Genomic DNA, 72,089 nt, shown 5'->3' on the forward strand with positions numbered 1-72,089 from the left:
TGATGTAGCAGCAGCAGCAGTAATCGGGCTAGGAGCTTTCTTTGACTCTTCATGTCTAAGGAAAAGCTCATGATCAAGAAGCTTTTCATAGAGTTATTCGAACGTAATACTGGAGTCATGAGCACGGATCGCAGCATAAATCTCACGAAACTCTGGACCCAGACCACTCAGGATCTTAACAATGAGTTCAGAGTTTGTGACTGGAGCACCAGCAGTAGAGAGTTCATCAGAAATAGACCGAATATTCTGCAGATATTCAGTGACTGGTTGGGAGTCTTTTGTGAGTCTCGCAAGTCGATCGCGAAGACTGAAAATTCTGGTTTGGGACTTGTTTGCATATGCAGTGTGCAATGCATCCCAGGCTTGCTTTGCTGAATCAGCAGCAGCAACAGTAGAGGCAATCGTTGGATCAACAGGCGCCATGAGTGCGTTTTGAATGAGTTGGTCTTGACGAAACCAAAGAGGGAATGCAGCATTGGCACTAGTGACTGTGCCAGTTGTGATAGTGCGAGATGGGGTAGGAGTAGACCCATCTAGATGATCAAAGAGATCATGACCATACATAAGCATGGAAAATTGTGCCTTCCAAGTTGCAAAGTTTTGGCTGCCTAGTAATTTTATTGGCAATTGGGACGCAGGATTAAATTGGATGATTGTCGCAGCGATGTTATTGTCACACCCTCATCTTGATAGGGCATGATGGGCACCCGACTCTCTTCAGAGTCGAGCGAACCCTTAAACATTCGCTTAACCAAAACTTGTCATTTCAAAAACTTTTAAAAACATGAAACTTTTCCAAATAGAGGTCATTACCTTTATACAAATTATGAAAAACTTTCAATCAATTACGTACTTTTTACCAACTGAAATTATCTGAAAATTCATACTCTTTTAACATCTATAAATAATTCGCACTTCTCGACGCCCTATCCACAGGACACTGTCTGCAAAGTCTCTAACATATACAAAATACCATAACAAAAGTACTTGACTCGGCAATACTCCGAACTGAGATGGAGCTCGCCAATCCCGCTTGAACACCATCTAGCAAAGTCTTCTACTCATCTGGGTGTACCTGCGTGGCATGAAATGCAGCCCCCGAAGAAAGGGGGTCAGTACGGAATATGTACTGAATATGTAAAGCATCACTGAATCATAAACAAGGAAAGGCGTAATAGTAAACCAGTTTAAAAGCAACCCGGGAGTAACCTGGAACAACATTATAATCCGTGCCATGTAGTACCTTACACAAATTCTAAATTACACAATGTGAGTATAGTATCACAATAGTCCCTTCGGACGGCCGCTTCCGGCAAAATAATAATGATGGCCCCTTCGGGCATGCCGCTTCCGGCATAATAATAATGATGGCCCCTTCGGGCATGCCGCTTCCGGCATAATAATAATGATGATATGGAAAGTAAACATAAGTCGTAAATGAAATGAAGTAGTAAAACCTCGTACCCCCTTCGGAGTGATTTTTGAAAATCTAATTAGTAAATTCTCGCACCCCTTTCAGAGTGGTTTTGAAAATATAAATAGTAAAATCTCGCACCCCCTTCGGAGTGGTTTTTGGAAGTTTAAATAGTAAAATCTCACACCCCGTTCGGAGTGGTTTTGAAAATCTGACTTTATGTTTACTTTAGTATAAAACTAGTTTTCCTCGAAATTATTAGTGAAACCACATGCACAACTCAATTGGCATAATGTAAACTGAGGCCATATGTTATACAGCACGCTCAGACATAAGCTGAGGCCATCGCACACTCAGTGATCAGCTGAGGCCATAGCACACTCAGACTTAAGCCGAGGCCATACGTTATATAGCACGCTCAGTCGCGTCATGAAATCATTTAGAAAAAAAAACTATTATGGACGTCATGTATGCAATCAAACCCTTTTCATTTGTCTCCTTCGAGACTCACAAATTTAAATATAAAATGCATAGGTAAGAGAAAGACCTTATGAATGTCCCCTTCGGGATTTAGTCAACATTATGAATTCGCACAACTTCAGAATGCCCCTTCGGGCTTAAGAGGTCAAAGAACTCAGGATATCCTACATCTAAGAATGAATTCATTATGGATATCGTTACGCTTCGCACTTGTCATAGATCATGCCAAAAAGAAGGAAATGACAGCTTTACATACCTTTAGCGCTTATTCGTGAATCCCTTTCGCCTCGTCGCTCTTTTAACCTATTTATATAAAATAATGTTGTCGTTAGTAACTACATTTTCTGGTTCACAATTCCATATCCCATTCCTTATAGAACATTCCTTTAGTTCACATATTTTCGTTTTAAGGCTTTTTATTACCTAGAGACTTAACGAAATTCGGGCAGCACTTCCTCTATATATTCGCCTGTCCCGAATTTCCAATTGCTCTCCTGTTGACACAGAAATACCAACAACAACATATGGACACAACCATATCTTCAATTTTTTTAATTCAACAAGAACAACAACATGTCAAAACAGCCCCCAACTATAACATAACGATGCCCGAAATTCTAACGAACACTCACAATACACCAAGCAGCCCATATACACTTCTTATACCTTATTTCATGCAATCTTTTCAGCAAATTTAATGAAATACTACAGCAGCTACACCACAACTACATCATCTATCCATATGCAAGTAAACCACATTATTATCATTATAATCCCTACAACAACCCACAACAAATTTAACTCCAACTCTAACCATTAAATTCCTTCATTCTCATCACATAATCCATGATAATAACAACAATAATCATATGAACATAATCATACCCTCAATCCTTTCAATTCAGCAAGGATAACAACATGTCCATAAAACAACACAACTTTAAATTTAACCATTTAATTCCTCCATAATGCTACTAAAATCAATTCATCATTCTTACTCAAAACACCCCCCTTACACGGCTCAATTTATAATTCAACATCAACATACATAACCTTTTACTTTTAACACATAATTCACAATAATAATAACAACAACCACAATCAAACCAATTTCTAACTTAAACAACTTCAATTCTGTCCATTTCAACACCAACACTTAATCATGCAATTTTCTTACTTCCAATTCCACTTCATACAATTTTAATCTTTCCATTACCACACCATTAATCCAACTATACCATAAAGTGAGAAGATCTTACCTTAATTTAATCGGAGCAAATTCTACACTCGCTTGCACCAATTGCACCGCCTCTTCTTTCTTCAATTTAAATCCTAACTTGCCGCTTCCTTTGGGACATTTAAATCACCTTGGAGATTTAATCAATTTTTTTTTTAAACAAGGCTGGCCGTGAACAGTGCGCCGCCGTGAATAGTGCGCGGTGTGAACAGTGACGCGTGAACAGTGCAGCCGTGACTCTCTCCCTCTCTTTAAGTTTGAGAGCTTCTCTCACTAACTCTATTTTGATGGATGAATTTTGTGAATGAATGGTGTATTATGAGTCATCTTATGGCTATATACATGTAGCCCATAACATTGACACATGTCCCACTAATTTACTTGGTTAACTTTAATTAATCAATAAGTGTCACTTAATAACTTAATCATAGTTAAATAAATCCCTAATCTCCATTAATATTTTCATACTAGTTGAAACTTATAAACACTCGTGCACTAATTAAAATTGAGAATTAAAAGTTCCTATTACATATCCCAAAATAATCCCGTCCTTAACTTATGTCGATTAACTTATAAATAATTTGACGTATAAAAATACGGGGTATAACAGTTATTATCGGCATTAACGACTCTAGAAGTGTTGGCCATTTGTGGAGGGTGGGTGGGAGAGAAAAAAAATTGGATCTTACTCGTTAGAGTTTGATGAGGCTCTTGATACCATAAAGCAGCAAGATGGAAGGTAGAAAACTTAGTACTGTTATTGTTTCATGACTGCCAATAAATACAAAGCTGAATGTAACAACTTACCTAGCCTAACTCCACGGATGGAGGAGTATATAAACTAGTGCTAATCTAGTTCCACATATTGAGGGATTATTCAAACTAAAGAGCAGTAAAAACCAGCAGTAACTATTAGAAAAATACAGTAAAAACCAGCAGTAACTGTTGGTAAAAGACAGCAGTAACTAAATGCACTGATACACTGAACTGCTCGACGGGTTGGCTAGTCGTAAGGACAGCAGATAGCCTCTGAATACTGGCATCAACTACCTAAATCTTCTCTGACAGCAACTGGAACGGCTCGGGTCCAGGAGGCTGCTTAGTTGTCTGCTGGGGTGACTGAAAAGTCGAGGAAGGATCCAGCTTCCTCTTCTTTGTCACTGCACCCTCTCCCGTCTTTGAGACCTCCGGGTCTGTCACAATATCATCATCTCGCCTCACTAGTAATCAATTAAGAAAAGGAAAAACTTTATTTTATCAGTTGTGCAAGACTTTTTTTTCTCACAAGTAAATGGATCCAAAAGTAACAATATTTTTTTTTTATGACCGAGAAATCCATATGCAGTCAACCTTAGGACCAACAACAGCGTCTGAAATTCGGAATAACGGGCCCGACCCTCTGTCCTTTTCCACTTAAATATTACGCTTAGTTCACATGGTGCGGGGATTGAACCTATGACCTAAGTCAAAAAGTCTCTCGACCTTATGCTTAGTTTTGCCACTTGGACCATGCCCTTGGTGCAAGAAAAGTTTAACATTAGTCAAACAACCCATTATCCAAAAGTTTCAAGTTGAAAGTGACAAGAATATCCCATTGACACAGAAAAAAAGACCTCTAAGCACTTTCCAATCAACTCAAACACAAAAGGATACCTCAAACTTTGACATGAACAGTTAGTTTCAAACTTGACTTCAAGAATTAATTTAATCAACACGCATTCTCCAAAACATTCAAATTGAAACTCAGAAAATTATGATACATGTATTTTGTGGTCTTGTAATTCAGTTGCCAATATTGTGATTCTAGAGAATTTCCTACTCAGTTAGTTAGTTAGTTAGTTAACAGACTAGTTAGTTAGTCCAGAACTGTCAGTTTGTTAGTTACAGCTGTCAAGAAAATAGTTAAGCAGTTGGAGCAGTTATTGAAATTGGATCAGCTGTGATCTATATAACATTGTATTCAATTCATTCTACAATCATCTATGAAAATATATCGTTTCTCTTATCCTACTTCTTCTTCCTAAAATCACCTAAATCCCCCATTTTCTTAACTGTTAAGCTCGAGTTTCCTCTGTTGAAACTCCTCTACATTTACTTGAATTCTCGATTAGTTTCTTAATCCTGCAATTCAGTTATCAGTGGTATCAGAGCCATTGAATCCTCGACATCAATGGTAAAAGGCACTAGGGCAAATGGAGAACTGAGAGAGATGATGCAAAAGATGTTAGCAGAATTGGGAACCTTGGCAGGTGATGTATCCAATTTGAAGAAACTGGATCAAACAGTACTCGAATTGAAGAATCAACTCACAAATACAGATGAACGTAGGAGAGATAAAATTCCAATGGAACACGAACAAGAAGATCCAATTAGGGTGGATCACTCAAAAGAAAGAAGGGCCAGAACTAAAGAAAGGATCTAAAGAGGAAGGAGCCCTGCTAGCCATACTTCTCACCATTCGAACTTCTCTAGATGGTCAAGAATGGATTTCTTAAGGTTTGCTGGGGAAGATTTAAGTTCTTGGTTGTTCAAAATCGAACAATTCTTTGAAATGGAAAATGTTCCAGGCCATGAGAAAGTTAATGTAGCTGCTTTACAATTGGAGGGTGAATCCATACAATGGCATTTGTCCTTTATGAGATATAGAAAATACCTTCAACCTGCTACTTGGAATGATTATATCATGGCTATGGTGGAAAGATTTGGTACATATTTTGATGATCCCATGGAGGAAATTAAGAAGGTGAAGCAAGTAGGAAGTGTGGTGGAGTATCAGGCTATTTTTGAAAGGAACTTGGCTAGGGTCACCTTGTCTCATGAAAATGCTATTAGTTGCTTCATTGGAGGACTGAAACCTGAGTTGAACATTGCTGTTAAGAGGGCTGAACCTATCACATTAACACAAGCTTACAAATCTGCCAGAATGGAAGAGGCATATCTTGCTGCTGTAATAAAAAGTTCTTTTCCTGCTATGAGTTCAAGCAATGTGGAAAATTCTTCGAGAAGGTTTAATGATCAGAGGGGCCAGTACAACAAACCTATTTTGCCAACACCTAATAGAGGAGGACAACCAACTCAAAGAGGATTCAACCGAAGAACCCTTACACCAGAAGAGATGAATGAAAAAAGGGCTCAAGGACTTTGCTTCTTTTGTAATGAGAAGTATGTTCCAGGCCACAAGTGCAGGAATTTGAAGCAACTATATCTTCTTGAGTTCGAAGAAGAAGATAAGTGTTGTGAACAAGAATCACCAACTGAGGAGGCAGATCAAGCAATAGAGAAAATCCAAGAAAAATTAGATATTTCCATGCATGCTTTAAATGGATCACTGGGGTACAAGACCTTAAGAGTTACGGGTTATCACTCTAAGAAACCTTTACACATATTGGTGGACAGAAGAAGTTCACATAACTTCATTGATCCATCACTAGTGGAACAGTTGGGGTGTCCTGTTGTTCAAACCATTTCTCAACCAGTTGCTACAGGAAATGGTAGCATACCAGTGGACAAGATGTGTAGGATCTCTTGGTTATTACAAGAAGCAGAATTTTCAGCTGAATTCTTGGTGTTACCCTTGGGCAACTGTAGGGTAGTCCTAGGGGTTCAGTGGTTATTGACATTAGATGATATCAAAATGAACTTCAGAAATTTAACAATGGAGTTTATGTATAAGGGCAAGAAACATGTTCTAAGGGGTGCTGGTAAACAAATATTGAACACTGGAGCTTGGAAACTAGCCAAGATTTCATCAGGTAACCATACACAACTCTATATGCTTCAGTTGGTATCCAATTTGAATGAAGAAAGACAATGGTATTCTCTAGAAACTAAGAACACATCTGTCACTGATCCTGCCCTAGCCAGTTTACTACTTGAGTTTAAAGAATTATTTGTAGAACCAACTACACTCCCACCTTCTAGAGGAGTGTTTGATCATAGGGTAGTGTTGCAAGCTGGTACTGAACCAATCAATAAAAGACCATACAAGTATCCATCAGTTAAAAAGGATGTGATAGAGTCCTTAGTTAATCAAATGCTTAAACAAGGGATCATTCAACCAAGTTATAGTCCCTTTGCTGCACCTGTTGTATTAGTTGGGAAAAAAGATGGTACATGGAGATTATGTGTTAAACAAAGCTACTGTGAAGAACAAATTTCCTATTCCAATAGTAGAAGATTTGTTAGATGAACTTGGAGGGTCAGAATTTTTTTCAAAAATTGATCTCAGAGCTGGTTATCACCAACTGAGAATGGCTATTGAGGATGTACCAAAAACTGCATTTAGGACTCATTTCGGTCATTATGAGTACCTTGTTATGCCATTTGGTCTATCAAATGCCCCTGCAACTTTTCAAGGCTTGATGAATTCTGTGTTTCAGCAATTCTTAAGAAAATTTGTGCTTGTTTTCTTTGATGACATACTGATTTACAGCAGAGATATTAAAGCTCATTTGATACACTTAAGGGCTGTTTTTCAAGAGATGCAAAAACACTAGTTGTATGCCAAGCAAAGTAAGTATTTCTTTGGGGTTGACAGGATGGAATACTTGGGACACTTCATTACCAAGGAAGGGGTTTCTACTGATCCTCAAAAGATAGAATCAGTTCAGAAATGGCCTATGCCAACAACTCTGAAACAATTGAGAGGGTTCCTTGGATTAGATGGTTATTATAGAAGATTCATCCGAGGATTTGGAGTGATTTCTAGGCCATTAACTGATCTTTTGAAAAAAGACAGTTTCAAATGGTCTCAACAAGCAACTCGTGCTTTTGAAGCATTGAAATCTGCTTTGACAAAGGCTCTTATACTTGCACTACCTGACATCACTAAGACTTTTGTGGTGGAGACTGATGCCAGTGGATATGGTATTGGGGCTGTACTGATGCAACAAGTTCACCCTATAGCTTTTATTAGTAAAGCATTATCACCTAAGCATGCTGCCTTATCAGTATATGATAGAGAGTTACTGGCCATTGTTCATGCAGTGACAAAATGGTCTCAGTATCTGTTAGGCCAGAAATTTGTCATTAAGACTGATCAAAAGGCTTTGAAGTATTTGATGGAACAAAAATTGCATACCAACTCTCAGCTGCTATGGTTGACTAAGTTGTTACCATTTGACTACACTATTGAATACAAAAAGGGGGTGGAAAATAAAGTAGTTGATGCTTTATCAAGGGTGACTAGTGCAGAGCTTATGACCTTATTGATTTCTCCTACAGACACTTATCTACTTCAAGATATAACTGCTAGTTGGGCCAATGATATGGAGCTCAAAGACTTAATTGAACACCTGCTGGCTACTCCTGATGCTCATTCACAATTTACTTGGTTAAATAACCAGTTGAGAAGGAAGGGGAAACTGGTAGTTAGCAAGGTACCTCAATTGAGGTCTGAAATCATCAAACTATGGCATTCTAGTCCTCAAGGTGGTCACTCAGGGGTGGAAGCAACCTTGAAATGGTTGTTGACATTATTCTATTGGAAAGGCATCAGGTTGGATGTGAAACGGTTTATTCAGAACTGTGTTGTGTGTCAAAGAAGTAAGTCTGATCTAGCTGCTTACCCAGGCTTACTCCAGCCTCTTCTCATCCCTGAGGTGGTGTGGTCACAGATAAGCATGGATTTCATTGATGGTCTACCAAAACACAGGGTCATGAGGTGATATTAGTGGTTGCTGATAGATTAAGCAAGTATGGGCATTTCATCCCTCTGAAACATCCCTATACTGCTTAGTCTGTTGACAAAGTTTTCTTGGATAATATTGTCAAGCTCCATGATTTACCTGATTCTATCATTAGTGACAGGGATGTTGTTTTCCTCAGTTCTTTTTGGCAAGACTTGTTCAACTTGCAAGGTGTGCAATTGAACACTTCTACAGCATATCATCCTCAGTCTGATGGTCAGACTGAGGTCTTAAACAGGTGCTTAGAAACCTACTTGAGATGTTTTTGTCTTGAAGATGCTACTAACTGGTTTTCTTGCTTACCCATGGCTGAGTACTGGTATAACACATCCTACCATTCAGCTATTAAAACAACCCCTTATGAAGCTCTCTATGGCAGGCCCCCTTTTCTCCATTTACCTTACTTACCTGGGGAATCAGCTTCAGCTGAAGTTGATCATACATTACTCCAAAGAGAATTGAAGCTACAACTCTTGAAGCATCACTTGGGTAGAGCTCAACTCAGAATGAAACAGCAGGCAGACAACCATAGAAGTGACAGAAATTTTGATGTAGGGGATTGGGTATTTCTCAAGGTGCAACCTTACAAGCAATCTACCCTCTCTTCTCAACCCTTCCACAAACTAACAGCCAGATACTATGGTCCATTCCAAATTCTCAAGAAGGTTGGCCCAGTAGCTTACACTTTACTGTTTCCACCATCAGTCAAAATCCACCCCACAGTTCATGTTTCTCTTCTTAAGAAATGTCATGTTGTACCTACTGAAATTGCTTACCCTCCCACCACTGATATTGCTAACCCTCACTGTCCCAATCCTGAATCCATATTACAAAGAAGAATGGTGAAGAAAGGCAACAAAGCAGTAGCTCAAGTTTTGGTGAAGTGGACTGGTTTGTCTGCTGATCATGCTACATGGGAGTATTTCAATGTTCTCAAGACCAGATTCCCTGATTTTGATCCTTGAGGACAAGGATATTTTCTGGGATGGGAGTACTGATACATGTATTTTGTGGTCTTGTAATTCAGTTGCCAATATTGTGATTCTAGAGAATTTCCTACTCAGTTAGTTAGTTAGTTAACAGACTAGTTAGTTAGTCCAGATGTTATATCCCGTATTTTGCACATTTGGATAAATCGAAATAATTGTGACTAATAAGAGATAAGGTAACATTTTGATCTTATTTGCTACATAAGTTGTTCATGAAAATATTGATGCGGAGATATCGAGGAAGACTAAGGGCAAAATTGGAATTTCAAAAATTAGTTTCGTGAATTATGAAATATGAACCCAAAAGAAGTGGGCTTGGAAAAAAATCAAAAAAAAAAAGGCCCAATATAGGGTGGTCGGCCATGTGGAGAAAAAAAAGGGTCCAAGCCCATGGAAAAATTTAAATCATGTGTTAAATAAAGAAAGGGCCATAAACCTCTTCATAATTCAAGAAGCTTCAAGACAAAAAAATGGAGAGCAAGAATGAAAGGCCATTCGGCCATGTCCATGGAAAATTGAAGTTCTTCAATCTTGATCCAAAAAAATATTTTCTTCTAGTATTCCTACTAATTTGAAGGTCCTCTTTAACATGGTACAAGTGTTGGAGCAAGAAATCCCCTCTTTGTTGCAAGTTCATAATTATATCCAAGTGGGAAATTGAGGAAAAAGGTAAGAATTCATATTCTTTTATATGTTATGGAAGGTTTATGTATGTTATAGTATATAGAAATGAATGAAAATTTTGAAAATATGGATGTATAGTTGTGGCCGTGGATATGTAGTTGTGGCCGTGTGCATGTGTGAGTCGTAGGAGCAATGATTCAATGATTTTATTTAGTATTTTAGTTGTTGTTGTTGAGAATTCTATGTTGACAATGAAGGTGTGATGATTCTAGTTGAAGTTGTAGGTGTTGGAGGGTTGGCCATGTGGTGTATATGTTGTCTAGGAAAAATGAACAAATTTCTATGTAGTAATTTGATTGTTGTTGATATGTATTCGATAATGAAAATGAGAATTTGATGGTTTAAATTGATGTTGGAATGGTTACGGGCTGATTTGGAAGCCAACGTGATCTTGGTGTCGTTTCTTTAATCGTGAGAATAATGTTGTTAATATGTGTGTTGTTGGGATAGTTCATGAATTTGGAAGCAAGAAATGCATTGAAATTGTTCCTAGGGAAGTTGGGGAGTTTTCGGGTAAAGTATAGTATATTGGTGGAATTGTGGAATATTGTGTAGATTGCTTGAAATGTTCTTGAATGGTGTTTGAATGATCTTGGAATAGTAACGAATATGTGAGCATCGATATCGACTTGAATGTACATAGTTGAATTGAATGTTGATGAATTATGTAAAACAAGTTATTAATGTTAGAATGCATTTTGAGTAAATTGTTAAAGATTGGAGATATGATTGTTGGCATTGTTATTGATATTTTGGCCGAGTTCCATTCTCGGGTTTGTTGTTGTTGAATTGGCCGAGTTAGATTCTCGGGGATGGTGTATTTACAGGGGAAGTGCTGCCGAAATTTCGGTAGAATATAAGTGAATTCATTTGAAAGTCTAAGGCAAGTGAATGACGATAAATTTAATGATTATATGAACTCTTTTGTATGTAGATTAGCAAGCTTGGATAAATAAGCGTAGCTAATAAGGCGTGGCACAGGTATGTAAGGCTTACCCTTTCTTTCTTTGGCATGTCCTAGAGCCAAGTAAGGTATGATGTCGATATGCACATTGTGGTTACTCTATTCTGTAATTCTGAGCTTGTTTATGCTTCGTATGCACTCTTGGTGTGTCCTTAAAAGAGTTCTGTAAGAATTAGTGTGCTCGACTTTTGAAAACAGTCTGTTATGTTTTGGTACGTATGTATGGTCCCAGAAGACCTATCTGATTTGATCTACAATGAGATTCAAAAAGCTCATGACATAACTATTGTTTTGATACTCTAAAGAAAGCTTCTGAAACGTTCAAAAGGTTTCTGTTCCTAAAAGAATTCCGTAAGTATCAATGCCCTTAACTTTGGTATATGGTCTCGGATCGGGTTGATATATGACTATGATCCCTACGGCTCTTTGATGTGCTTATGACATTTGATATGTTTCCGAATGACATTCGAAAGATAATTAATATGACTAAAGTTTGATCTTCAAATGTTAGAACGTCCGATTATTCCGTTACGTCCTTGATATATTTTGATATGTACATATGATTCTAAAAGCTATATTTGATTTGATCTATATGACATCCGAAAGATACTTGATACGATTATTGCTTGATTTTCCAAGAATGGCTCCTGAAACGCTTTTAGAAAGTTCAGTACTTCAAAAGCTTATAACTTTCGTATACTGATTCCGATTGACCCGAAACTTGTTTCTGAGCCTTCAGGAGCCGGTAAGTATGCTCGTCTGTTGAGTCTTAATTTGTGTGCATATGGTTTCACATTATTCTGTTCGTGCAAGCCTCAGTTTGGATTTCACTGAGCTCGGGCCAGGATATGTTCTCGTGCGTACTCCTCTGCATTGTTCACCGCGTCCCTCTCACTTGCGGGCCGGGGCATGTTATATATGATATGATGACGGGGTGGTGGCCAGGATGACACATTCACTGCGTCCCGCAAAAAAAGGTCGGGGCACGTTACATGCATACGTGATACATGACATTGGCATGCATGATTTCATTCACCGCGTCCCTCACGAGGGCCGGGGCACGTTGTATGTTTACATGATATATGATTTACCGCGTCCCTCACCAAGGGCCGGGGCATGTTATATGTATACATGACATATGATTCACCGCGTCCCTCACGAGAGGGTCGGGGCACGTTATATGCATATGTGATACATGATTCTGACATGCATGATCGGTGTTTGGAAAGTAACCCATTTAGTATTCTGTACTTGTTGTACTCCTCCGGACAGGTGGTATCGGTATACATGATTTGTGTCTGGAAAATAATCATTTGGTGCTCTGGATAACGTACTTACTTTTGTATTGTTTGTTCGGTTATGGTTCTGTTCTCTGTATTCCATGCCTTACATGCTCAGTACATTTTCCGTACTGACCCCCTTTCTTCGGGGGCTGCGTTTCATGCCGCGCGGGTACTCCCAGACGAGTTGAAGACATGATAGAAGATGTTCCAGCGGAGGTGGCAAGCTCCACTTGCTCCTGGAGTGCTACCGAGTCAGAGTATATGTGTTATGGTTTCTGATTAATGTTAGAGACTTTGCAGACATCGTCGTGGGTATTGGTTGTCAGTCTGTAAGCGGCTCCATCAGCCGATATGACATTCTGTGTTATGAAATAAATTTTATATATAATTACAGATTTTGTTTAAATTTTGAGAACGATAAAAGAAAGATTTCGAAAGCTTAATATGTATTTTACTTTTATCTGTTTTTCAGAAGTCTGAAGAAAATTTGTGTGTAATAAGAATCTGTGGGTTCGCTCGGCTCCGGATATGGGGTCGGGTGCCCATCACACCCTAGGGATATTAGGGTGTGACACCAGAACTGTCAGTTTGTTAGTTACAGTTGTCAAGAAAATAGTTAAGCAGTTGGAGCAGTTATTGAAATTGGATTAGCTGTGATCTATATAGCATTGTATTCAATTCATTCTACAATCATCTATGAAAATATATCGTTTCTCTTATCCTACTTCTTCTTCCTAAAATCACCTAAATCCCCCATTTTCTTAACTGTTAAGCTCGAGTTTCCTCTGTTGAAACTCCTCTACAGTTACTTGAATTCTCGATTAGTTTCTTAATCCTGCAATTCAGTTATCAAATTACTCCAAGATTCAAACTTAACATAAATAAGAGACCATTAAGCATCTTCCAAGCAACTAAGACACAAAAATTAACAACCCCCATTAAATTAAACTGGGCTCTCTGCCTTGTCCAAAAGCCTTTTTTTAAAAGGTTACATTGTATAAAAGCTTTTAGCATGGCAGCATCCAACACATCAATTTATTCAAAGGCTGAAGGGGTGTCCCCTAAACTTGACAAGTTTTGTAACTTCAGTCCCCAAACTATTGATGGACTTCAAGACACCCTTAAACTCAGTTAAATGGGTTTTATTACGCTCCTGTGTTAGGACACCTCAGCAACGTGAATCCACACGCTGTCCACTTGGCATTTTTTTGCTGTGCCATGTGGCAACACGGGGTGAATTTAAATTCAGTTGGCCAAGTTTAGGGGTGTCTTGAAGTCCATTAATAGTTTGGGACTGAAGTTGCAAAACATGTCAAGTTCATGTGCATTTTAAAATTGAAGTGGTGAAAGTTACCTTGGTGAAGCGTGTCGTGTTCCATTGAATTTCTCTGCTGCTTGAAGAGTTTTGCTATATGAGTGCCACGATGTGTAAATGTTTGTGTTTTTTGGTCCTCTTCGAAATGAAAAATGAGACACTTCTATAGGCAAATATAAGGGGCCATTTGGGTGGGAATAAGTTATCCCGAGGTTCTACTGACGGGATTATTTAGTGGATTGTTTTTATTGATACTCGAATTTATGTGGTACTTTTTAATTTTTGAGATTTAAACTGCATGAAATTTGATCAATATTTTAAAATGTATTTTTTCACCAAATTGATATGAGAAAAGTTGCAACTTACACTACTTTTCATGTATTTTCAAATATATAAATTTAAAATTTAAAATATTGAGTCAATTTAATCCAATTTAGCTTCAAAATTTAGTTAAATTGATTCTCAAAAAGCAAAAAGTATCACATAAATCGAGACGGGTGATGTAATTATTTAATTTTTGGGTTGAAGTAAATATATAGTGTATAATATAAAATTTGTTTGTTTTAAATTAAGATAATTTTTTATACTTACTCATCAAATAATAAAATAAAAACACCATTTATTTTTCAAAATAAAAAAAAACTTTTCAGAAAAAAGTTTTGAGTCCTACCAAACACCGTGTTACCCACTGTTTACTCTTCAGGCTTTATTGCGCATAGCTATTGGAGAAGTGTGGCAGGTTAAGGAGTAAGGACTGAATAAGGGGGGGAGGGCGGGGGGAGGGGGTGAAATCTCTCTTGAAAATTGTGGTGACAATCTTTTTTGTTGTTTTGTCAAATCAACTTGATTTGATTGTACAAGACAATTCAGTAGAATGTATATAGTAATACTCTGAGTCTGCACTGGCCTATGATATTATATAAGAGCAAATGTGAGGACTTTTGTAGTCCTCACAATAATTTTTTAAATTTTTAAATTTTTTTTAATTAATTACTTTTATGTCTTAATTTTATTTATTTAAGTTAATTTTTTTATTTTTTATTTTAAAGTCTACTTTTCAAAAGCTATCGAACTTGGAAACTTTTGTAGTCCTCACAATAATTTTTAATTTTTTTAAAACTTTTTAATTAATTACTTTTAGGTCCTAATCTTATTTATTTAAGTCAATTTTTTTATTTTTTGTTTTTAAAGTCTACTTTTCAAAAGCTATCGAACCTCCTACCTCATTTTTCACGTTCTTTGATTTTCTGATTGGTGCTCGATATCTGCATTTGAGCCCAATTAATCCAGATAATTCGCACTGTATCGCGCCTATTCGGGGGGAGCGCTTCCTCCAAAGATTTTTTTCCATATCCATGTTTGAACCCCTAATCCCTAATTAAGAGAGGAGCAGCTCCATCCGCTGCACACGTTAAATTATGTATTTGTCTTAAAAATTCATTAACTATGTATAGATTATTTATTTAGAACTAAAGAACTTCAGAAAATTAGGATACATAAGTTATAAATGTCAAATTCTGCCTCCACATTTGATTTGAAGTAAATAATTTCATCAAAATGGAAGTTAAAATATTAAAGGAGTGGAATGAAAATTTTACTTTTATATAACTACCCGCTTGTGGGACTACAATGGGTATATGGTTGTTGTTGTTGTTGTTGTACACTTGTACTAATATAAATTATATTTCTTTAGTTAAAATATCTACTTTTATATCTTGAGTTTGGGCCCGAACTTAACACGGGCCTCACATAACTAGTAATGACATAAAATCTCACTAATTTCAAAAGCTGCAACAGTGACATGTTATTACTGGATATGAAGTTAACTTGAAAATTTTGAAATTTGTGACTGACAAAAATTGTTTACTTGAAAAGTTGGTCAAAGTACTTTTTCAAACTTGAGATTCATCTTCAAACTGTCCAACATAAACCAAATGGAAAAAAAAAAAAATATCCTAGACAAACAGCACCTTAAATTTACCTAATCCTTCATAGTAAATTCCATGTGGCAACATGACAAATAGAGCAATGTCCTCTTATAATTGATTAAAGGCAAAAGACATAGATTGACTCTTAAACTATACCCGAAATCTTGATATCACATTCAAACTATTAAGGCGACCTATTACACACCTAAACATTTAAAATGTGAATTTATTTACCCCTAGTACACATATAATCAGTTGTACAGTGAAAAGTGTAACACACTCTCTCACCACATCAACGCCACGCCAGCGCCACCTTGAAAATTTCTCAAATTTTAATTTTATATTCATTTCCTTTTCTTTATTCATTTGATTTTCTTTTTATTAATTATATTAAACTAATTAATCACTAATTAACCATTAAAATCATCCAATAATTATATCTTTTTCATCACCATCACCCCTACTCACTGGAACCACCAATCTGCCACCACCATCGCTACCAATTTCACCACCACCACCATTTCACTGGAAGTCCGGCTCTAACCCGCCATGAAACACCAACTAGACCACCATCGTTCCCCTACAAATGCTTTCAATTAATTAGTCGCCAGAATATGGTATTGAGCAAAACGATGGAATCTTTTTGCATTTGTGGACAAATGAATTTGAACAGAGGGAGTATTAGTAATTTTACTACTACTGCTGCTATCAACGTTACATCAATGGCAATAGTGCCTTGTTATTATTAATTTAATGTGGGGAATTTCACAAGTATACCAATGGACGGTTGTTGCTTTGGTTGGTTGGAGAAATCATTGGGTGGTTTTTGGAGAAGAAGAAGTGGGTGATATTTCAGATTTTTTGTTTGTGAATTTAAAATGAAGAAGAAGAAGGGTGTGGGCTGTCGGGGTGGCTTGAAGGTGGAGGAGAAGAGGGAGTGGGGTGACGTGGAGGTGGAGGTTGGCTAGTGGGGGTGGTCTGGTGCTGCTCAAATGAAGAAGAAGAAAAAGAATGAGGAGGAGCTGAACAAGGGAGGGTGTGAGGGGGGGGGGGGGGGGGGTTGGAGGGGATCCTGAAATATGTATATTTAGCAACAAAAAAAAAAACATAAAAAGATAAATAAATTCAACAAAACGTGCCTGTTTTAAATTATTTTTTATTTTATGCCACATCAGCTTTCAGGGGGTAAATAAATTCACATTTTAAATGTTTAGGTGCGTAATAGGTCACCTTAATAGTTTGAGTGTGATATCGAGATTTTTGATATAGTTTAGGGGTCAATCTATGTCTTTTGCCTTGATTAAATTACATTGATAGTGTTGTAATTCAATAGAGTTGTCAGCATATATAACTTAGACCCTTTGTCAAATTTTTGCACCTTAGGTCCATGATATTTTCGCGCATGCATATAGAAACATCAAATAGGTCTAGTGTCATAACATTGTCAGTGGCGGAGATACCTTTGGGCAAGAGTATTACCAAAAATCGCTAAAATTTATATATATGCATACCGACATCACTTAATAGATAATGCAAATAAAAATCAAATTGGAATAGAAAGTAAAGTCGTGTAACTCCACAACCACACATCTAAACTCGAGTACACATCGAGTTGTGATAATAAACTCGCATTACTTATGAAAAATTCTGTGTTAGCTACTGAACATCACTCCCATATGCTCTTAGCCTTGTCAATGTGCTTGAAATCATAAGTCATCACCAAGCTTCTATCCATTCTCCTCAACACAAACTTCTCAACCAAAGTGTAGCAACTAAATCTTTTCCAATTAGTCCTATTTTCTCTGTTTTGTTCAACTTGTTTAATCCTCCCTTGATTTTGCCATCCAGCTCTTTCTTGTTCCCACTTCATTCTTTGAACTATTTCTTGTCTCAATCCTAAACTTGTAACTTCATTTGCATCCTTATCATAGCTTCTAAACCATATTACTCCTTGGACGACATTGTTATCATCCCATGTTGCTTTATCAGTTCCGACAATAAGGACAACTTCTGGGTCAAGTGCAACATCCACAAGTACTGAATTCCCTTCATTAATGTTGTCATTTTGACAAGTAAAAAATTGCTCCCATCTCTGCTCAAGCGTCATTTCATAGAGCATTGATCTCTCCGTTTGTTCTTTAAGTATTGTTCCGTCTTTGATAAACACAAAAGGACAATACCATTTCCCCACAACAACAACTTCAGAACTTTTACAAGAGGGTGTCAAATTGAACTCAGGAAGTCGTTGCCTCAACTTAGTATTGATGCCTCGAGCATCATCATTTAATTCGTAGTTTTTAGGAGTTCTAGCACAAAGATGCCAACCTCTTCGCCTTAGAAATCGCGGTGGGAAACCATCAGGTGCAATAGACTTGGCAAAAAAGCTACCTTTAGCACTGCAACCTGTATTATATAGACAGATCTCAAATTGCTGATATGCATCCTCTGGATCTAATGGCTTCGTTTTAACGTCTCGTATACATCTGCAGAAACAATAGTTTCTCTTGTCTTCCTCCTTTGAACAAGCAAATGCTCGTCTGCAAAATATTACAATAGATGTGTAAGTACTAATCAGAAGAACTCTTAATAAATGAATAAGAATCAGCAAGTATAATAACAATAAAAGATAGAGATTTGAATGTAAAAAAACTGGTTCAGTTCACGTTTTGGGAGGCGCTGTGCTCAGAGTAGATTTTTGTTGCCACTCCGATGCAAATAGCAAAATAACGTCCTAATAACAAGATACAACGAACCACTCATGAATCGTCTATGGTATGCTCAAATAAAAGCTCTAGAGAACTCTTAAATCTCTCAACTGCTTTTGTAGGAATTTAGTGTGAATAGAAAAAAGACTTTGGATCAGAGTGAAATGATAAAGATTCAAAGGATGAAATCATGGAAACTCAAAGCTATGTGGAAATTCAACTGAAAAAATCTCTCAACCGCTTTTATAGGAATATGTAGCATCGACAATAGCCACATTAAATTTTGAATCGCTCAAAATAAAAACCAACATAAGGCAATTCATTACCTTGGTTTATCCAGGCAAACAAATAAACCAGAAAAAGAGTTTTCTTTTGTCAGAATCAATTGTTGTGTTCACTCCGATTAAGAAAAGGTAAAGACACAATACTAAGGCTAAGCTGTTTTCTTATAAAGTACAGAACAGGAATAAGAAGATTCATATGTGTACTATTAACTAACCAGTGGCAGACACATAATTTTTACGAAGGGTTCATCATTTACTATATGTACATTATAAAAGGAATGATAACCTTATATATACTGTGTGATTTTCCCGTGTTACTAGCCTGAATCAATTATCAAATCACAGAATTATATAAACTGTCACAAAAATTAAAATAACATACCCTTTGCTCTTTCCATGAGGCTTGATAGCATAATACTGATTGCAAGACAATGGCTTATTAAGAGCTGGAATGAACATTACACCATCCCTGAGAATAATCTGGTTCTCGCCATTACTAGTTTCGTATCGAACGGTCAGTTTCTTGTTCTGAGGGAAAGGCAAGTCCATCAGATCATGATTTTTGCAATGTCCAAAACAACAATAAGTTTCAGATTCCTCATCTTGAATCACTAAGTAACCTGAATTTGGACCTTCAGGAGGTAATGAGAGTGCATCCGGATTCTTTTGGTAGTAAGAAAGAGGCCTTGTCACATACATTTTCTGCAAAAACAAAAACAAACAAAAAAACTGCTAACTGTTTTCAATTTCTGTCTCAAAAATTTTCTTTGAGAATCATGTTAATAACCTCCAATAGCTATAGTATATATTAGGCCATAGAGCCAGCTAGTTATCAACATGTTGAATCATTTTTATGTTTGCTTGGCCTTGTGTTAGTCTTAGGTTGACTTTTTGGAGTAATTCACATAGGTTCTACCTTTTTTATTTTAAGAAAATACAAGGAATTTGTTCCAAGTGTGCACAATATTGCTTGTGTTGAAAGATATAGTGGAGATCATGATCTTTGTTTAATTTCAAATTGCAGCTTCTCTGCAGGAACAGCTTGTCATATAGTCAAAGCTGAAACTAATAATTTATTTAATCAAGAAGGATTTAACTTAAATACACTAAGGGCTCGTTTGATATGAGGGATAAGGATAAATAATCCCAGGATTATATTTGAGATGAGTTTATCCCACGTTTGGTTGGAATAAAATTACGGTATAACTAATCCCGGGATTGTAGTGTTATTTTATCCCTGTGAAAAGATGAAATAACTAATCCCAGGATAAGTTATCTTGGGATAACTTGTTTCCAACCAAACGACCCCTAGCAATGTAAAAAAGTTTTACCGTGCAAGTGTAATTTAACAAGTTGTACCAGACTACGAGGTGATACACCTTATTTTTTGATTTACTAATCTCTTCTTTTATGAACGATTACCTGTAATTCTTATTTATTTAATCTAAATTGTATAATTTATATATATATATATATATATATTTTTGTTAGTGTATAGAATCTAAATTCAATAAAGAATGCATAATACAGACAAAGCAACTTTTTATATAAGTACAGGGGTGTATTAATCAGATAACGTCCCGTCATGCTGTTTCGAAGAAGGTAGGAAGAAATTTCCTTGATACTTGAACTATCTTAAAATATTGAAACAACGGTTACTGAAAATTTAGTGGTAAAGCCAAAACCATGCTATAAATTAGTGTAATTTTAAAGTAGTAATAAACAATGGTTATCAGGACCATAGTTTAGCAACAGGATTTATTCAAACACTTTCTTGGTGTACGTTCGTCTCCGATATTTCATTATCTATTTTAATTTGCCATCTCTCCGTGTCAAAATATTTGTCACTTTTACTAAAAATATTTGTCATTTCATTTACCCGAAATAAAATTAAGTATTTTTTTTTCATTTTACCCTTGTATTAATTACATCAATGGACTGATTTTGTCAGTTCACATACCAACATTTAAGACATTTATTTGTGCGAATTGCCCTTCAAAAGCATTGGTCTTTAATTTTTGCCCCTCAAATTGGTAGTCTTTAATTTTTATCATTCGCCTAATATCCCAAGGTTCGGGGTTCGAACCCCAGCTCAATAAAAAAAAATGTAAGGTTTGGATTCGCAAGGCAGAGTTTTGCATGCAGGCAGAATTTGCAAAACTCTACCTCACATGCCTTCGATATAAGGCAAAACTTCGTCTTAAGGAGAGTTTTGGCATGCCTGAAGGTAAAACTCTACCTGATTATGCAGAGTTTGACTGCAAACTCTACATTCAGGTAGAGTTTCAAACTCTGCTCGAAGGTAGCAAAATTCTACCTGAGGCAAAGTTTTTGGTATGCAAATCTCTGCCTTACGAATCCAAATTTTACCTTGCGATTTTTTTTTTTAATTTTTAACTGAGTGGGGTTTTGAACCCGAAATCAAGAGGTTCTAACGAAGGGCAAAAATTAAAGAACACCAATTTAATGGGTAAAAATTAAAGACCACCCCAAAATAAGGGCATTCCCGTTAATTGCCCCATTTAAGAGGTTTCATCATTAATAGAGTAAATATTTATTGAGTAGAGAGAACATGATAAAATATGTTAAAAGGATAAAATAATCAAAATACTACCATTATAATTCCTTTCTTAATGAACGTGTAAATGAAAAATGCGATTAATATTTTGAGATAAGGAAATATGATTTATGACTTGGGGGATTTTCAACATTTTCACTGTGCCCAAGTTTCTATGTGGGAGCCACAGGGAAAACAGGTACTATTAAGATATTGCTCCCTCCGTCCATTTAATGTAAGACAAAATACATCAAATCACACTTAAATTATATCTAAAAAGTTGAGTTCACATTTTAACTAATCGGGCGACCTATTTAACCCCCTATTCTTCTTTAAGCTGAAATTAATACCCCTATCCGTGACGTGACAGAGGAAAAAAAGTTTATCTTTTTAAGTGTGAGTGAAAATTAAAAAAAAAAACATATTAAAAATTGATTAAATTGTACACATGTCTATTTTTAATGGGATGTCACATAACTAATCGCACTTAATTATTTGTGGGCCCTCTTATCTTTTGTTTACTCTTTTTTTGTTCCTCTGCTTCTTTCTTTTTCCTTTCCTTTTTCTTTGTGCAACGCTTCTTCACCACAGAAACTCCATTTTTGCCGATTCCATCACACATTTTCCTCCGATGACAGAAAAATTAGGATAAATGACACCACAATCATTTTCAACTTTCTTCTCTGTGTTTTCAAAGATAAAATGTATCCAATTGTTTAATTAATCATTCCAAAGTCCAAACACCACACAGGATCAACCCACTGCTATGGCCCATGAAAACCCACAAAATCCCTATTTTCTGAAGGAGATCACCTTTCATCTTTTATAAAGGGACAACATCAACAAATGTGGCCGGAAAATTTATCTAGAAAAATTTCTTCGGCAAACTTCCATTTTTTCCGGTCAATCTTCTACCATATTCCTATCTCTCATTCTAATCTTCTTTCTCTTAGAATTATTATGCAAAAAATCATTACCAATAAATTACAAATTATTTTCACAAGTTGAAACCATTTCAAATTCTTAAATCTGAAATGGGTAGTCGAAAATGTTGAATCTAAAATGGATAGTCAAAAATGTAGTTGGGTTATCAATTTTGAATCTGAAATTTTTGTTTGTTAGGTGATTTGTTAGTCAAAATTGGTTTGCAAGATAATGGCTAGGATGAAAAAAATGAAGAAGAAGAAGAAGAAGAAGAAGGGTCTGGGAGGTGGGGGTGGCGTGAAGGTGGTGCTGAAATGAAGAAGAAGGGTTTGGGCGTGGGGGTGGCGTGAAGGTGGAGGAGAAGAGGGGTGGGGCGGAGGAGTCGAGGGCGGGTGGTGAAATGAAGAAGATGAAAAAACAATTTTTTTATTAAAATTTAAAAATCATTTTTTACTTTAATTTTGTGAATAAAAGAAACAAGTGTGAATAAAAAAAAAGTAAAAGGTATAAATATATTGTATTTCTGACTTGGGTTGACACGGCGTTGACGTGGGCTAACATGGCGTTGATGTGGCGCGCGTGTGGAGCACCTCACACCATGAGAGTGGTTTTATACCTCATAAGGTGGTATTAATTCCAGTTTAAAGAAGAATAGGGGGTAAATAGGTCGCCCGATTAGTTGGAATGTGAATTCGACTTTTTGGGTATAGTTTAAGTGTGATTTGATGTATTTTGCTTTTAATGTAATGCACTTTAGCTAGACATAAAATTTAAGAAAGAGATAATTATTTTTTAATGTTGTAGTCTTAATAGTTTTGGTATAAAACTCGCAAAATGGTTATAGTTTAGTTGGGCTCAGGGGCGGACCTATGTCCAATTTAGTGGTGCTTTAGCACCCGTTAAATCCGACGCAGACTAGATACAGTTATATAAAAAATATAAAAAAAATTAGATATAAAAATTCAAAAAACACCCTGGAAACTAAAAACACAGTTGGGTGCTTTGGTTTCCAGGCCGAGCTTTAAAGATTTGGGTGGTTGGGGAACCTGGGCTCGAACCTCCGCTAGGGATTTATTTTCATTAATTTTAATGAGGCACCCACGACTCTTAAATCCTGGGTCCGCCACTGGTTGGGCTTTAACCAATTCATTCATTATAGATCTCTTGAAGTATTAGATTTACTTACAACAGTGTTTTAAAAGGTAGTTTTGGACTCCCCTCGCGGCTCGCCCCGCAGCTGGGCACTGGTAAAATGCCTCAGGGCTTACGTGTGGGGCTTAGCTATGTGAGGCTTACGCCCTAAGAGCCCGATTGTACGCCTTAAACACGTTTAACGCCCAACGCTCGGGCTCGCCTAAGAGTTCTTACACAAATTATGTGTCAAATTCCTGAGTTAACTCTATTGGCCCTCAAAATTCTTTATTAAATGAATGATGCTTAATAGTTTTCTTCATCTATAGAAATAAGACGATTTAGAGTAACTCAAATAACAAACGGTAGTATTACATATTTACTATTTGAGAACACTCTGAGCGTGAATATCACCTAACATTTCTTTTAAAAATGCATAGCCAAATTTTACATCTTCACCTGTTATTGTTCTTCACGTTTTTGCCCTACGTCTCATATTATCATAATTAGTTATTTTACTATTTAAAAGTAATTTTATTTTTATTCATGAAGGTTTGATTTTTTTAATAATAATATGATGAAGTTTATTCATTATTTTTCTTTTATGGAGGTAAATTGCATAGTAGCATGCTTTAAGAAATTGTGATTATTTTAATGTTTGAAAGTTAAGATGTTAGAGTTGGTTTGCATCTCATAATAACTTTTAAATTATTGCATTATTTATATTTGTAAAATCATGTAGAAGTTTTGTTTTCTATGAGTTTCTTTAATCGTGTTTTTAATTTTTTAACTATTAATATATTTTTTATAATTTTTGTGTTACTATACTATTTTACCACATTATAAATTAAAAATTTAAAGATTCATGAGGCTTACGCCTCGCCCAGTATTAAGTCAAACGCCTCGTCTCACGATCTCGCCTTTTAAACACCGACTTACAATAGCATATTATTGTACAACATTCTAATAGATATTTCCAACATTCTAATAGATATTTCATGTATCGAGGAAATTTCTCGCAACCTTCTTAGAAATAGCATGACAGGATATCTAAATTAAAATATTGTTTTTCCTGTATAAGTATTCTTGATTAAGCCCCTTCAAAAACCGTGTTGAAAAGTCATCCTAAGACAAAAAAAAATATCAACATGTTGACTTTGCCAAAAAGAGTTGCCCTAGCTATCTAATCTTAATCGATTTTGGCTATTCTACATATACATGTACATTCAATATAAACGAAGATTATTAACATGATATATATCCTCAAAAGAAAAAAATTAGACAGAAATTCAAAAAACAAAAAAAGTTAGCAATTTTTGCTGAAAATGTATGTAACAAGGCCTCTTTCTTACTACCAAAAGAATCCAGATGCTCTTTCATTACCTCCTGAAGGTCCAAATTCAGGTTACTTAGTGATTCAAGATGAAGAATCTGAAACTTATTGCTGTTTTGGACTTTGCAAAAATTATGATATCTTGGACTTCCCTTTCCCTCAGAACAAGAAGCTGACCGTTCGATACCAATCGGGTGGTGGTGAAAACAGCACAGTTAGCAGCGACGATGTAATGTTCATTCCAGTTCTTAATAAGCCATTATCTTCCAATCAATATTATGCTATCAAGCCTCATGGGAAACACAAGGGGTATGTTTTTATATATGCACATATAATCTTTTATTATATGATTGTTTAATTATGTGATTCTGTTTCTTGAGTATATTTTAGAAGAAAATAGCATGACAAATTGCTCGAACTCTTCGAAAATGTCGATAGGTGCCTGTTAGATCTTCCAAAAGCAGCGCATTTTTGGAGGATCCGCCAAGATGCGATAACATTTTTGAAGAATCTGTGCAACATAGCAAAATTCGTTTCTGGTTTATTTTGTCTTGATAAACCAAGGTCAACTACGGATCTATATGGTCCAAAGGAGGTTGAGTTAAACCCCCCACCGCCCCCCACCCCCCATCAGAAAATTGTACTGTGCAAGTAGGGGTATTATATAAAACTATATAGTAAAATTGCTTTAGGCTACAAGTTTCAAGTGTGACATTCTTGAATTGTTTTGAATTTCCTTTATTAGAATTTTTAGACTGGCCAACTTAATGAATCTTACAATTACCAAATGGCCAATTTGCAGACAAGCATTTACATGTTCAACGGAGGAAGACAAACAAACCTGTTGTTTCTGCAGATGCATACGAGACGTTAAACCGAAGCCATTAGATCCAGAGGAGGCATATCAGCAGTTTGAGATATGTCTATATGATACATGTTGCAATGCCAAAGGTAACTTTTTTGCTAAGTCTCTTGCACCAGATGGTTTTCCACCGTACTTTCTGAGGCAAAAAGGCTGGCATCTTCTTGCTGAAACTCCTAAAAATTTTGAACTAAATGATGATGCTGTAGGCCTCAATGTTGAGTTGAGGCAACAACTTCCAGAGTTCAATTTCACATCATCTTGTAAGAGCTCCGAAGTCGTCGTTGTGGGGAAATGGTATTGTCCTTTCGTATTTATCAAAGATGGAACAGTACTTAAAGAACAGATGAAGAGATCGATGTTCTACGAAATGACGCTTGAGCAGAGATGGGAGCAGTTTTTTACTTGTCAAAATGACAACATTAATGAAGGGAACTCAGTACTTGTGGATGTTGCTCTTGACACAGAAGTTGTCCTGATTGCCGGAACTACTAAAGCAACATGGGATGATAAAAATATCATTGAAGGCGTAATATGGTTTAGAAACTACGATAAAGATGGAAATGAAGTAACAAGTTTGGGATTAAGACGAGAAATAGTTCAAAGAATGAAGTGGGAGCAAGAAAGAGCTGGATGGCAAAATCAAGGGAGGATCAAAAAAGTAGAACAATACAAAGAAATTAGTACTAAATGGAAAAGATTCAGTTGCTATGTTTTGGTTGAGAGGTTTGTATTGAGAAGAATGGATAGAAGCTTGGTGATGACTTACGATTTCAAGCACATTGACAAGGTTAAGAGCATATGGGAGTGATGTTCAGTAGCATATGCAAAAAAAAAAAAATAAGTGATGCCGGCTTATTATATCAACTTGATGTGTATACGAGTATAGATTTGCAACTTTGGGGTTATATGATTTACTTTCTATGCAGTTTTATGTAGTGTTGATGTTTCTGTGTGCATGTGTGACTATTTTGTATAAAAGTTTTAAGTTATATACACTGAGAATGTATTAAATTCTATCACTGTAATTTAACAGGTTGTAGGTCAATACTCTACTTTCAATGTTGTCATATCAGGCTTACTATGAAGAATTACTTGTAACTTTTAAATAAGAAATTTACACAATTTGATGGAAGTGAAAATCCAAGAAAGCTAAATTCAGAAGAAGAAGAAAGGCTGACATAGAAGAAGCATATGACTTACATTAAATGGTTTTAGTGTTTCAGCACCATTATTCAAGAAAAGAAGAAACTCTGAAACTGGTTTTTCACTAAATACCAGAAAAGTTACTAGTGTCTCTAAACTATAAGGTAGGTGGAAATTTTAACTTCATATACAAAAATAAAAAGTGGGAGTCGATTATATGACTCATCATTGTCCATGTCGCTCCATTTAAGCTCGTCTCAGTCATAACGTGTCCAATATTGAAAAGCGCTGCTTCTGTGCTGAAAACGAGCCGATATATCATATAGTGTATAGTTTCACTCCCATTTGCATCTTATTTGGTGAGTGTCCCTAAAATTCTAGTCATTACCGAGCTACCATCCATCCTTTTTAGAACAAAACTCTCAACTAACACGCTATGTTGCTCGGACCTGTAAAAAATATCGACATGTGCATGGCGGATCCTCCAAAAGTAGTGCATTTTTGGAGGACCCAAAGCGGGTAGACAACATTTTTGGAGAATCCTAGCGACATAGCCTACACATAGCATCCAAAGTGTTTCCACTCATCACCAGGTTCTTCATAATCTTCTACTCTTGTCAAATCCAACTCTTTCTTGCTCCCACATCATTCTTTGCACAATTTCTTGGCTCAAAACCAGTACTTATATTTTCATCCTGATGATCAAAACTATTGAACGGTATAATTAATTCCATCTTCAACGATATTCTGATTATTCCACATGGTTTTGTTGCCACAGATTGTGACAAATTCGGTTTCCAATTTAACAATATCCAGAAGGACAGTGTTTCCTTCATCGTGAAAGTTGTTGCACGCGAAAATCCTTTCCCATTTTTGCTCTAGTATCATTTCATAGAATCTTGAATTCTCCACCTGATCTCTCAAAGTTCCAATCTTTGATAAACATGAAGGGGCAATACCATTTCCCCGCAGCAATAACTTCAGAGCTTTTACATGATATTGAGAAGTTGAATTCTGCAAGACGTGCTCGTGGAGAAGCATTTACACCTATTGTTTCATCTAGTTCGTAGTGTTTAGGACTTTTGGCAAAAATATTAAAATCTTCTGTATCCAAGAATCTTGGTGTGTTTGCCTATCTCACACTCCCAAAGCAAATTTTGATTTCCTCTTTCATTTTTCTTTTTTTTTCCTGCATCTTTCTTTACGGTAGTGGATCAAGCTATGCAACGAGCAAAAGTCATTATAAAATTTCCCGGCCTTGGAAGAGATGCAGCATTACGAGCTATAGTCGAAGTGGCATATTATTAACTTTCATACGGGACGTAACTCCTATGCCACATAATGGTTGTAGATCTCAGGAAAAAGACGCGTGTAGAACTGAACATTGAAGAAACCTCAAGAGAAATAAAAGATTTGACGATCTAATCAAATAATAATACTATGGTTCGATAGTTGGGAAATGAAAATTATTTTACTTGCATGAAGATTGTGAATGAGTGATTTTCCGATAATGAGCAAGGAATATCTGTCGTCCTTTTGCTAAACGGGATGGGTTGAACTCATATTTCATCAAATGTTTTTATGATTGTCAACTCAGTAGCGTAAGTAAATTGCTCCCAATTGTTCGATCATTTGATACATTGATGAACAATCACTATGAATCGGAATCGGACTCAATAAAATTTGATCATCCTATTTTCTGTCGTTAAGATGGAGAAGATGAATCTCTGATCTCTTTCTTATTTTTGCCTTCAGAAAAATTGTGTTATTAACATCCTGCTTTGCTTCAAGACTTGTCAGCTAAAAGGGTATAATTTTGTCCTGAATTAAAACCAGGAGCTTAACATTAAAACTAAGAGAACTTTTATTACAGTATTTATTCATTATGGCTATAGCTAAAATATCAACAATTTTTGTTTTAAACAAGTTTTCTTATAGGTTAATTTGGATTAGTGTTAGCCTAAAATCAGCCCAACTTCTAGATCAGATTTGTTTATGCCCAAGTTGGCCCGTCATGAATATATGCCCATTCCAACTGGACAATTTGAACGACTTAGATTGATCATATTTTCATGAGCTAATTTTAAGTTGAAGTGCACGGATATCCGATTTTGGGATCACCATTGAAGCCATATCTGCAGTCCAAAAAATTTGCAAGTCTATCCACTTCAAAACAACTTCAGAAATGCGGTGTCTGAAATTAGGTTTGACAAAAGCATGTCTCTATTCTAAAACGAGTAGACGTATAAAAAATAAAAAATAACGCACAAGTAAAATAGCGGAATCCAAATAAAATATCCCGTGAAACTTTTACATAATTTTGTCACTCATAATTCTTAGTGATCCTTCCTTGATGAACATGAAAGGCCATACCATTCTTTAGTGGCATTAATATTCCAGTATTATTCTTCTCAAGAAGATTGGTGGACAACTTTTATGTACTTTGACGTTGTAGTGAAGCAACCTATGGTGGGGACAAATATTAACTTGCTGATAAATGTTCTATGCATTAATGGGGTTGGTTAATTCCACTTCTGCAACAATATGCCTAGAGAAGAAGCAAGTGAGCTTGTCTTGACCAACGAGGATTAGGGGATGGATAGATTCTTCATCCTTAATCAGAGGTTTCTAATTTGAGTCTTGGGTATTAAAAAAAATCGTTAGAAAACTCTTACCTTAGATGGGACTAGCGCAACACTAATTAGAATTAAGGGAAAAGGGTCAAAAATACCCTTCTACTTTGAAAAAAGGGCTAAAAATATCCTCCGAACTTATTTTGGGTCAAAAATACCCCTCTCATCCTTAAAGTTTTCAAATCTACCTCTGTCTTGACGGAAATTATCCCCCAAAATAACCCAATTTTTTTTTTTAAATCCGTTTCATCATTTAAACTCGACACAACTAAATAATAACTCATAAGATCCCCTTATTCCCCCAATTCTCTCAAACTTCAAACCTACATATTGGGGGTATTTTTGATCCAAAATAAGTTCAGAGGATATTTTTAGCCCTTTTTCCAAAGTAGAGGGGTATTTTTGACCCAAAATAAGTTCGGAGGATATTTTTAGCCCTTTTTTCAAAGTAGAGGGGTATTTTTGACCCTAATACGGGCAAATACCTCATGAAAAAACCAAAAAAAGAAGTGATCTTGTCTTATTGTTGAACAAGTAAATGATTCGCTACAAATACAATACTTAGGATATATGCAAGGCAAAATTTATATAGGATGTTAGAAAGGTCATGAAAAAGGGTAGAATCATAAAAAGATATTTGATTCGTAAATAGTCTTTTAAAATTCAACTATATTTTGATTATTTTTCACAATCGTGCTAAGCCCGGATAAGTATACTAGCGATTAAAGTAAAAATATAGATGCACTTGGTGTTTTACACCAAATGAATGCGAGATACGTATTTTTCATGCCAGAATATTTTAGTTCTTGAGTTCTGAACCATAATTCTTACTGCGCTCTGGATGAGATTATGTATACATACTAAATAAATTTATGCCGAACCCGTAGCTTTAAGACTGGCTTCGCCCCTTCTTTTGTACACATATTTGGTTAAGTGATATGTATCTCACTTTATCTTTTACCATTAAAGTTAAATTAGTTGATTAGGTGTAAATGCTAGATGTGATTAAATTTACCAACATTAAGGTCGAAAATCTACTACTAAAAAGTTTTAAATATCATGAAGTATTGACTTCAACGTTTTTTTTTTTTTAATATGAATTGCTCCTATTTATATTGAGAGTTAATTCGAAAAGGGAGTAATTTCCTTCAAATTTATCACCCACTTTTTTTTCTTTATATTTAACAATTAAAATCATTTGTCGAGACAAATTATTTTAGTGTCAAGATCATAAATTGGTCCCAAATCAGAAAAAGAAAAAGGAAAAACAAAGAAGGGGAGAAAGACAAAGAGCAAAACGCTTCTTTTTATACAAAAACAAAATTTTATCAACCAATAAGATCTAAAGGTAGGGCAATAATTCAGATTTAGGCTTTAAAATGTTTTTAGTACGGATAATTTTGGACCACAAGACCATCCCTATTAGAGGGTCAGTTCTCACTTTCTGAAAATGACTCTCAAACTTCTGTGGGTTGAAACACATTTATAGCATTCATTTAGATTTTAGATATCATACATCCATAATATAGTCTGATGTGTTTTGGATTCTCCAATAATTATGAATTTTTGGAGGATTCAATTCTTAATCGTTTCCTATTCGAAATTTATTTGCCCAACTAATTTAGATTTGTGTCCGATAGACCCACTAAGTTGTAAAGCTTCTTCATCGTAAGGTTCATTTTTAGGCTTGAACCCAAGGCTCCACTCAGAATAATTTTTTCTATTTTTCATTGCGTGTCCAGTAGTCGCGTTGTGCCTGACTTGTTCGATTTCATGCGGTGAATTTTTACTTAGCGTAAAGCGCTCCTTATCAAAGGCGATTCATACCTAAGGCTCAAACCCGCAACCTGTGATGTAAAGGATGAAGGAGTACTTACAACTCCACCACAATCTTTGATGGTTATAGTTGGAATGGTTTGGTGAGATGAAACACTAAAGTTTTTAAAAATAGAGTAAATAATAGTTCCAACAAATAAGTTACTATAGTAAACAATACTCCATTAACCTATAAGAACTTGAAGTACTAATAAACTGCTTTTCTTTCTTGTTTTCTTTTGTATAAAGGCTCTTCTCTCAGATCAGAAGGTGTGTTGTGCAAGAAATGAGTCCTAATGCGAGATTAAAAAATGACAAAATCGATGATCAAGTTAATAGGAGTGACATAATAGATTTAAGTTCACTTTCAAGTAATTAAAGTTCTTCATTTTCTTATACAAAATATATTATTAAAAGTAAAAGATACTCCATCAAATTCTATGTTGAATTGGAGACAGGAAATAAATGCCTTAGATGCACACCTTGTTGATTTTCTTCTAGCTTCTCCCAGCACTTAATGAACATAAAACTAAAATAAAATGTACTTTTTGGCGTTCTGTATCTGTTTTGGAGTCGACTAATCTAAATTCACGCTACGTAAGGCGGGAAAGTGCTCCTCTTAAGAATTTTCATTCCCAGGACTCAAATCAAAAGCTCTATATATGCACCAACAAACATACTTGGCAAAAGAAAAAGAGAGAGACCACTTTCTTGTGTGTGTATTATTTTAAATCCACTTAAAAAAAAAAAAAAAAAAAAAAAAAAACTAAAGCATATAGAATTGGATCAACCATATAGAAAAAAGAAAAAGGTAAGTAAATCAAAGCAAATAAAAGCAGAGAAATAGGTAAAGTTTGTATATTTACTTTTCTTACTACAACAAAGTAACCAAATCTTGTGCTACACAAAACAAAAAATAACCAAAACAAGATTATTTCAAATCTTTTTTTTATTATTATCAAGACTTAATAATCAAATTACTATTAATTTCATCCCTTTTGCTTGTACTACTTTTCCTGAAAATCCATTTCCACACTTTGTTTCCTTTTCCTCTATTACCTCTTTTCATCCTTCTGTCATACTCATCCATCATTCTACAAGATCCACCTCTCAAATTCCCCATTGAATTTGCATAATCATAGCCAAAATCTGAACAATTACTTAATCTTTTACCAGAAAAAACTTCTAATTTTGGCTCTGATATTAATGATGATGATAAATCAAGTTTCAAATCTATGAAACCTGAATCATCATCATCATCATCCATTGTAGTACTAGTAGTAGTAAAATCACTTTCTTTACCTTGGAAAAAATTTCCCCTATCTGAATTTATATTGCTTGGACTCTTAAAAAACGTAGCCTGATGCATGTCTGATCCTCCAAAAGTAGCACGTTTTTTGACAATCCGACATGAGTCTGAGCAACATAGTTCTGAATTAGGAATTTTTTTCCTCGGATTCTTGAAATCACCACTATTTTCACACTTTCTTTGCTCAATATTATCAGAATAATCAAAGAACAAACCACCTGTTACATCAGAAATTTTTGCACTTGAAAATCTGTAATTTTCACTTCCACCATCATCACCATTTCTGAAACTGCAAAGTGATCTTGATCTTGAACAAACTCCTCCTATAGGGACTGAAATATCACTTTTTTCATCACCCATTTTTCTATTTTTCTTGAATAATCTCTTGATTTTCCAAAACCCGTTACGATTCTTCTTGATTTCTACACTGTTGCTGTTGCTCCTCAACAAAATCACTTGCTCTGTTTTCCCCTGTTTTCCATTACCTATTTGCTCTGTTTTCCTCTGTTTCTGATTTTCTACTTGCTCTGTTTTGCTCTGTTTTTCATTTTCTAACAGAAAAGAGATCCTCCCAACACTACCAACTTCAACTGAAGAAGAATTTCTATAAGAAGAATAACAACTTCTATCAGTATTATAATCATCAGAGAAACATTGATCAGAATAAACTAAATTCATCAATCTGTCTTTCAGACAAAAAGAGCAAATCCCAATAGGAGATGAATTTGGGTGTTTCATACAGAGCATATCTGATGAAACAGAGTAATTAAAATCTGAAAATTTGTTCTTTTCATCATAAGTGGTTTTCATAGCTGCAGATTTGCCTCTGTCTTTCATGGCTTGTTTGGAATTCTTGATTTTTTTTGGACGAAAAGAACTGTTTTTTAAAGAGATTTTTCAAGTGTAGGAGATTGAAAATGACAAGGGAATTGAGGGTGTATTTATGTCTATAGGTGTTTATAGGTGAGTGTCGTCCAATTTACGTTAGTTTATAAAAAGAAATTATGGGTGAAGTAGGATGGGGGTGGGGTTGGGGAGGGGGGAGGGGGAGGGCTGTGTTAATGAATATAAACCATTATGTCTATTACTCCTACTATAGCATAAGCAAAATTTTACTTAACCAAAAAAAAATTCAAAAGACATTTGATTAAGGGTAAGTTATTAAAAACATTTTTTACTTTTTAGGAGATGAGTAAGTTTTTTATGGGGTGTGCCCAGGTTTAAAACACCACTTATTATGAAATGAAAAAAATTAGATTCTTCATAATTTTGGGTTTCGGACATGGTGTGTTAGGTATCTGTTTTGATGCTCCATTAATTTAAATTTGAACTAGAAAATTTTATATTGGGATAAGGCATTTCCAACCTTTGCTCCGGTCCTCCAGAAAAAGATAGTTTTAGAACGCAAGTCAGACTCATGATAGGTCACAAATCACGCGCACATGATTTAGCAGTAATTCAACTCCTAGGACTCGAACTTTAGATTTCTGATTAAGGATTGATAATTACTTGTCACTCTGAGGGTAAAACTCGTTACACTATTATCATGTAACAATGTTTGTATTCTAAAACATTTTTAAAATACTTGACATATTATTAAAATATAGCGTTCATAGCTTTTAAAAATTCAAATTTATTTAGTTATTCGAATTTTAAACTTTGGTGTGACAACGTTTTTATGGTTAGTCTAACTTTTCAGAATGACTTTTCTCGAGTTGAGGGCTAGCTCACTTGGTGAGTTTCGTGTCTTCCAGGGTTAAGGTGGAAGGTTCAACCCCATCAATAGCACGTAGCATATATCCCCTTCCCCTTTCCTTCTTCTCTTCTCTGATGTAATAAAAATATTTTTTTCCAAAACAAAAACACTAACCTTTCTTATATACCAATATGTCATAATATTTTAGTAAAAATGCTAGTTCATTGAGAAGAAATACTATTACATTTGAAGAAGAAAAAAATCAAGAATGGATTTTTCATGTGATTATCAATCACGTCACATTTTTCTAAGTAGTGACAAAGATAAATGCAAAACGAACTAAAGAACATGAGAAAATGTATTGATTTAGAAGAAAAAAAATCAGGAATTGGATTTTTCATGTGATTATCTATCAAATACAACTTTCTTTTTCCTAACTACAGAGAGAGATAAATGCAAAACGCTATTAAGAAACTTGAGAAAAACGTAGTGAGTGAATCTACCTGATTATATCAAATGTATTGATTTAGAAGAAAAAAAATCAGGAATTGGATTTTTCATGTGATTATCAATCAAATACAACTTTCTTTTTCCTAACTAGAGAGAGATAAATGCAAAACGCTATTAAGAAACTTGAGAAAAACGTAGTGAGTGAATCTATCTGATTATGTCAAATAATTAACCTTTTGTTTGCGTCATCATCCCATGTAAAAAAAAAAAGAATAGTGTAAAAGTTAAAGATTTGGGGGGATTACATCAATCAATCCATCATAGGTGTCTTGCTATGCCATTTTTCCAATTGTCTGCCTATGTTTTTTTACCTATGTTTTTACAAGATCTTGATTTTGAGAGGTCAATCTAAAATTTTGAATTTAAAATAAAATTGAATTTTGAATAAATTTCTTCTAGGCTGGTAAACTTCTGAACATGAGATACACATGACAATTTAAGCAAATTCACATCGAAATTGGAAAGAAAATTAAAGAGTTTTATAAAGCATAGCTTAAATTCACATCGCGCTTTTAAAACTTGATGTGGCATAGCTCAAAATATTTATCCGGATCTAGGCGTAAAGCGAACAATTAGTGTCATGAACTTGATTGTGACAATATATACATATATGTGTGTATATGTGTTTTACCTAAAAATCAGTGTTTTAAAAGGCGGGGGCGTAAGGCGAGGCGTTTTATGTCTGCCTCAGCGAGGCGTAAGCCCCGAGGCACGAGGCGTAAGCCTCATGGGACTTTAATTTTTAGTATTTTATAAAATGATATAATTATAATAAATACTTTTAAATTGGTTAAATAACGTAAAAAATTGAAGAAAACAATAAATAAGTGATATATATATATATATATATATATATATATATATATATATATATATATATATATACACACACATATACATACTCCACCCCCACAAAAAAACTAATTAGAACAATCTATTATACGTACTTACAAGTATAAGTGACTGCTCGTTACTTTTTTGAGATAGTAGAAGACAAGATAAATAATTGGAAAAGAACATATATTAGGCATTCTAGCAATAAAAAAAGGTCTTGACTTTTAAATTTAATGTTTCAGTTCCTTTTTAAAATATTTGAGTAATTACATGTTGACTTTTGAAAATTTGGGCATTATACTAAGGACTTATTTAACAAATTTCGTTTTAGTTTGAAGAAGTTTTCTGGACTTACGCCCCAACAAAAAAAAACTCGCCCCAAACGCCTAGGGTTACGCCCCAACAAAAAAAAACTCGCCCCAAACGCCTGGGCGTACGCCCCAAATTGCTGGGCGTACGCCTTTGGGGACTTGCGCCCCGACCCATCGCCCCGAGGCATTTTTGGTACGCCCCGCCCCGGGGCTCGCCCCGAGGCTCGCCTCAAAAACGCCTTTTAAAACACTGCTAAAAATTTGAGATTGTGAAAGTTGAAAGTAACAAATCAGAGAGGCATGAGCTAGCACAGCCATTTCTATTTTGTCCCCACTGCTTTAAAATTTTACAATAATGAAACATTAGATATTAAAGAAATATGTCTTAGTCACTTAGACTTGTAGTCAATTTCGAGTACACCATAGCACGTGTCCGCTTGACATTTTTATTTTGGAGTGGACCTTAGCTACTTGTCACGTTAAAATTGCTGACGCCATTTATACAAATAAGATCTTTCAATATATCACTATTAATCTTTTAATCTCGTAAAAAAAAAGTTCTGCCAAATAAATTTGGGACTAGCATCAGGTAGTGAAATTCTAATGAATCATCAAAATCTCAAATTTAGGGGTAAAATCTGTCTTGGCACGGATTGCTAGCATTTGTGACAAAATCTTGACGGATCATCAAAATTTGACCACAAATTCATGAATATTCACAAACATGTTATGTTTGGACTGATTCTCTGAACATATTATTGTCAAATATGGAGTTGTAGATAATTAAGTGGTGGAATAATTGGTAATTATGGTAAATTTGTGAATTTTCACAAGTAAATAGATCAAAAGTACACGTTTCAATTAATTGAAGGTCAGATATCTTAATCATATATATTAGAGGGACTAAAATCAAAATTTATCCATAATTAAAGGATCAAAATTACTATTACCCTACTTTGTATGACTTAGAAGTTAAAACTATTCAATATTCCTAGACTAAAGTATGTTTCTGATAATTATAAGCTTAATTATTTCAAGCTGACTTGTTAACATCAATTCTACCAACTCACTCATCATGATTTATCGATTGAGATTATCAAATACACTGTGCTTAGACTTTTTAGTTTGTTTTTTTCTGCTTCAAGGATCAATCACCTTATGTTTGCAGATTGCAATGTCATTCTGCAGATTGCAATGTCATACACTAATACTATATGACTATGTGGTTGTTGTTTTTGCAAGTGTTGTTTTAGTTTTAAGTACAATTTTGGATTCTTCTTCTTGGATTTAACTATATCTAAGTGCTTAATGTTACGTGTCTATAAATTTTTCAATTAATTTAGATTCATCAGATTGATATGTTAGCAAAATATGGCGACACTCAATCAAGGGATGTTGATTTGAGTATACACCACTATCTCAACATGATAAATTGAAGTTGGAATGTGTAGTCATTTTGATGTATTTACGTGCCGTGTCGGGGTGGATCACCCATTTCACTTTAAACGTCTCATCTTTATATTGTCTTCTTTAATTTTATTTCTCACGGTGCTAGTAGTGGTGAATTTATTTCTCACGATGCTCGTCGTAAAATTTATTATGAGGAAACCGCTCTTTATCTTGATTTTTTCTATACTCAAATTCGAGCTCGAACCCTCTAATTTAAAATGGAGAAATCCTATTCATCCCTGTACAAGTCTTGATGGCGTCTCTTCTTCCCATTGTGTTTTCACTTTACTATGCTTGTAGTCATAGGAAAGTTGATCAACCTATAGAAAGATGCATGCATTGATTTGAAAGGCCTCACACGTTCCAACTTAAGAAAAGTTCAAGATTGTGAAGTTCAATCTATAACTCATAGGCTAGGAGAAAAAAGGTACTCGCATAGAGAAATATTAAGTGCACGACTGAACCTACGATTATCAGAGGAAAAATTGACCACATGGTTTGTACCAATATTTATTTTTAAAATAGGCAAAGTTGGGTTTTGTTGGTTTGGGGGGGGTGTGTAAAATATCATGGTGTTAATGCTTTGACAGATTAGACTGTATTTTATGCCTGCTTTAATTTACACCTTGAATTATTGTTCGTTTAAGTATTACGCTTTATGTGTGCTTTATGGATTTAATCATCTTCATACGTTTACGTCCCATAACATTTATCTTTGAATTGTCTGGTTGATCAATCAAGGTGCACGCAAGGTAATCTGGACACCATTATTATAAAAATAATTTTTTACATCTCTATAAGTATTTGACAAGAAATTATAGAATATGTTATTCTATAATTAAGAATTCGTGACTTAGAATATTACTTTTGTGCATGTATTATTAATACGAGACTAGATAGTTAAAAAATATTACTTTTTTTGTATTTTATTCAATTTAATAAGTTATGTATAATTCTTATACATCTAATATAACTTTAAATTTTAGTATTTTATTTTCCACAACATTAAAATTTTATAAATTCGTGGGGCTTACTGTTTGTGCCTTATAAAACTACTCATGATGTGCCTCTACCTTTTAAAAGGCTAGTTTATACAATAGCCATGCTTGCCTTTCGGTAAGGAGCGGATTTTGGGAGCGCAGGGATTTATCCTAACTCCATTAATAAAAAAAAAATTACATTGTACGGTGTTAAAATTATTTTTATGTGTATATAGTCAGTAGCGATTATATGTGTACTTTTTGGGGCACGTGAACTCATGGTCTTTCTGTAAAACTAGATATTTTATGTATATATTTTCTAGTATTAATATTATCTGATAGCACTCATGCTACAAGAATGCTTAATGGAGCACTTGGTTAAAAGCTTAGTTATTTACCAAGAGGAACAAAGATCAATTTCTGCTTAATGCATTTTTTTCTCCCTTTCTTAGTAGTACATCCATGTTCTAAAAATTCTAGATTCGCTCCTAGATTCGCCTCAGTATATAGTAAATATTGAATCGTCTTAACTTCTTTCTAATTTTACTTCTTCTTATTTGAATCATCTTAATTTCTTTCTGATTTTACTTCTTTTTATGTGAACAACCTTAATGAAAATTTTGATTCCGCCTCCACTTATGACCCTACAAATACACACACATTCGTGTACTATCTTTGAATACAAGCAAGTGCTTTTTTACTAGAAATGGCATAAACGCACACTCGAGGGGAGACGCACATAACATAGGCTAAGAATATATAAAAACGCCCATTTTTATAGCACAGCGCCTAAAGGCATGCCACATTACATGCACTATAGCACGTTCCCTGTTTTTCTATTATAGCAAAGATGCAGGCTAATTGCACGCCCAATTCCAAGTGTATCATTGTTATCAGAATAACAAAAGAGAAAAACTTGTTTTTAAGATGTGTCCTTTTCCAAATCCTAACTTCCAAAGTTGGTTTTAATCATTTGATTTTATTCCAGCCCTCACTTATCTTCACTTACTCAACCCTTTTCCTTCCTCCAATCCATAAGTTTTATAGGAGCCCGTTTGGATTGGCTTATAAGTTGCTTATAAGTTGTTTTCAATTTTTTTGAGTGTTTGGCTGGCCAGCTTAATGTCATTTTGTGCTTAAAATAAACTCAAAAAAATAATTGGACTCATTTGACTTAGCTTATCTAAAGCAGCTTATAAGCTGAAAACAGCTTATAAGCCAAAAAAAATAAGTTAGACTACCCAACTTATTTTTTTTGACTTATAAGCTGCAAACAGCTTATAGGCATAAGTCCATCCAAACAGGCTCTCGGTAGATAAAGTGTTTAGAGAGTAGCACATATTTCCCCACTCACTTGGAAAGAAAAAGAAGACAAGAAAGAGTTAAAATCCTGGAATGCACAGTGGCATTATTTTATCCGTGTTTGGTACACTTTTTAATTCTGGGATTGTTTATACTACACTTGTAGCATTACTTTTGTACCACGCTCTATGTGGGAATAAAAAGCTTGGGATTATTAATACCGGGATAAAATGTTCTTCTTCACATAGGCGAACTCGGGATTTCAAAAGGATGGGTTCACCATTAACTGTGAGGTTTTTTTTATTTCTTTTACCTTTGGTTCGTTGCAGCTTAGCGCCTGTGGGGTTTTTTCATTTCTTTTGCCTTTTGGGACTTGACTAATTAGAAATAAAGGGGGAAAAAGTCATTAGATGTAATATAAAAAAGAAACACGTTTTTTTACTTTTGGGTATATAGAATTATAGAAGAAAAACAATTTAGAATAATATAAAAATGAAAGTCAAAAGACTGCTTTAGAAAGAAAAAGAAAAAAAAAAACATAAAACGTGCAGGAGCTAAGGTTCAATCTTGAGACCTTGAAGAAATAAACACAATCCCTAACCAATGCTCCACTCAGCCTGGTTTGATCATGTGTTTCTTCAGTTAATATTAGATATATATATTCAGAATTATACACATAATATTCCGAGTTTAGTCAAGTGACCATATGTTCACATGACCCAAATTTTATACCTAAAATCACCTCTGCTTCTTCAACGCTTTTCTCCCAAATAATATAGTTTAAGAAAGTCGGGGTCAAAATTGAAAACAAAAGTTTGTTCTAATGTTTTCAATTTAAACCAAACACGTATTTAATATTACAATTCTATCATTATTTTGTCTCTATATTATAATCTAATCATTATAATTCCGGAATAATTTGTTTTCCGCAACCAAACGACCCTAAAGAGTATTATTCATTTGCATACGGAGCCATTGGTGGAGTCAAGACTAGTGTTAATGTTTATATAGCTAGGAAATTATCAATTTTCTTAGTTGACATTCTTTGTCGGTATGGTGATATAGCAAAATACTCTATGAATATAGAAGTAGTCTAAGTTAAATTCTGAGCTCCTATTTTATTTGCGATTTTCATGAATTTTGAAGATTGCTTATCTTAACTTAGGTTATAAAATAAGTTGGCGTTCTGCGTGAGTTCACGTAAGGTCTGAGGGGATAGCATTTCAAGGAGTGTGATGCAGGCAATCTAGTGATTGATTCCAATGCTCGAACCCGTAATTAAATTCAGTACTGTATATCTGATGGTTTAAAGATCTCAATATGTTTATGTTTGTGATTTTCATGAATTTTGAAGATTTCCTATCTCAACTGAGGTTAATTATAAAATAAGTTGGCATCCACTTTTTGGTATGGTGGTGGTGGATGTAATAATATACTATTATATATTAAAATTCTTAGTAGTATGTTTATGTTAGTGGTTTTCATGAATTTTGAAGATTGTATTTAAAGTTAAATTGGGGTATTGTTTGTCACAAGACTCGATGTTTAACTTTGCAATTAATTAGAAAAAGGTTCATTGGCATTAAGAAATGTACCTTCATTTGGTAATGATTAAGAACACTTATGACAGCTTGCACTTTAATTATCACACGTTTATCACTTTATCGTACAAAATATACACATTTTGTTAGGTCCACCGCACCTGGATGTCTCACCTTAATTTCTTCTCCCGTTGTCAAACTAATGGCCACGGTAAATTGCATATATTATTCTAATGCCACTTTTTACAATTTCAAAAGCGTTTGTCTGTTAGTTGATTCCGAAACAGCTAAACTTACAAATTCATATACACCACAGCTATGATTTAAATGGTGATCCCAAAATCGGCTATCAGTACACTTAACCTTTTTATTAAGTCCTAAATCCTGATTATTGAGTTATTTGGATATGCATTTGGTGCATGGGCTAATCTAATCAAAAGTTATGGGCCTTAAATCTAATAGTGGAATATCATGGGCCTTTTAAGTCGAAAATTTGCACAATGTCATTTAATATGTAACCATCCTTGAAAAAGGTTTGCATTCGTAGTCATTAAAATCCATGTTGTTACGAAGCTTAAAGAAGTGATCTTGAATTTCGGATACAAAAACTGAGCTTAAATCAAGTTGGGAAAAACTTGAAAACATTGGGGATGAAGATTGGTAGTTCAAACTTCAGAAAAACTACTTTAGTTTCGAAAACATGTCTAAAACTTTAAACATACATATTTAAAGTTTGGCTTCATCAAGCCAAACTTCAGGATCAATCATCGGAAGTTTGGACTAGTCAACCCAAACTTCAGGAAAAAATATTGGAAGTTTGCTGCCAACATGCTTACAACTTCAATTCTGTATGACTAAAGTTGATACTGAAATGGCTAAACTTACTGTTTTATATACCGCAACTGTGGCTTAAATGGTGATCTCAAAATCGATCATCAGTACACTTGCCCTCTCTATTAAGTCCTAAATCCTGATTGTTGAGTTCTTTGGGATATGCATTGGTCCATGGGCTAGTCAAATCAAAACTTATGGGCCAATTAAAAGTCCAAAGCCCATAAACACCCCTCTCCAAAACAGTAACCTTTTAAATAGGAAAATTTACTTGTCATAACTACCTCTAAGACTTATTTATGAATAATAACTACCTTATTTTTTATTTAATTTTTGTAGCTTTATTTTTTCAAAATTACATTTCATAACTGGTCCAGTAATTTTTGAAATACATGTACCTCTCTATTCTCTTTCACTACACATTTAAGATTTATCATTTTCTCCAAACCCTAAAAAAAAAATCTCTCTCCTCTCTCCCCTTCATTACCCATTAGATCCGGAAAAAAAAACCCACTTTCAATACTGTTTGATTTCCTCATTTTCCCAAGAAACGCACATCAGGTGTTTGTGAAATTACTTCTTTGAAAGAAAATACAGTACTCATAGAATCATTTGAACTTAAAACCCCCAGTTGGAGTAATTGTGGGGCATTTGATTACCCATTAGATCTGAAGAAAACCAACATTGGACTTGTCTGATTACCCCATTTTCCCAAAACGCACACCAACTGTTTGTGAAATTGCTCATTTGAAAAAGAAAAAAAAAACTCGAAATCCCAGTTGGATTAAGCTGGGGGTAATTGTGGGGCCTTTTATTGAAGTTCTTTTATTGTGGGGTCTTTTTGTTTGAACAGAGTCCATTAACAAAAAGACCAGCAATGGAGTTATTCCAGCTGAACCACCGGAATGGAAGACGGCGGTTGGTAGAGCCTCCAGCCGCGTCATAGCCGATTCCAATCGTTGTATCAACTTTTCTTCCATTGGCACTGCGAAGCTTCTGGATCTATAATTGGAGTTTAATGCCTACAGATCTGGTGATTGTTTGATATCAAAGAAATGTGTATTTAAATATTTCTTAAAGGTCTTCCTAAAGGTGAAATTCGCTGGAAAAACGAAAACCAATTTCGGCATCAATTCTCGATTTAGTTCTAGAGGCAACAACACTTCCTCACTGTTAATGTTGCTATAAATCCGATTTCAAACTATGTTACAAACGATTTTCTGTGTAGAACTATGTTTACTTTTTCTCAGATCTCGAAAAGCAGAATGGTGGATCGGAAGAAAGGCGGCGGAGGAAGGAGGAGGGTTTTTCCAGTTGTTGTGGTGGTTCTGCAGGGTTTGTGGTTGTAGTGTTTCAGTATATTTCTGTATATTTTCAGTATATTTCGTTATATTTCAATGTACTGTTTCAGTATATTTCTATATATTTCAGTGTACTGTTTCAGTATATTTCGCTATATTTCAATGTATTTCTAATTTACGAAATAGTTTCTGATACATTTCATTGTATTCCATTGTATATACGCATACTACAATTTTATATTTCTTAAACAATCAACCATATTTCATTGTATTCCAGTGTATATTTTTCTGTATTTGGAAATATTTCTAAAAGTTTGGAATGGAGTAATTTGGAGAGAGAAACATGGGTTGTTATGGAACTTGAGCCGTTTGCGTGATACATAGTTGATTTAATTTGATTTACCATTTAAAATGAAAGAAGATAATATGTTCCATAAATACAGCCTATTTTTACTCTGCCAAATTTTGTATTTTCGTGTATTTCAAAAACGCGAAATACAATCGAATACAACAAAACCAGCAAAAAAATTTGAATGGACTGATTTTGATAGAGAGATGTTAGCTGTAATGGAACCTCATGAGGTTTGCGTGAATCACAGAACCATTAATCCAAATTACCATATATATTTGAAAAAGATTTTTATTGCCATAAATATAGCCTTTTTTTAATTCAACATCCACACTGTATTTCGCTATATTTCACTGTATTTCAAAAACGCGAGATACAACTGTAATACAGCCAAAAGCAGTTACGAATTGTAAATCTTCAACTTATAGCTATAACTTGTTAAAAGCTGTTAAAAGATAGTTATTTGTGTAAGTTAACAAGAATTTCCCTTTGACTCCACCATGAATCTCCTCAAACTTCATCATCACCAACACAACTACTACCATAGCAAATTCACTTCAATTTCTAGAAATTCAACATCTTTCTCAGCACCCCACTTTCTACTTTTTCATACCCACAAACCAAAAAAAAATCCTTTAACTCTTCATTATTCTCTTGACAAATTTAAACAAAAAAAAAAAAAAAAAACTTCAACTGTAAAAATTCAACACTTAATGAAAATATTCAGACCTGCTTCGCTCGGTATAAGTTCTATAACATTTATCTTTGAAAACTGAACTTTTGTTTTGCTCGGCCTAAGTTTTCTAGAAATTAAGTTTGCTCGGCATAAGTCTTTTTTTTTTTTTGGGAGTTTGACAGTTTTATCTTCCATAACTTGTGTGATATAGATTAAAGTTATGTCTCGCGAGAAGTGTTAATAAGGGCATTTGTGGGAATGCTCTTTTAAGTCCTAAGAGCCCGTTTGGATTGACTTATAAGTTGCTGAAAACAGCTTATAGGTTGTTTTCAGTTTTTTTGAGTTTGACTGGCTAGCTTAAAATCATTTTGTGCTTAAAATAAGCCCAAAAAAATAATTGAGCCAGTTTGGCTTAGCTTATCTAAAGTAATTTATAAACTGCTTATAAGCCAAATAAGTTGGCCTACCCAATTTTTTTTTTTTTTTTTACTTATAAGTTATTTTTAACTTAGAAGCTGCTTTTTTTTAAGCTCATGCAAACAGGCTCTAAATCTTGATTGATTGTTGGGTTATTTGGATATGTACATGGGCAGATCAAATCAAACTTATGGGCCTAATTAAAGGAACACCATGGGCCAACCATAAGTACCCCTATCCAAAACAGTAACCTTAATATCCACAAAACACCACAAAACTTACAAGAATTTCTATTTTTTCTCCATCATGAATGTCCTCAAACCTCATCATCACCAACACAACCATTATTACCATAACAAATTCTCTTCAATTACTGAAAATTCATCATCTTTCTCACCACCCCACTTGCTCTTTTTCCCTACCAACAAACCAAAAAAAAATTCTTTATCTCTTCATTGTTCTCTTGAAAATTCTAAGCAAAAAAATGTGAGAGCCTCAACTGTAAAAACCCAAACTTGGAGTACCAAAGAGGAAGATTCAGAAGAATATGAGTACTTAGCAGCAGATGGGGTTGTTTATAAGGATACTTTGAGATTAGTAGAGAGTGCTATGTTTGCTGCTGTCTCAGGTTTAGCTTATTTGTTAAGCAATTCTCTTGCTATTGAGGTACTTATATGGTTCTTGAAATATGGAAATTTGATGTGTTTTTGGAGAAAATGCTTTTGCTTTTTTTTTTTGTTTTTAAATAAAAAAAAATGATGTTTTGGTTGGGGGGTGAATTTAATTTGATTAATCTTGCATTAGGTTATAGAGTTGGAAGGATGAAATTTTGCTTTCAAAGACAAGTTATGATGGGATTAGTTTGTTGGGATTAGTTTTACTGAAATTATTTATGTTGGTATTAGTTTTCGAGATATTATTTCTTATTGATTGTTTGATTTATTGTATTAAAATGTAACATACATGACATAATTTTAAAGAAAAAGTTATTTGTTTACAAAAATACCCTCCACCTTATTTAGTAGAAAAAGGTTTTGAGGGACCTCAGGGCTATATTTGTCATTTTCATTATTTTATCCTGAGATAACTAGTTAGTCCTGCCTGGAATAACTTATCCCAATACTATTTTTAATCCCGGATAACTTATCCCAGGATTAGTAACCAAACAAGGGATATGGTGGTACTAAGTTCTTATCCCAGGACTAGTTTTCCTTAATCCATAATACCAAATGACCTGAAGTGTCTTAGCTTGATTTGGCACGGAGACAAAGGGAGACTTTTGAGTCTTGAGGTTGTTAAATCATGTGGTGTTAAACTTGTCATGTAAAATGTTGGAATTGGAAAACTTACTAAATATAGAAAGAGACACTCTTTTGTGGGACAAGACCAAAAAGGAAACTAAGACACTTAAATTTGGATGGAGGGATGGAGGGAGTAGTATTTAGTTTATGAATTATTGAATTTGTTAAATGATTCTATTGTGCAATAAGTAAGGGAAGTCTATATGGTAAAATGTAGGAAATATTGCTGAAGAACAAAAATAAATTTAGGCTTGAAGCATGATAAATAATGCTTTCTTAAATGCGATATTTTCTCCCTCTCCTTCGGGAGAATGCTAGGCGATTGAAGCAAAGTAGTTGTAGTAGATATGACAAGATTTTTGAATCTTGGCACTAACCAAATTGTGAGAAACTTTGGTTAGGAAAGCAAGAATATTGCTGGTTTTTTAAGTGCAGAATTTTGGAGAAGAACAAGAGTGTTAAATTTTGTTATTGAGTGGAACTTTGTAGTATTAGTCGGACAATTTTATTATTTTTTAAAATTGATTGGTTATTGCCAGTTAATAGTTTATAAAGTATTGAATTTGTTAATGTTTCTATTGTGCAATAAGGGAAGTCCTTCATCCTGTAAAGTAGTACTTGACTTCTATAGCCAGGTGTGTTACTAGTAAGAGTGGAACTAATCTTGGTCAAAAACTGTTTGATAGAATTTAACTGTTGCTTTGATATCACTAGGGTCATGAACTAGGTACATCTGCTGCCAGGGGCGGATCCAGGATTTGAAGTTTATGGGTACCTACGACAACCTCTAAGTTAATATACAATAATAATTGGGTTCGTAGTCAAATATATATAGAAGTTTAGTGGAATTCTTAATACATATATAGGATTTAGGTAAAAGCTATTGGGCTCACGTGAACCTATAACTTAGAAGTTAGCTCCACCCTGTCTGCTGCCGACATCCAAGCTTATGTGACTTGATTAGTCATGCTTTTTTTTCTTTTTCCAGATAATGCTATAAATAGTTGAGCTTTTATGTTACCTTCTCAAAAAAAAAAAAAAATTGAGCTTTTGTTTCTTTAACTGTTCCAAAAGTGTTAATCACTTACTCCCTATACTTGGCTCTGTTGGTGGTTGGGAGGAACTTGGGAAACAGCAGCGAAAGAACCATCAACTGAGGGTTATTTAGGTTGATCTTTCTTTATTTTTGCAGGCAATCCAACTTTGGTTTATGATTTTGTTTGATGTTAACTGAAAGACTGCATTAACTCATAGTATTTGTATCATATCTTGCATAGTTTCTATGAGCTGACCTTGTATTATTGATCATTTTTCTGCTGGCGGTTTTGATCTCCTAAAGGAACTTTGGCTTTGCATGTAGCACAGAATTACTTCGGATGTTTCTTCGCATTGCCAATTGTTATATCCTCGATGAGATGGGGCGTTGCAGCTGGCAGAAAAACCATGGTTTGTCCCCCCCACATACTCCATAGGTTGAACGTTTACTTGTTCCTAGACGCTTGTTCATCTACTTTCTCTAACGGCCATTTATCGCATCTTATTAGGTGGCAACTGTTGTGCTATTGTTTGTCTTGTCTGGCCCAGTGAAAGCATTAAATTATATGGTGAGCGCTATCTTATAAACCATAAAAGACATAAATATTGGCTAGTGAGATATCAAATTTTCATTATTGCTTTATTATGATACTTGTTATCCTTGGTGGCTGTTCTTCTGCTTCAATACTTTATGTTCACAAATGTAATATTCACGGTTAGGCGATGTTGTTACTAAAGTAGCTACACTTCTTCTCCTCTTGATTCAGTTAATGCATGGTTTACTTGGCTTCACGATGGGTTCCTTATGGAGGTATGTTGTTATTCGTTTTGCGACTCTATACCTGAATGCTTTTTCTCAAGTCATTGTAATGAGTGTCCGTTTTGACAGTCTTCAAAGAGTTTATATCTTGGTTGCAACCCCTCATTGGAAACACCTCCCCCCACCCCCCGAAATACCCCCAAAACAAAAAACACGGACTAAGTAACAAATAATGAACAAGCATGGCACTGCAATCTTCCCAAATTTATATCGCGCTAATCCTATTCTTTGTTCGGGGAGCCAGAACCCCCAAAGCGAAATGGAAGGAAAAGATTGAAAACGTGCCGAGAGGATGCTTTCCATTACAAAAGAAATGTACAGTTAGTGAGCACCCAAGGGTGTGGCTACTATAAAGAAAGATATGCACTGGACACGCATTCTGCACCCTTCACATAAAATTTTGCTGCTGTTTGATTAGTTTAATGATTGCATGGTGTTTTATTTCTGATCTTGTCAGGGTGAGAACAAGTTGGGGTGCCTCAATCTTCTTGTGCGCTCTTGTATGTTCTCTCTCTTCCACTGCTTTCCCTCTTTGAGGGTATTTATACTCAATCACGAGCAATTCCAACAAGGGGCATCTATTTTGATCTGCAGGCTCGAGCTGTGGGTGCTCTCGGATATGTTGTATTAACCTCATTTTTAATAGGAGAAAACATCCTTGCTCTGGTAAGTTATAACTTCACTGACCTTCTTCCCAATTGTTCAGTTAGTCTTTACAAATGAAATGATCACTCATGTATTTGTTCTTTGCTTATAGATCACCGTAAATATTCATGCTACTCTCTCGTACATCCTCACCTCGTTAGGCAGTCAGATTGTTCCATCTATGAATTTTATATATACCTTATTCGGGACTCTGGTGCGTGTAATTTCTTCTTATCTATTCAACGGTTCAATTTGGCAAGAAAGTGACTTTTTTTCCGCTTGACAAGTAGAAGGCTGATGTTTTCTTCCTTTTACTATTTTGCTTCCTCAACTTGCAGCTTTTGATAAATTGTGCGTTCTTCGTGTCCTTGCTGCATCTTCTCTACGCCATTTTTCTAACCAAATTCGGCATGAAAGCTAATTTGAGACTGCCAAGGTGGTTAGCCGTAGCAATATAAACCGGTTAAAAGAGCACTCTCATTCTAGACATGGTAGAAATGGGACTTTGCTCAGATACTATACCACCGCGATGGTTAATACAAAATTACTTTGATCATCATTGATACAAGATTGACAATGTGGATTACCAATCAAGTTCATTATATTGTTTCAAGGAATACATGATCAGCCACAAGAATTTAATTGTTCAGTTTACTTGTAAATGTATTTGTAATACATTTTGGACAGTATCTACTGCATTGAAATTTCCATCTGGTGGAAGATAATATTCTTGTGTGTAGTTTTTCAATATTTTCCCTTAGAAAATCCCTGTTGGCTCTTTGAAAGGATTGCTAAGAACTTCTAACTTATCACGATTTTGAAGTTTCTCCAATCTCCTATGAAAATTCCTCTAATTGAAAATTTGAACATCTATAATTGTTGTGCAAGATGTAATAGCTTTGGAAAAGCAACTGAATTGAGAAAGTAGTTGAGACTTATTTTTGAAATTGGATTTCAAGAACTGAGAAGACAGCATGTTGCTAATCAGAGCAAAGTTCTTGTTCGAGTATATTGATAATAAAGTAAAGCTAATATCTTCTAATGGTGGAAACTGGAAAGGATACTTTAGTAAAACTAATTAAATTTCACTCAAAATCTTTTTGGAAAATATTTAATGTGTATGTGATTAACGGCTTGAGGCAAAAAGACATTTGCCGATTAGTCTAAAAATAAACTTTCATTTTTACTTGTTTACTATTTTCATTTTTACTTATCCACTTTAACGTATCAAGAAAAAGACAAATGTTTTTCTCTTGTTTACCCTTAAACATTAATTACTCATTTTTAATATATTTTAAATCTATTGAGACTATACAATAACTAATATGGCTATAATGATAAAATATATTAAGGGGCGCGCAAGGTCAAGAGTGACAAGAAAAAATGAACGGAAAGAGTACATACAAATAATCGCTTTTTTTGGTTGGCAAGTGAATGCTAGAAAAGGCAATGCAATTGCAAGGATGTGTGTTTTTTGCATACAATAATGAAGTTTGTTCTTTGTACTCAATAGTATCTCGTGACCAAATTAATTGAGAACTACAACGAGATCAAAAATGAATTTTGCTCTTCGTATACAATGAGTATAGCATGATCAAATTAATCTAAGAATCAGAATATAGTAATCAAACAAATTTATATTTCTTCTATCCCCTTTGGACTCATGGTTACAAGAAACAATGATTTTAGAAATAGTCAACTAACCAAACAAATAAATCTAAATCAGTTCAAATACAATAACCAGCATCTTTAAAACTCAATGGACACATCATATTACCCCATTGAGTAACTTGGATCATCTTAAACATTGCGTAAAATCGAACCAAAATGACCTTTCAGCAGGGCCAACTAGACAAAAAATCCTAGAAATCGTCTTTAGTCTACTAAAATCCAAAGGGAAAACTCAAAACATTATCATTTTAGTTACTTGACTAAACTTGAATTTGAAGGCGAGTACAAATAATAACACTATCAACCTGTGAAAAGTCAAAGAAGCACGCGTTGAACCCCAAACATCCTTCAAGCCGGGTTCAGGAATCGGCTAGGTAAGGAAAGTCAAACTTCAATCCCAGGTAGTTCCCAGGTTGAAAAGCTAGAAACAAAAGAATCAAAAAGAACACAAGTATCAACACTAATCAAAGGAAAAAATGACCTCGAGATCATCGAGAATGAGAAAATAGTTAAAGGTGTACCAAAAATTGGAACGTAAACGCGATCAAGCTTCTTTCCTTGTTATCCTGTCATTCAAAAGTTAAAAGCATTAAGAATGGAAAAAACTAGTGAATAAGTCAATCAATACATTTATGGCATGAAACGTCTCGTATGCTCGATAAAGCAGAGAGATGAGCATCTTCCTAAGATAAGTGAATATTGGAGTATGGTTCATGGATCTTTGTAACAAACTTAAAAGGTTGGTTTTGGTTTATTGAGTAGAATAGGTACTACTACAGATATTGTACTGAAATCAAATGACATACAGTTGGGCATGATGGGATGCAATAAGAGTCCAGCATAATATTTCTTACCTGAAACAGTATATCCCAAGCGCTGACGTGATTTCATGAATAACAGATGTGGCCAAATGCAGATAGAGTGATGCTGAACAAGATGGGAAGAAATAATAATAATAATCAGCCAATAATACATAAGGAAAGTATGTTTGCAGATTCAGCTAAACTTAATAAGTTTTCCAAATATAGCTCAACAAAACAGCATATCATATCCATCTGAATCACTAAAGAAGATGTAATACCTGAGTATACAGTGTAAGCGAGAAGAACCCAGAATTCATCAACCATAGGAACTCTGCAAAGAAGAGAGGAATACAAGAATTCCAGAAAAGGAATATCAGTGACATGTAAAGCCATACTTGGAATTAAATTCCATGAATGAACGAGACTAGTTTCTACTTACCCATCATTAAGTCTGGCAGTGAGCGCATTTGCAACGGCAAAAGGTAGACAAAGCAGAGACTGCAAACATAAAGTTACATTTCAAAAACACTGTGGCCACAATGCTCGAAGCATCGTCTATTATTTATCTTCTTCTTTCAATAATTATTTTTATATCATACTATCTCTAACTCTGAGGATACAGTTCTCCAACTGAAACACTTAGTGACCAATTTAAGACACAAAAAGATGGTTTTATACGACATTGTCAGAATGTTCCGAGCAGCTGAAATTCTAGCCACTGTATTACCCCACACAACATTCTTTTTTCCCTCCTTAAAAGAGCCCATTGGAATAACTTCCAATGGAATATTGAAGATTCATTACTTGAAAGAGTCACCAGAATGTGTGTGATGGGGGCCAAAATATCTGTTTTTTGCAGCAGAATAGTTCTCTTTGATAAAGTAAGAATAGGAATTATTAATCGAGGATATAGATGTCAGACTCCTCGGCTTAAATCGTAAGCTATAGATATCAACTTAAAGAAAACATGGATTAGTTTAAACCAGAAAGGATTCTCGACCCTTGGCCAATCTAAAGATCTTAAGGGTCGTTTGGTTGGAAACAACTTATCCTGGGATTAGTTATTCCACCCTCCCACAGGGATAAAACAACACTACGATCCCGGGATACCTAATCCCGATATTAGTTATACCGCGATTTTATCCCAACCAAATGTGGGATAAACTCATCTCAAATATAATCCCGGGATTATTTATCCTTATCCCTTGTACCAAACGAGCCCTTATAGCATTAATTTAGCACATCAGAAAAAGCAGCATACCATGCACATATTTGTTTTCAGACCCTTGGGTTCATCACATAAGTGAGCCAAAATCAACCTTCCCTGCAGAAAAAACCAATAATTGAGATGATATAACATCTAAGAGAGCAGAAAATGTTGGTATACAGCAATTATCAGCTTTCTGAATATCTCATTTTACCATAGGTTGCCCAGAAAGTAAAATTTAAAAATGCATAAACCAAGAGCACGATGGAGATACATTACCACAAGAAATCCGAATGCAAGCCCAGTTCCCACTACCATAAGATGAGGATAGTTCTTCATTAAATCAGATGGAGATAAATAGTCCCTGCAAAACAGCCAATATTAAATACCACGATATGGTCCCAAAAATAATTAGTATTCTGAAAGTGAGCGAGAGATACCACAGAAGCACTCCTCCCAGTAGCACAACAAACGGGTAAATCTGTCAACATTAGAAGTGAAATTTTTCAACAACAGACCATAATCACCAAATCACCTATATAAATCTAAGAAACGGTACTTACCATGGCCAGTGCCCGCGGCATACTTCCTTTTGTTGCCTTGACAACCTTATGAACATTGTTAATACTGCCAAAAAGAATTTGACATTAATACTGTTCAACTGACCTGAACTGTTACAGCAGGCTGAAGTACTATAATAGCTAGAATCCAGAATCTTTAGATGATGAATATGGCAGAAATAGCCGACGCTTTCAAGCCCATTGGCAAGAAATCAGAAAGAATTATGGAAGAAAAAGGAAGAGACCCCACCGAAGTATAAAAATTACTCACTTGCAGTAGACTGTTGGAATAACAGCAAAAGCTACCATCAGCAACAACACGGCTTTATTGGTCGGAATTTCTGAAGTCAAAGGTTAATAGGAATAAGAATAATAAGAAACACAAAAATCAACTTTGGAATAGACAGAGAAACATAGCCAGTATCGAGAAATAATACATATAGATATGCTCATGGAAGCAACTATCATCTGAAGGCAGGTATAGAGGCACAGACTTCATAAAGCATAAAATTAGGATATGAATTCACTTGGAAATCCCATTTAGAAAATAACAATAAGAAAAGAAAAGAAAAGAAAAGAAAGAGATCAACACGATATGTACGAGAAGTGAAATGTTGTGAAGTGCATTGGATAAAGGATGCAAGTAACACACAGGCAAAAAATTCTACCATCTGCAGCAGAATTCAAAGTTCAAAACTTTTCAAGTTTAATATATACAATCCTAGAAAGTGTTCTTTGAAAAAAAAAAAATGCTTCAAATTAAAAGGTAAGAAGGTTAAGAGAAAACAGAACTGAACGGAGAGCATAATTCTTTTCGATAAAGAAAAAATGAGAGAATGATATAAACTATATAACTACACAATACCATATCAGATAAGGAAATACTTGGCTCTTCATAATACATAGAGAGAGAGAGAGAGAGAGAGAGAGAGAGAGAGAGAGGGAGAGAGAGGGTTGAGGAGAAACTTCAAAGCTGAAAAAACAAAAGGACACTTTATGCAAGCCTCACCGTTCAGAAAAGGAACCCAACCCACGAGTGGCAGAGACTTCCCAAGCTGCTGAACCCACCACTCAGATCCTGAAATCATGAAATGTCAGCTGTTAATAGAGAAAACTGATAGAATGTACCAAAACAACAGACTGGGGGTAGCCGGGAGTGAGGAAGGGCATCAAAAGGGGGAGGGGAAGAGAGAAAAATCAAGCTTACCCACTAGAGCTGTAAAGAAATGGCTGAGATATATCAACATGAGACCCTCTGTTGGTCCATTTACTACAGGAAGAACTAGAGTGTTGGTGAAATAGCTGCAAAAGGGACCAACATCCAAAAACAAGATTAAGAGATCAAAGATACTAAAAAACTCTTGAAAACTAGGATGAAAGATGGATGTTGCTCGGGTTCTTCAGAAATGTCGACAGGTGCGTGTGGGATTCTCCAAAAGTAGTGCATCTTTGGAGAATCCGACACGGGAGCGGTAACAATCTTGGCGAGTCCGAGCAACATAGGATAAAACATTGATCCAGATATCTATCTCATAAGTTTTTTCCCCTGATAACCAAGAAATCCATTGTTTCCGGCTTCGAAACTCAGGAGCAAACGAGCCGCCCCTCCACCCTCATCCACTTAAATAAAAGACTTGGTTAACCAGCTAGGATTTGAACTTGTGATGTGCGCGTACCATACACACCGTATTGTATTACCTTTGTCATTTCACCAAAATCCCAGGGCATTTCTCTCTTATATAGTTTAAATTATCTTCTAAATCCATGTATCTTGTACAGGCAACATTTGATATATATTTCCTCTTAACCTGGCTACTAAACGGCCCTTCTAATATTCTACGACAATATACCCAAAAACTAAACATACTGAAGAGTTACATTGAAAGACCTACCTTTCCCAAGTAGCAAAGAAGAAAGGAACAGCTGAAATAACCCAGAACCAGAAAGTATGTCGTCCACACATAGCAGTGCTCCCAAAAGCCAAGGCTTCAAACTGTTCATATTAAGCACGAAATCTGTAAGTACAAGTCTTCCCAGGGCAAGAAAAAGGATTACTTGAAAACATGACATACTGCACATGCAAGCGCATCACATCCTGCAAATTGTGAAAGCCAAGACATCTGATTAGACTCATAACAACAAATCCAGTCAGAATCACGGCAGTTCGCACACACCCAACTTAGAAAGAGAATAACATACGAATATATAAATGAAAAAGGAGAGGAAGAATCACCATGATCAAAAAGCTCTCCTAGTGGACTAGAGGAATTTGTTCGTCTTGCTTGCTTTCCATCAACAGCATCAAACGTCTACATCCATTAAGAGTCCAACCAAACAACATACAATCAAAAAGGAACTCCAACAGAAGAAAAGGCCAAACTCAGATTACTAAAGCCGTTCCGAAGAAGGAATATGACCTATACAGTTCTGAGAAATAGCTTTTACTACAAAGGCAGCACCAAAGATGAATCTAAATTCAGAGATGACAATGTTTCGGTCCATCCGACAGTTCCCCAATACTACGCACAAACTTAGCGATAAGTCTGAGATGAGCTCAATGTTGCATAGTTCAAAGGTCATACTATATGCAAAAATAATGGTAACCTAAGTAATAAACTAAACAGTTACATCTGTTAAGTTCATCTTCTGCCACTGTCCCAGCAAAATATCTCAAGCCGGACTCAAAGAATATCTTCCCGATTAGATAATAAAACTTTTGACCTCAAAACATGCTAGGAACAAGATGTGAACACTGTTTCACCATACGAAATGAGATGTCCAATCAATTGGAAATCGGTAGATATTCTTTTAAAGGTTGCCTTTTGAAGATTAATTTTCCACTTTTTTAGAATTTTATGGGATCTCAGTTCATTTTTATCATTTTCCAAAAAGCTTTTTACACTACAGAATGGAGTTAATATAATAAGGTTCATGTTTTCTCCAACTTGAACCGGACCTCTAACAACTACAAACCACACACGATGACAGTTACCAATATAGGATAACTGTGTATTCCAGAGTCATGTAACATAGTCAAAATCACATGACGTACAGATTAAAAATGTTCTTCAAATGCTACTAGAAGAACCGATGAAAAAATACACTTATAAAGGAGCATTCTAGATGTGGCATTAGCTACTAGACCAACACGGTTCACCAATTTAAAATACTTATACCTACAAATTAGACATGGAACTCCAGTTACCAGTTTCAAAAAAAAAAAAAATTAGACATGGAACTCAACAACAACATACCCAATGTAATCCCACAAGTGGGGTCTGGGGAGGGTAGAGTGTGGTCTGGGGAGGGTAGAGTGTACGCACACCTTACCCCTACCTTGGGAGGTAGAGAGGCTGTTTCCGAAAGACCCTCGGCTCAAGAGAAAACATGGCAAAGAAGGTTAGACAAGGTTTAACAAAGTAAAGCCGTCCAAGCACAATACTATAGATAAGCACTAAGGAGAAAGTACTAGTAAATGCAGCAAACTAATAATATAATCGAAGTACGGGAGACAATAGATAGTAACAGAAATCGAAGGACAAGAAACTACACAAAAAAATACTACGCCTACTAGTATGTGAGGGCAAATTAGACATGGAACTCAAAAAGAAAATATCTGGTTAAACAATCATGATTGTAGAACACAAGTCAACTATCAACATTACCACTACAAAAACAAATTGAGAAGAACGCTAATCAAGATGGTGGCTAAGACAGGCAAACCTGATAAAGGAAGAGAAGCAGTCCATGTGCAAAATTAACCCATCTTGGAGGGGGTGAATCCAACATTGGAGAATAAATCTGGGGAGAAGAATTATCCAGTAAGAGAAGTAGAACATTTGAAAAGCAATTTAAAACATTTGAAAAGCAAAGCCACAAAAAAAATGTTGGACAGACTCCTGAGTTACATCATCAGGCAAGCAGAAGAACTTTCTACTATTACAGACAATGGATATGTGCTCTAGAGAGACGAAGTCCAACTCACATATCCGAGCAGCGCAGATGTGACCAAGAACAAAAATCCCATAAGTGTAATCTGCAAATGGAAGTTATATATCAGACCTCGCGGAGAATACACAAATGAGAAAAATAATGTTTGCAACAAAGACCATAGGTTACAGTGAGACGTACCATATTCGGTCTGGGGAACATATACAGAACATGCACACCAAAAAACAATTGTCAGTTAACTCCGGAAACAGAGGAAAACATACAGTATGATAACCAGGCTAAAGCCATTAGCAATTAATTGTTTAAATGGGTAACAAATTCATGTTAGATTATTTCTTCTGGCACCTGATGAGTATGCACTCCGTACACATGTGTGTGTGTGAGTGTGCTGTCTGTATGAAACTGCATCAAAGCCTATTATAATATTACAGAGGGAACTGGCGTATGCTAACCTAATACTCCCAAAATTGCCATAACAACTTGTTCATTTATTTTATTATCGTCATCATCATCATTATTATCGTTATCTTCATCATCAAGGAGGCTGTATGAGTGACAAAAAGTTTGTCTCAGTACCAAGATCCTGGAAGCTTTTTTTTATTTCCTTTTAATAGCCATGATCCTGAAAGTTGTTTTATTGCCATCACCGTTATAGACTATGGCATTCTGTGGATTCATAGAAAAACGAGAAAAATCCTTCAATCGGCATTCCACACAGAATACTCTTGTTACATTTCAATTCCGATATCTGCTCTTCTATCCGAGGTAGTTCAAGCAATTCATTCTACGCGCGAATTAGTAGTACAAGGTTCTGAAATTGGCAGGAAATATTTTTCTGGTACTCCAATATGCCAAATGAATGAACAGCAAGACCTTCTTAGCTCACTAAAAGAAGTAAATAATGGAACCTGTATACAAGATACATCACTACACAAACACTAGAAATTTAAACACCCTAATTTGCAGACATGCACAAATTGCCGAGGAAAAAATATTCATCAGAAAATTCAGAGAAAAACTTACGGCATCCAAAGGGGGAAGAAATTGACACAGCGACCCCAAAAAGGCTGCAACACATACTTAGCAACATAGGAGTGATCCACCCCACTGTATTTGTACCTATGAAGTGATTGCACTCCATGTGCCCCTATATAACCCATCCTTCCTTTCCCTCTTTCTCGCTCGCTACCTCTAAATTACCTATAAACCAATTGAAATCTGCACAAAAATAATTGAGTTAAAAGTTTCTAAAGACAACACCAAAGTTAACAGAAAAACAAAAGTTATATGGGCTATCAAAACAGGAAATCGTAGTAACATAAGTAGAACCACAAAAGCTGCATGCTTAGAAGTGCAAGATTATGACAGAATTTTTCTACACCAATTCCAAAACGTTAACAGAGAAAGCAAGAGCTCAAGGTCTATCGGAAACAGCCTTTCTACCACACAAAGGCAGAAGTACAGTCTACGTACATCCTATCCTCCCCAGACCCCACTTGTGGGATTACGCTCGGTATGTTGTTGTAACAAAGAAAGCAAATTTGCCAACTGAATCTCATAAACAAAGTAGAAACACAAAAGAGCATGCCTAGGTTGCAAGATTATGAGAAACTTTCAGAACTAATACCAGAGTAAACAGAGAAAACAAATTCTATGGGGACTCTCAAAATGGGATCTTGAACATTTAATCTGAGAAAAAAAGAAAAAGGTAGAAATATGAAAAGGGTATACTTGGAACAGCAAGTTATGATAATTTTGTGATAACTTGATGGGTACTATAAAAATGTGATTTTTAACATTTACTCAGAGAAAAAAAGTAGAAATATGAAAAGGGTAAGCTTGGAACTGCAAGAGAAAAAAAAAATTAAAACCAATTCCAGAGTTAAAAGAGAGAACAAATTTGATGGGGCTATCAAAATGGGAATCTTAACATTGAATTTGAGAAACAAAGTAATAACACAAAAACAGCATGCCTAGAATATCAAGAACATAACACCTTTTTGAATACCAATTCCATAGTTAACAGAAAAAACAACAAACAAACAAACTTCATGGGTACTATCAAATTTGACAGGGCTATAAAAATGTGAGTTTGAACATCGAAAAACAAAGTAACAACACAAAAAGGGCATGCCCAAAATAGCAAGAACATCACAACTTTTCCAATACCAATTCCATAGTTAACATAAAAAACAACAAAAAACAAACTTGATGGGTACTACAAAAATACAATTTTTCACATTAAATCTATAAAACTAATCAGAAATACAAAAGAGTGTGCATAAAATGTAATGATATGATAAAACATTTAAAGGAGGTGTACCAAGATTGGGGTTTTGAAGATTGAATCTAAGAAACAAAGCACAAATACAAAAAGGGCATCTTAATAATGCAATGACATGAGCAAAAATAGCCATTCTTGAAATAAAAATTGAAACTTTAAGAGAGTTTGCAATATCTAACCTTTTTGGAAAGAGGATGCAGTTTGAGTGATCTTTGGAGAAGCAAAAATTGGCAATACTCTGTGTTTCTTGGAACACAAAAAAAGAAAGTACTTAACGAGAGGAGCCAAAGAAAAGAGAAATGGTTAAAATTGAAAGGGGGGCCAGGACCAATGTTGTCTAGTTAATTAATAATGTTTGATTTGAGGCTATTTGAAGAAAGAAAAAGTTTGATTGGTGCTCATATTCGTTTAAGAAACGGTTCAATTTTTTATAGTGCCACGAGGAAACATATTTCAAAAACTGCTTATAGCTTAAGCAAAGTTCGACTATTATTAGCTCAGTTGATTAGCTATTTGAATTTCACATTGTTGGTGGGGTTCGATAAGTTCCTCCTTCGTTTCTCCTTCCCGTACGTGTTATATATATATATTAAATAAGTGTGAGTCTTATGAAGAAATTGCACGGTTTGCCTTCAAATGGACTGATTTTTAATTTTTGTCCTTCAAAATTAAACTTATGTCTTGGTAGACGTAAGTTTTTTTAAGAATGTGAGGCATAATTTATGAAATATCACGATGCGAAAATATAAAGTTACGATGCGAAAAAGTTGTTTATTACGAGGGGCAAACATTAAAGATCAGCACAAAATAGGGACAAAAGTGTAAATAACCCTCTTATTTTTTATTTTTTTTAAGAGAAGGCAAAAACAGCATGAGATTTCTAAAGCAAGCCAAAGCTCACGCGAGCCGGTTGATAGCAAATATTACCATCCAGAATCAAAATTCAATAGAAAAATAACACTCTATGTCTATTTGGAGAATATTTATTCGAAATGATCCATATTTTTAATATTATTCAAAATGATTCTTTTATACATTTTTATACAAGATTTATACATTGTCTACGATAAATGTATAATGTTGTATATATCGTATGTATAAACATTGTTGCAAAAAAAGAAAAATTGGCTATGCAATGTATATTAAAATTATGGCTACGTACCACCAAAGCATGTGGTGCAACGGATGGGGTTGTTCTTCCCTTAACTAAAGGTCTCGGGATCGAGCCCTGAATATGAAAAAAAAACCTTGGTAGGAAGTGTTCCCCCCCAAATGAGGTCTTACGCGGCGCCAGGGCCTCAAGGCCAACGCCACTAAGGCAATGGCTTTGGGCCCCCAAATTTTTGGAGCCCCATTTTTTATGGGGATAATTACGTATATATACATCTTAAGGAGAAATATTTACGAAACGTGATGATAATTTTATATTTACAAAACATAACATTACAAACCCTATACAAAACTTGCTTTTTTTTAAAAAAAAAAAAAATTGTAAATATTTTTTAATTTTTTTTTAAAAAAAAATTCACTCAAAAATTTATGTATGAAATGTGTATATCTTGCTCAAGGCTTAAAAAGTTCGCTCAAAATTTAGTGTATGAAAACGGTATGAAATGTGTATATCTCGTTCAAGGCTTAAAAAATCCGCTCAAAATTGTGTGTATGAAAACAGTATGAAATTTGTATCTCGCTCAAGTCTCAAAATATCACTCACATTTTTGTGTATAAAATTCATATTAAATTTCTGTTTTTTTTTTTTTAAATTAATACAACCACAACAATCTACCGTATAGAAAAGTAGGGTTGGGGCAGGATGTTCATCCGTCAGCTTGTTTCTATAAATAAAGTCAAAAGTGAGGGCAACTTTCTTAACCCTCCTATGTTTCCACGTGTTGCTTCTTGACGAATCCACCTAGCTTCTTCAATGTAAGTTCGTCGACACAGCTTCTGAAATCGTGAGACCCGCTGATTTATTTAATGTGCTGCTTTATGTCTTATGACCTGCTTACGTATTTGGGGTCCACTTTGTCAATTCGTTTATTTGCTGTTGCATATTATTCAATTTTGGATATAAAGTAACTTTTATACTTCTTTGTAGGAAAATCTGTGAAATCAAGAATATCTTTGTTGTGTGGAAAGTCACCACAGATGCAACTTAGAATTTATTGTTACATTGTGTTTAACTTTTGAATATGTAATTTTAAAAATATTAAAAATATTAATATCTGGATCAATAATGAAAATTAAATGCAGCTACTTTTTATTTTCAGTCCATCAGTTCTTTTGTTTGGAAAAGGAGAAGTCGCAGTTTACTATATATCTTACTGTATTTACAGTTCAACGTTATACGAATTTTATAAATTTGAGTAAGTTGTAAAAAAACTTACATAAATCACCATATTTTGAAAGATTCTAACAAATTATAGCTACTTTTTTCATATTTACCATTTATAGCTACTTTTTAGTTTTTTACGATTGTATTTCGTTTTCATCAATACATGTATTTTTTGTTGTTCCTTTTTTTTTTTTTTTTGGCGTCATTATAGTGCCACATTCTGGATGGAATTCTTTTAAAATGGAAGACATCATAACACATCCCATAAATCACGTCTTGATCATATCTTCCATAGTATGAGTATATAACTCTTTCCTGCAAAGGTAACATAGAGAATATCTCGATTATTATGTTAATAAATTACAATGCAAAATACATATATATATTTATGATAATGTTTATAATTATAATTAGATCAAAATTATATGACACTGAAACAAATAAATATAACTATAACTCAAATAAACCACTTATCCACTTAAGTTTTCACACATATTTGTACTGAAATCCTTTAAATACATATACATACATATGTATTTTCTTGATAATTACATATACAAATATAGAAAAATACATTTATATTTACTGAAACAAATAAATACAAGTGTATCTCAAATATACCACATATGCAGATAATACACATATCAACTTAAGTATTCACATGTATTTGTATTGGAGTCCTTTAAATACATATACATGCATATGTATTTTCCTGATAATTACATATACAGATATTGAAATATACATTTGTATTTACCAAAACAAATAAATACAAGTGTATCACAAATATACCACATATGCAGATATGATATGAAGATAATATACAAATCAACTTAAGCATTCACATGTATTTTTAGTGGAATCATTAAAGTACAATAAGGTTGTATTTTAATGAACCTTATTGTATTTCATGTTTATCAATACATGTATTTTTGTTGTTTCTATTTTTTTTGGCATAATTATAGTGCCAAATTCTGGATGAAATCTTTTAAAAATGGAAGACATCATAACACATCCCATAAATCACGTCTTGATCATATCTTAGTAATTGTAGCTATAATATGTAAGTAAAAATGATTTATAGTTAATAATAATAAATAAAATAAAATAAAAGGTAGTTATTATTCATAAATAGGTCTTAGAAATAGGTGTGACAAGTAAATTTTCCTTAAATATTTATATTTATATTTTATACTATTATAGATGAGGGATAAATTTTTAGGGTATTTAGGTAATTACTCCAAATAACTTGATTGTTATACATGTTTTATTAGTTTTTGGCTGTGCTGACTTTTTAACCCTTTGATATAACCGCATTGATTTCAAGTGGGGTCATTTATTATTATGACTATGGCCGACAACTTTTTCCAATTAACTTGCCCATTGCTCATATAATCATATTTATGAACCTGTTCATAGTTTAAATTTGTTTTTGTTGTACGTATACATTACTGCTTCCTCCCGGTCATATTATTGGATATTTTTAATTTTTAAATTTAGTCTAAAATATTTAATCATTTATATCATAAAAAAAGTAATAATTATTTTCTTAAAATTACCTTTCTCAGATGGTATGTTCAAGTTAAAAACACAATCTCTAGGAAATAATTCTGATTTTCGACGGACATAATTTCCCGTTTCATCATTCGTTCCATGTACTAATGACGCGTAGTGCTTTTATTTTCATTTTTTAGAGCATAGGTTTGTTAGATTCAATTGTTTTGACATTAAATTATGATTTTTTTTTTTTCTTAATAAATTGCATACTGCTATAATTATAGCTTCTTTTATTCAGAATTACATAGTCTGAAACTAACAGCGAATTAGTATCGATGACCTAGGTGTTCCTTCTGACCTTAATAGAATGAAGTTGGATCTCAAGAGTTCTAGCAAATAATTATGTGTCATGACAAATATTCTTTTCGAAACAGGTTATTATCAAAATATATCAAAACTAAATTAAGGAATTCTTAACATTCGTTCACTGTTTTTACATAATTTAATTTCCACATCGCGTTGCTACCTTCGATCTTGCTGCAATAAATGAATCTTGAAATATAAATTTCTTGAACTTTATAATATTTGAAACTTTATTACGTTGAATGCTCATAGTTATTTGGTTTAATGAAAGACAAATTTGATAATAAAAATCCCGCATATAGGGAGAGGTTTACCAATCCATCAGAAATTATGACGATCCGTCAGAATTTTGCTTGCATAGATGAGGCAAGTTTTTGCCCAACCATTCGTATTCTAAGATCCACCAAAACTTGTAAGTCATTTTTTTTTAATTATAATTGTGAGTCATTTTTAAATTTATGACATAAATTGTACTAAACTCCGGACAATCCTTAAGGACTTTTGGCAAGGCAAGTTTTTGCTTATTCATCAGAAGTTATGATGATCTGCGGGGAATTACTGGTAACGTCCAAATACACTCCTCAAAGAGAAAGTGTACACGGTCGTATGCAATATATTTACCCAACTATGAGTCGGGGTCGATCCCACAGGGAACAATATGCTAGGCGATTAAGAAAGTAAGGAACTTTCACCAACTACGCTAAAGCCAAACGATAGGTAATATTTTGGTTTTTGAGAAAATTATGACTAATGCGGAAATATAAACTAACCTAGAAAGCAAGTAAAATGATCAATGGCCACAAGTTTGGATAATAGGAAATTACACTCAAGTAACGATCCAACGTATTTTATGATTTTACAACTAAGAGCGGGTTTGTGTCAATAGATAATGATTTCTCAAATCTCATTGAAAGTCTTCCAACCAAATCAATGAATTTCACTCTAAGCTTTTCCAAGCCTTAGAGTGTGATATTAGGCACAATCAATTTAACCTCAAGTAACTATCCTCTTCCGAGCTCAAGTTATTAGATGAGTTTAATGACCCAAATTCTTGTTAATTAATCTTTCCCAACCTAGATTTTCTCTTCCAAGCTCAATCTAAGTAAATGGGTGAGTCCTAGGGTTAGCTAATCCCTTTGGAAACATTCAAGAACGAGATTAATTAAATCAACAAAGACCCACTTCAATAGCAATAAAAATCATTCAATACATAAGCAAAACAAGAGTTTCAATCCAAACTTTAATCAAGAATACTTTCATAAACGAGATTCAAGTCTAGAAATGAAATACTACACACTAAAATATTCAATACAAAACAAGGAATTGAAGAAAGGTTTAAGAATTATCTCATTAAAGTGCTCCAATCTTCTCTTCCAATTGTGTAGGTGAAACCCTAGCCTCCAAAACTTGCAAAATGACCAAAGATCTCTATGTTTTTCCCTAAGCCTCTCTTTTGTAGCTCCTCTAATTCTTCCAAGTTTAAAAGAATGTCAAAATCTGCCCCCATATTTCTGTTTTTGCAATTCTGCCCGTTTTTGCAAAACTGTCCACTTTTGACAGTTTTGCAAATCTGTCCCGTTTTTGCAAAACTGTCCAGTTTTGACAGTTTTGCAAAAATATCCAGTTTGGCCTCTTTTTTGACTTTCTTTTCACTTGGTTTCTTCCGATCACTCATTTAAGCTACTTGGCTTGTTTTGCTCTATTTTGTTCCATTTTGGTCAATTTTGATCCATTTTGCTCTTTTATGCTCTCCGGGTATCTTTTCCTACAAAACAACATAAAAACATAAAAAGTAACAACAAAAGTGCTTAAAGAGTCACAAAAACTTAAGGAATTAGCGTCGAATATCGCGTAATTTCACGACTGATCAATTACTATCATATTGTGACACGCAAACTATTTTTATAAAATGAGTCAAAACCTTACTTTTTTTTCTCATTCAAAACCTAAAATTGTGGCACAAAAATATCCTATTTATACAAATCAAAATGTAATATCCGAGGATAGAAAATGTTGGGCCCGTGCTCTGCACGGGCTACGCTTATCTAGTTGTATACAGCTTTGATACAACATTCAAGACTTAAAATAATCGCTCAAATTTTTGTGTATGAAATGTGTATATCTTGCTCAAATTTTATGTATGAAGAACGTATGAAATTTGTATATCTCGATCAAGGCTTAAATATTACGCTCAAAATTTTATGCATGAGAATGGTATGAAATGTGTATATCTCGCTCAAGACTTTGAATTTCATTCACATTTTTTGTATATAAAGTTCATATTAGGTTTCTAGAAAACTAATACAACCATAACAACATTGTAACAACTTTCATACAATACTCAAAGCTTAAAGTTTTTGCTCACATTTTTGTGTATGAAAATTATATTAAAAATTCCGCTCACACATACACATTTCATATACAAAAATTTGAGGTAATTTTTTAAGCCTTTGAGCAAAAAAAAAAAAAAAAAAATATATATATATATATATATATATATATATATATATATATTTTCTGGAAAAAAAATTAAAAAAACGAAAAATATATGAAAATTTGTCATGTTTCGTAATATATCGTTATGTTTTGTAAATAAAGAAAAATATCTATATATTTTGCAATAAAGAATCTTAAGTAGGTAACCTATGTAATTTTCCCTTTTTTATATGGCTAATTTGTTTTAAAAATTACTGTGACTCATATTACTTTTATGTAGTTTTCTAAATATGTAAATTATTTTTCAATAAACTTAAAGATTGTATGTCCGAATTCACGATAAAAATAAGGAAGTTTGACTTTCGAAACCCAAATCGTGTAACATAAATTGAGACAGAGGAAGTACGTAATTTTATTTTATTTTTAAAAAGAGAATTTTTTGTTAGTCATGTGACTGATTAGCTATATTGTTAGTTGAATTTTTCTAGAATAAACTGATTTGAAAAAATTGTTAACAACTTTGCAAGTTCTTGACGATTATAAAACAGTAATTAACGATTTCGCATCTAAAAAAGCTAGAAAAGTAAACTTTAATAAAACTATATATTACGATCTTTCTTTTTTTTTTAGAAAAAAATTTAAGGCCTCTCTCTAAAGTTTGACTTTAGGCTCCCAATTTTGTTAAGACGGCTCCGCGCAACGCGAATCCCAATATAGTTGGGCTCCAATGCGGGTACCGACTACCAGACACCGAATGAAAAACCCAAAAAAATTATGACCACGTGAATGTAATATTTTATGCTGGATTGTATATTATTGAAATTATCTCAAATTCAATTACATATCTTACTAACAAAAAAACTAATTGATGGCAGTCTGAATTCAGCAATAAATTAAAGTATATTTACAAATTCCAATATTGGAGGGGGAAAAAACTCATGCCAGCTAAAAGGAAAATTGATAGAAACTACGTGGGATATGAATAGCCAGAGGCATTGAAAGGGGAAAAAAGATAGAAAAAATCACTCTTTTTGCAGTCTCAAGTAATGGTACCTTGAGAAAATTAAAAAATTAGTGCTGAGATATCCCAGCTTATACCTTCTTATCCCACTTATACTGAGATTATTTTATACCATTTTTTAGATGGTATAAAATAATCCCAATAGATGGGATAAATTAGTCCTAAGATTATAATCCCGGGATAATTTCAACTATCTACCAAACGACCCCTTAATGTCTCCATGAAAAAGAATAGGATTATTTTAAACCAAATTCTAAAAGTAGTGGGCTACTTTCAGCTTTTTCTCCTTATTTTTCCAGAGGGGCATAGGGAAAACTAGTTTTTCCTCCGCAAGCAGAGGCGGAGCCAGCATACAATTTGCGGGTTCGGCCAAACCCAATAACTTTAGTTCAAACCCTATATTTGTCTTGAAAAATTCATTGAATATGTATATATTGTTATTTTAGAACCTAGTAACTTAAACGAATTAGAATCCCAACCCATAAGCTTCAAATTCTGGCTCCGCCTCTGTCCACGAGTTCCCATGTTTGTTTTGTCAACGAGTAATAACTATATAGCAAAAAAATAATCGCTTATCCAATTTAACGACAGATTTTCAAAATATTTTGTTAGCCAGGGACTATTTAGCAATAGATTACTATGAATATAGTAGGTTTTTTTTTTTGGGTAGTGAATGTTATAGTATGTTAGTATACAAATTGATAACGTCCAAATCCACTCCTCAAAGAGAAAGTGTACACGGTCGCATGCAATATAATTTACCCAACTAGAAGTCGGGGTCGATCCCACAGGGAACAATATACTAGGCGATTAAGAAAGTAAGGAACTTTCACTTACTAGGCTAAGCCAAACGATAGATAATATTTTGGTTTTTGAGAAAATCATAACTAATGCGGAAATGTAAACTAACCTAGAAAGCAAGTTAAATGATCAATGGCCACAAGCATGGATAATAGGAGATTACACTCAAGTAACGATCCAACGTATTTTACGATATTACAACTAAGAACGAGGTTATGTTAATAGATTATGATTTCTAAAATCTCATTGAAAGTTTCTCAACCAAATCAATGAATTTCACTTTAAGCTTTCTCAAGCCTTAAAGTGTGATATTAGGCACAATTAATATAATCCCAAGTGACTTTCCTCTCTCGAGCTCAAGTCATTAGATGAGGTTTATGCCTCAAATCCTTGTTAACTAATCTTTCCCAAATTGACTTTCCTCTCTCGAGCTCAAATCAAATTAAATGGGTGAGTCCTAGGGTTAGCTAATCCCTTTGGAAACATTCAAGAACGAGATTAATTAAAGAAACAATAACCCACTTCATTAGGAATAAAATCATTCAATACATAAGCCAAACAAGAGTTTCAAACCAACTTTAATCAAGAATATTTTCATAAACAAGATTCAAGTAATGGAATAGAAAGCTACACACTTAGATAATCAATACATAGCAAGGAAAAGAAGAAATGAGTAAATGATTAAGAAATTTCATATCAAGATCTTTAAATCTTCAATCCCCAAGTGTGGGTGCAAAAACCTAGCTCTCCAAGCTTGATGAAAATGGCCAAAGATCTGTTTTACAAACCCTAAAAGAGTATTTATAACATTCCAAAAACTGAAACAAAATCTGGACAAAAATACCCTCGTGCACAACATGCTACTCGCATTTTGTGTCGCAGGTGCAACATGCGAGTCGCATGTTGTGCCAAAACCGTAGCATGTTGTGCCAATTTCTCTGTCAGCACATGCTGCTCGCATGTTCAACATGCTGTAGCAAGTGCTGCTAGCATGTGCTGCCAGAAAGTGCTTCTTATTCTATTTTTGCTCCGTTTTGCTCCGTTATGCTCTCCGGATATCTTATCCTACAAAACAATATAAATACACAAAAAGTAACAACAAAAGTGCTTGAAGAGTCACAAAAGCTTAAGGAATTAGCATCGAATATCCCGTAATTTCACGACACATCACAAATGCAAACAAAATCTCCAATTTCCCAGGGAAGTTCCATTCATGTTTGAAACCACTCATTTTTTCGTCCAGCTTTAACAAGATGAAGTTTGCCAAATAACTATAAGTTGGGTACCGAAAGTGGAAGAGATGCTTTTAAGGTACAAAAACATAAAATCTTTTGATGTTGAGGGACCAAAAAGCTATTTAAGATCTAATGAAAAAGCTCAAAAACCTAGTATTGGTCATGGGAATTATGTTATGAACACAAACATTGACATCAAGAAAAGTATAGGCAGTAGAAGGTGTTAGAAGTGTGATGTATCACTCAATATGTTTAATCTTTAATTAATTAGTTGTGTGTTTTTTAGGATCTCTTCTATTGGAAATATGTTATATTTAACTAATTATAAAAATTATATTACCGTCACCGCAAGAGTGGCCAAGTTGGTTGAATAGGTGATCTCCCAAATAGGGAGTCTTAGGTTCAAAGCCCGTGTACGTATATTTTCTCAATCGAACTCGTCGCATGGGACACCAAATGCGGCTCACCTTTCATGAGTGATTCGCGGACTATTACACTAAAGCGGTGTTTAGCGCACCCAAAGGGGATATATGAACTCCCTTATCATCAAACAAGTATATATTACTGGCGAGTATAAAGTAATAATACAAATTTAATATACCATACAAATAATTAAGTTACGATTAATAATTATGATCGATTCGTGGAAGGAATAATACCTAAAGCAAAAGAAGAAGAAAAAGGAGCAAGGGTTGCAACTTGCAACGAATAATTTATATTTTTATTCACACACTAGATGGTGTATGCCAGTGCTGCGCACGGGCCCAACACTTTGAATTATAGTGTATGTAGTTATGTTTGGGTAGTGGTAATATATATATTTTATATTATTAATAAACATACATAAGTTTATATTGTTTTTAAGCATATATATATATAGTATGTTCAAAACACGATTAATATAATATTGTAGTTTGTGCTCCGTATCCAAAACTTTATTATATTAGTGTTTGCTACGAATACAAAGTTTTCCAAAATTTATTAATACTTTTTAAAAGAGAAGACTTATTTAAAAAGAAACTATTAATACTTTTTAAAATTTATTAATACTTTTTAAAAGAGAAGACTTGTTTAAAAAGAAATTATTTTCCTCTCTTTGAGACAAAACAATAGCAATATTTAAGCATCAGTTGATACTTTTAATTTTAATTCGATTAATTTAAAGGTGTAAAATATTCCATTGTTAATGTATGTAGATTAGACCTAAACAATACTTATTATTTTTTTTCAAATTTTGATTTGGATAATTCTAATTATTAAATTAATTTTACATGTTTAAAACGAAACAAAGTAGAAATTTGATTTTCTATTTAAACGAAGAATACTATTTTTTTAATTTTTGGTGAATATTCTTGGTTTAACTCATTTTACTTGTCATGTTTTCTTTTGCACGATTTTTTAAGGAAACGTCAATTAGAATTAGAATTTCACTAATTTACCTTATTAATTATTTGATCTCCATTTAATATTATTTTTCTTTAATGACATTAATCTCTTTTCACATTTATTGGAGTAAGGAAAAAATGAAAAAGTAATTAAATTCTATCTTATTTTAATATATAAGTATTTTAAGTATGTTGCTGTACAATAATTTCATTTGATCCCACTAATGGATTGATACGCATGTGGCAATGAATCCATCATTATTGATTTAATGAGATACTTTGAAAATTACATAAATATTGTTTGATTTTTTAATATGGGATGCATTTTTTTTATATTGCTTGATTTTGTTAATATGGAGTCCACTTTTTTTTTTTCAGTGAGTTTGGAGATGGTGGGTTTCACTTTTTTTTTTTAATATTGGTTGGTGTTAGTTGGGGCCCACACTTTTTTTTTTGGTGAAAAACGGACGACGAAGCATGGGTGCAAACCCATGCTTCTATATAGTACTAGATGGCCTATGCCCGTGCTGTGCACGGGCCCAACACTTCTGATTATAGTGTATCTATGTATATATAGTTGTGTTTAAATAGTGATAATATATATATATATATATATATATATATATATATATATATATATACTATGTTCAAAATACGATTAATATAACATTGTAGTTGGTGCTCCGTATCTAAAACTTTATTTTATTCGTGTTTGCTACGAAAATTTATTAATACTTTTTAAAAGAAAAGACTTGTTTAAAAGAAAACTCTTTTTCCTCTCTTTGAGATAAAATAATAGCAATATTTAAGCATCGGTTGATACTTTCAATTTTAATTCAATTTTTTTAAAAGTGTAAAATACTTATTATTTTTTATCAAATTTTGATTTGGATAATCCTAATTCAAATTATTAAATTAATTTTACATGTTTAAAACGAAACAAAGTAGAAATTAATTTTCTATTTAAACGAAGAAATGCTATTTTTTAATTTTTGGTAAATATTCTCGGTTTAACTCATTTTACTTGTCATGTTGTCTTTTGCATGGTTTTTTAAGGAAACATGAATTAGAATTATAATTTGACTAATTTACCTTATTCATTATTTGATCTTCATTTGATATTAATCTCTTTTCACATTTATTAGAGTAATAATAAAAATAAAAAAGTAATTAAATTGTATCTTATTTTTTAAATATATATATATATATATATATTTTAAGTATATTTATTTTAGTAAACATAAGTATATTTATTTTAGTAAACATAACAAATAAATGACATGGCGGAATAGCAAATACAACAATTAAATATTTTGAAGAAAAATAATAATATGGGGTCTATGTTTTTTGCTGTGCAATAATTTCATTTGCTCTCACTAATGGGTTAATATGCATGTGGCAATGAATTCACTATTATTGACTTGATGGGGATACTTTGGAAATTACATGAATATTGTTTGATTTTTTAATATATAGGGTGCACATTTTTTTTTTTTGACGTTGCCTTTTTTCTTTTTCGTTTTTTTAATATGGGGTCCACTTTTTTTTTCATGAGTTTGGAGAGGGTGGGGTTCACTTTTTTTCATGAATTTGGAGAGGGTGAGGTCCACTTTTTTATTTTTATTTTTTTAAGAGTGACTGTCGACGAAGCATGGGTAACCAATGCTTCTATATAGTAGAAAAATAGAAATATAATAAAGTATTTCTATCGACTTTTTAGAAGAGTTGGTAATATAAAGTATAAAACGTCATTTTTTTGCCCTTAAATAAAAAAGTGGGTGAGACCACAAAGGATTTTTTTACCCTTAAATAAAAAAGTAGGACCGAACACGGACGGCGATCTTGCCTCTATAAACCGGCTC

General features: G+C 34.2%; 6 protein-coding genes across 11 annotated transcripts; 3 read left to right on the forward strand and 3 right to left on the reverse strand.

Annotated features, from left to right (window-relative positions):
* The first annotated feature begins 5,613 nt into the window (after positions 1 to 5,613).
* Positions 5,614 to 7,320, forward strand: LOC132639908 (uncharacterized). The gene has a single exon (XM_060356294.1). It carries the CDS (start codon positions 5,614 to 5,616, stop codon positions 7,318 to 7,320), a length of 1,707 nt encoding a protein of 568 aa, XP_060212277.1.
* A 10,122-nt stretch (positions 7,321 to 17,442) lies between these two features.
* On the reverse strand, positions 17,443 to 19,908 carry LOC132642820 (uncharacterized). The gene is made up of 2 exons (XM_060359848.1): positions 19,353 to 19,908; positions 17,443 to 18,518 (listed from the first exon to the last, which is right to left on the reverse strand). Exons 1-2 carry the CDS (start codon positions 19,667 to 19,669, stop codon positions 17,648 to 17,650), a joined length of 1,188 nt encoding a protein of 395 aa, XP_060215831.1. The 5' UTR covers positions 19,670 to 19,908; the 3' UTR covers positions 17,443 to 17,647.
* A 4,801-nt stretch (positions 19,909 to 24,709) lies between these two features.
* Positions 24,710 to 26,868, forward strand: LOC132641871 (uncharacterized). Its single transcript, XM_060358959.1, has 2 exons — positions 24,710 to 25,224; positions 25,718 to 26,868. The coding sequence occupies exons 1-2, from the start codon at positions 24,908 to 24,910 to the stop codon at positions 26,586 to 26,588; spliced, it is 1,188 nt and encodes a 395-aa protein (XP_060214942.1). The 5' UTR covers positions 24,710 to 24,907; the 3' UTR covers positions 26,589 to 26,868.
* Positions 26,869 to 32,329: 5,461 nt separating this feature from the next.
* Positions 32,330 to 33,517, reverse strand: LOC132639909 (uncharacterized). Its single transcript, XM_060356296.1, has one exon. It carries the CDS (start codon positions 33,515 to 33,517, stop codon positions 32,330 to 32,332), a length of 1,188 nt encoding a protein of 395 aa, XP_060212279.1.
* An 11,607-nt stretch (positions 33,518 to 45,124) lies between these two features.
* Positions 45,125 to 49,426, forward strand: LOC132641872 (uncharacterized). Of its 5 annotated transcripts, none has more exons than XM_060358960.1 (8): positions 45,126 to 45,543; positions 47,544 to 47,624; positions 47,723 to 47,782; positions 47,981 to 48,024; positions 48,491 to 48,533; positions 48,628 to 48,699; positions 48,791 to 48,892; positions 49,017 to 49,426. In XM_060358960.1, the coding sequence occupies exons 1-8, from the start codon at positions 45,184 to 45,186 to the stop codon at positions 49,134 to 49,136; spliced, it is 882 nt and encodes a 293-aa protein (XP_060214943.1). In that variant the 5' UTR covers positions 45,126 to 45,183; the 3' UTR covers positions 49,137 to 49,426. The 5 variants fall into 5 exon arrangements, with proteins under 5 accessions (XP_060214946.1, XP_060214943.1, XP_060214944.1 ...); XM_060358961.1 differs by having other exon boundaries at positions 45,126 to 45,505; positions 47,539 to 47,624; XM_060358962.1 differs by having other exon boundaries at positions 45,126 to 45,505.
* An 871-nt stretch (positions 49,427 to 50,297) lies between these two features.
* Positions 50,298 to 59,523, reverse strand: LOC132641874 (choline/ethanolaminephosphotransferase 1). 2 transcript variants are annotated; one of them, XM_060358966.1, is made up of 20 exons: positions 59,334 to 59,523; positions 57,894 to 58,088; positions 57,051 to 57,060; positions 56,905 to 56,955; positions 56,643 to 56,720; positions 55,153 to 55,228; positions 54,992 to 55,014; positions 54,812 to 54,912; positions 54,127 to 54,221; positions 53,929 to 53,997; positions 53,191 to 53,260; positions 52,923 to 52,986; positions 52,800 to 52,840; positions 52,639 to 52,723; positions 52,414 to 52,476; positions 51,592 to 51,650; positions 51,431 to 51,483; positions 51,204 to 51,276; positions 50,871 to 50,915; positions 50,298 to 50,770 (listed from the first exon to the last, which is right to left on the reverse strand). In XM_060358966.1, the coding sequence occupies exons 2-19, from the start codon at positions 58,028 to 58,030 to the stop codon at positions 50,894 to 50,896; spliced, it is 1,170 nt and encodes a 389-aa protein (XP_060214949.1). In that variant the 5' UTR covers positions 58,031 to 58,088; positions 59,334 to 59,523; the 3' UTR covers positions 50,298 to 50,770; positions 50,871 to 50,893. The 2 variants fall into 2 exon arrangements, with proteins under 2 accessions (XP_060214949.1, XP_060214948.1); XM_060358965.1 differs by having other exon boundaries at positions 57,051 to 58,088; positions 59,334 to 59,518.
* Between the last annotated feature and the right edge of the window lie 12,566 nt (positions 59,524 to 72,089).

This window comes from Lycium barbarum, chromosome 5 (genome assembly GCF_019175385.1).
Source record: "Lycium barbarum isolate Lr01 chromosome 5, ASM1917538v2, whole genome shotgun sequence".
Taxonomy (NCBI): domain Eukaryota; kingdom Viridiplantae; phylum Streptophyta; class Magnoliopsida; order Solanales; family Solanaceae; genus Lycium; species Lycium barbarum.

Excerpts from the sequence above, each read along its gene's own strand:
- LOC132639908 (XM_060356294.1), top strand. The coding sequence starts at position 5,614 with ATGGATTTCTTAAGGTTTGCTGGGGAAGATTTAAGTTCTTGGTTGTTC.
- LOC132642820 (XM_060359848.1), bottom strand. The coding sequence starts at position 19,669 with ATGTATGTGACAAGGCCTCTTTCTTACTACCAAAAGAATCCGGATGCA. Across the intron at positions 18,519-19,352 it reads CCTCATGGAAAGAGCAAAGG|ACGAGCATTTGCTTGTTCAA; the intron begins GTATGTTATTTT and ends AATATTTTGCAG.
- LOC132641871 (XM_060358959.1), top strand. The coding sequence starts at position 24,908 with ATGTATGTAACAAGGCCTCTTTCTTACTACCAAAAGAATCCAGATGCT. Across the intron at positions 25,225-25,717 it reads CCTCATGGGAAACACAAGGG|ACAAGCATTTACATGTTCAA; the intron begins GTATGTTTTTAT and ends GCCAATTTGCAG.
- LOC132639909 (XM_060356296.1), bottom strand. The coding sequence starts at position 33,517 with ATGAAAGACAGAGGCAAATCTGCAGCTATGAAAACCACTTATGATGAA.
- LOC132641872 (XM_060358960.1), top strand. The coding sequence starts at position 45,184 with ATGAATGTCCTCAAACCTCATCATCACCAACACAACCATTATTACCAT. Across the intron at positions 45,544-47,543 it reads GCAATTCTCTTGCTATTGAG|AATTACTTCGGATGTTTCTT; the intron begins GTACTTATATGG and ends CATGTAGCACAG. Across the intron at positions 47,625-47,722 it reads CAGCTGGCAGAAAAACCATG|GTGGCAACTGTTGTGCTATT; the intron begins GTTTGTCCCCCC and ends GCATCTTATTAG.
- LOC132641874 (XM_060358966.1), bottom strand. The coding sequence starts at position 58,030 with ATGGGTTATATAGGGGCACATGGAGTGCAATCACTTCATAGGTACAAA. Across the intron at positions 54,913-54,991 it reads GTGATGCGCTTGCATGTGCA|TTTGAAGCCTTGGCTTTTGG; the intron begins GTATGTCATGTT and ends TAATATGAACAG. Across the intron at positions 52,841-52,922 it reads TGCCGCGGGCACTGGCCATG|ATTTACCCGTTTGTTGTGCT; the intron begins GTAAGTACCGTT and ends TAATGTTGACAG.